General features: G+C 41.3%; 2 protein-coding genes across 2 annotated transcripts; one reads left to right on the top strand and one right to left on the bottom strand.

The window, feature by feature from the left end:
• Nucleotides 1-28,704: 28,704 nt before the first annotated feature.
• Nucleotides 28,705-52,858, bottom strand: BBS12 (Bardet-Biedl syndrome 12). The gene is made up of 2 exons (XM_063458410.1): nt 52,583-52,858; nt 28,705-31,271 (listed from the first exon to the last, which is right to left on the bottom strand). The coding sequence occupies exons 1-2, from the start codon at nt 52,640-52,642 to the stop codon at nt 29,283-29,285; spliced, it is 2,049 nt and encodes a 682-aa protein (XP_063314480.1). The 5' UTR covers nt 52,643-52,858; the 3' UTR covers nt 28,705-29,282.
• A 14-nt stretch (nt 52,859-52,872) lies between these two features.
• Nucleotides 52,873-60,513, top strand: LOC134614505 (uncharacterized). The gene is made up of 5 exons (XM_063458411.1): nt 52,873-53,022; nt 55,423-55,578; nt 56,510-56,638; nt 56,724-56,861; nt 59,363-60,513. Exons 1-5 carry the CDS (start codon nt 53,020-53,022, stop codon nt 59,450-59,452), a joined length of 516 nt encoding a protein of 171 aa, XP_063314481.1. The 5' UTR covers nt 52,873-53,019; the 3' UTR covers nt 59,453-60,513.
• The last annotated feature ends 11,576 nt before the right edge of the window (nt 60,514-72,089 follow it).

Genomic DNA, 72,089 nt, shown 5'->3' with positions numbered 1-72,089 from the left:
CCGATACCACAAGGATACATTCCGGTGATCCGGAGGCACTCGAGCATACTGAGACTTATTGCCACTTATGGTTGGAGCAACATAAACTGATATAGGGGCTACAATTCGTTTCTATTAACTCTATCTCTCCTCATTTTATTCACGTGATAACTATATTTTGGGGTTAGATTAACTGTCAATAATAAGACCACAGCTGTTAATTACCAGTATCAGTGAACTAGACAAATTTGTTGATACACTAATACAATTTGTTGCAGTTACCTCTTCCCATTTAGTATTTATATATATTTGTCACTGCTACGTCTATGTCTATTTATCTTCTATATGTTTGGGCTCTCTGCTGAGACTACTATAATGGACCCCTTTTAAGTCAGGTAGTAACAGCTAGGTGCTCGTGTCTGTTTCTGTTTACTTTTGTGTTGTTTGGTAATTTAATAAAGTATCTTCGAGATTTTTAACGAACACTATCAGCTCCTACGTATTTGTATGTTCTAAACTTTTAGGGACAGATCTTTTCTCCGTTATCAATACTCTTAGGAGAAAAAAAAAACTGTTACACATCATGGACTGTGGTATATAGAAAAAAATGTGCAAATATGTGAAAAGGAACGTTTAAAAAAATGGAAAGATAAAAAATACATTTAATAAAAAAAGGCAGCTGCCAGTGAAGGACACTCCTTATCAAAAATCCTGTAAACTACATAGCTCCATGAATCTACAATTATATATAAAATACGGATGGTCACATGGGGACCATTGCAAAGAGTTTGTGGTCTGCATCTATGTATGAGCAGACGATAGTAATCGCTCCTTCGTGGTCATGGCACTCACTAATGAATGATAGGGCAGCCACCAGTATTCCCAGCCTGCACTTGGAGCATGGAAAACTGGCACAAGCAATTACTGTCATCTGTACCAGATGGAGTTGAAAACTACATGCTCCTCTGCTGGACTACCAGGGAATTTAATGGACTACCAGAGAGTTTAACTCCCAGTGGCGCATCAGATAGTTTAACACCACTGGGCCACCAGAGAATCTACCCTACAATGGACATCCAAGGATTTTGGCCCCCTGCTTGTCCACAAGGCATCATAGCTGCCAACCAGTAAAAAGGAAAGTAGTAGGAGGGAAACACAGAGCATCACGACACATATTGCATAAAGCCACCACACACAAGTATTTTACATGTAGCCTGTACCAGTGGCGTACATACAGCGGTCGCAGATGCAACCGGGCCCTTCACTCCAGGGGGCCCGGTCTCCCTGCAGACCCCTGCGACCGGGTGGCAGCCACCATGTGTTGCGGGCCTGGCCCGCGCGGTAAAACCGCCGGGGCCACGCGTAAAGGTGCCCATCGGGTGACTCCAACAGCATGGATTTCAAGGGGGCCCAGTCAGCGCTGCGGCGTTTTAACAGTGCGACCGGGCCCCCTGAGATGACATTAGATGCTGGGAGGAAGTGACTGCCCCGGTCACTCCACCCAGCTATCAGACAGAGCTGCATGGGAGGAAGAGAGGAGGAAGTCAGAGTGGGAACTCTGACTCCCATCAGCCTGAGCCACCACTGGCCCCAGGGAAGTCACCCTCCTGCATCTAAAAAGGTAGGAAACAGAAGGGTGACTAAAATGTTTTGTATATGTCTGTGTTTGTTTGTATTTATGTTTGTGTGTCTGTATGAATGTTTCTCTGTTTGTATGTGTGTGTGTGTCTGTATGTATGTATGTATGTATGTATGTGAATATATGTGTCTCTATGTGTATGTATGTGTGTTTGTTTGTATGTGTGTGTCTGTATATATGTGTCTCTGTGTGTGTTTGTATGTGTGTGTGTGTGTGTGTACAGTGGCATACATACAGGGATTGCAGCTACGACCGGGCCCATCACTCCAGTGGGCCTGGCCACCCTGCGGATCCCTGCGACCGAGTGCCTGCCGCCATGTGTTGCCCACGTGGTGCAACCACCCGGGGGCCGGGGCGGCCCACGGATCAGTTTTCGCACCGGGGCTCCATGGATCGCGTGAACGCCACTGGCCTGTACCAACAATATATACACATTATACTAAGGCTGCACATACCACAAACACACCTTACACACAGACAGCCCACACCACACACAAACTATGGGAGGGAGTGGGTGAAAAAGATAAATACTTGGAAGAAGAAGCAGAAGGTGAGACAATATATCCATGGCTCTAGGCAGGACCCTTTCTAACTGAAAAAATATTGTGTATCAGTTCAATTCGATTGTCATGTCAGACAAGTAGATTGGGATACCTTTTGTTCAAGTAGATTTTTATTTAAATTTCCATACCCTTGAAAGGTAAAAAAAAAAAAAAAAAAAGCAGGGATGGAATGAGAAAATGAAAAAGAGGATATAGATTGAGGGACGAGAGTACTGAGTTAACGAACAGTTGCCAGACCTATTTTCTTCTTATGTACATGCAACTTGACCATCTCTACTAGTTATATGTCTTTTTAATCCTTTCCTCCATCTATGATACCATGCCTCCCAGTACTGGGATGTATGGATCCAGGACATAGGGAGTGGATGATCTAAAGTAGCTTCATTTGCAAGGGATTTGTCTAGCACAGTGCAAAAATAAAATTGCAATAGCGAAGTGTATTGTTAAGTGTATACGTTAACTGCTGAGGGCTACAGATATGAGTTCTGTAGCTGCTGTTACAATAATCTGCTTCTTGCAAAATGCAATGTGGAGTGGTGGGTGGGCAGGGGTGTCTATGGCATACTCTCTACGTGGCTAAATTTCCACTTGCTAGGGCTGAAGTCTTACTAACCAGTGTGACAAACTGCCCTTTGTCACTGACTTTTTATGCGACAAACTGCCCTTTGCCCCTGGCTTTTGGAGGAGCCTTTTTGCCAGCCTCCTGCCTTATGACTATGGCCCTGGGGTGTATGGCCCTTTAAAAACATTATTTGGGCATATTGGATTGTAACACACTTTTTCTGCCCCTTTAATTCCATGAGAAAATGTGCCTCTTCCCCTCCCCCTTTTTCCTGTCTATTGTTTCTCCAGCAAGGCGTTGCCTCAGGGACATTGCCAGACCAATTTAAACTGGCTGCTTTGTCCCTCCTCAATCTCTCATCAGCCCTTGCTAAACTTTAACCCCATGGCGATTTTATTCTGTTCGTGGGATCTGAGTGTGGTTCGGATATAGTGAGCGCTCAGATCCAAGCTATCTGGGGATAGGTTGAATGTGGGGTTTCTGTTTAGTATAATAGGAATTATGTATTTTTACTGTTGTTGTAAATTGAGATATTCCCTGTACCTGGAGATAATTAAGTTACCACACCCACCTAAGACAATTATCTCCAGGATAGAGGAGAAGAAAGACCGGTTGCACAGCCTAAATCTGTGGAACTGTTTTAGGCAGGAAAGCCATGCTTGCAGTCGGTCAAATAGGCCTTCCACCTATCTTTTGAACCACTGGACCAAATTGTATGATTTTTAAATATGTTTGTATAGTGATTATGCTGGTTGTAACTTTTATGGAAATTGCACGTATGGTTTGGAAGTTATGAATATTGTATAAAACTGTATATTTTCCTGCCTGTGATAATTAAGTTAAACCATTGTGTTCAGTAATTATATCACAGGCAGAGGGGAGGGTTTGTGTGCCTTGGCTGGGAGTGTCTGACTGTACTGTTCTGTTTTGATTGGCTATTGTAACTGCATGTACTGTGTACCACCAGGTCCACGTGGGTGGTAACCTGGTAGGAAAACTTGTATAAAAGAAAGTCATTTGATGCTTATTAAACAGACCTGCTTGACCCCTTCTTGAAGCCTTGGCTCATGTTTGGGGGATGGGATAACTTCACTGGGATTGCTATAATCACAATACTCCCCTGAGTATAAGCTCTTGTAAGAGCTTGTTCCTGCTACGCTCTCTGAAGTAGGAGAGGTCTACCCAATGGAAGCTGGGTCCTGGTCTTGGGTCCAGGGTGGGTGGAGGACGGCGAGACACCGGCGCAGCTGCATCACTGAAAGTGGGGTCTGCAGTGCTTATGGTGTCTGGTGGAGTGCTTGGAGTCCTCGACAAGCACTAGGAGCATCGATTGGCGGAGGTACTCGGTCGGAGTGCCAGTGTTCCGTCACAACCAGTAAAGTGGTTTTACTATTATTTTTTTGTAGTCCTATTAACAAAACACATAGATGTCAAACTCGCGGCTCACATGCAGCCCAAAACTAATATGTTTGCGCTGAGTGTAAGCTCTCCCTGCTCAGCTTCCCGCAATGATGCCGGGAGCCGGAATATGACGTCACTCCGGCAGGGAAATGTGTGTTTGTGTGTGTGTGTATGGCTGTCTGTGTGGGTGTGTGTATATGGCTGTCTGTGTCTCTGTGTATGGCTGTCTGTGTGTATGGCTGTGTGTATGTGTGTGTGTATATATATGGCTATATGTGTGTGTGTATGGCTGTCCGTGTGTGTGTCTCTGTCAGTGTGTGTGTGTCTGTCAGTGAGTCTGTGTGTGTGACTGTGAGGGAGCCTGTGTGTCTGAGTGATTGTGTGTGTCTGTGAGTGAGTGTGTGTGTCTGTGAGGGAGCCTGTTTGTCAGTTAGTGTGTGTGTCTGTCTGTCAGTGAATCTGTGTGTCTGTGAGTGTGGGATTTAATAGAGGGGGTCGCTGTTTTTTTTTTTTTTTAATACAGTACTTTTCAAAATAAAAAATGTACATTTTTGTTTTTTTACAGCCCACATAAACTTAAACCGTGTTTATTTGGCCCTTGCTAGCCTTTGAGTTAGACATGCTTGCACTAACACATTGCACTTTTTCAGTGAATATTGTAATTTGATGTTGTATCGTAATACAATTATGGATCATGTGCGTAGGCTTCTATGAATAAAATAAATAGAAACAGATTAGTATTTTTGCAATCATCTCTTGCTACAAGAAACACTAATCATGTAATTATATATACCTTTTTAACTTTAGAGCTTTTGATACAGCATCTGAACCCTCTATTCCTCATACTCATGCTTGTAGTGCTTGAGAAACATCAAGATTACATGCTGCCAGAGTTCCCTAATTCTGGCTATGGCAGATGCTCAGATACTTGCATGTCATTTGTGGTTAAAATGATGCTAGCGAGGTTGTTGTTGCTTGTATACTAATTGTATATAGATAGTAGTAGCGTTGCCTGTTGGCCAGACATGTACTCCGCAATGATGGGATACTTCTGTTTTCACGAAGAGTACTTGCCGCAATTTAATTTTAATGGATGTGGCTTCTAAATTTGATTGGATTTTTATCTGGATATCCCTGTTGCCAGCTGGGATCTAGCACTAAAATGGTAAGTTATCAAGGGGTTGCTGTCATTAAAGTGTTAATTTACCTGGCAGCCTTTTACTGTGCAATGTCTAATTGTTGTCCTGGAGTAATGGTCCAGTTGCTTGGATAAAAAATCATTAGACTAAATAGTGGAAAATTTGATGTAAAGTGAGGTAATGGTTATGGGGATTTTCATATGAGGATGGCCACTTAGTAAATCAGCCAGGAACAGGGTCATCCAGGTTTCATTGCAAAACAAGAGAAACTGAAATTTAATTCCTGTACATAAACACCCGATCACTCCTAAAATCTGATAAAATCTTCAGTTTTGCTTAATGTTAATTATTTAGGTTTCCTATATGGAAAAGATAATGAATTATTTTTGGCAATCCAACTTTTTCAGATGGTAGTGTACTAAAGCAAACCAAAAGAGCTTTTCAGCAAGTACACTAGTAAGGCTTAAATAAAATAAAGCTAGGATCGATATCTAAAGATTTAACACAGATGTAGCTGTTGGGAAGTAAAGGAACACTCATTTTTGGAAGAGTAACATTATTAGGTGCTATTTGTGCTCTGTTTTTACAGAAATTAGAGGTAGAGAACTTAAAAGAACACTATAGTCACCAAAACAACTTTAGCTTAATGAAGCAGTTTTTGTATATAGATCATGCCTCTGAAGTCTAACGGCTTAATTCGCTGCCATTTAGAAGTTAAATCACTTTTGTTTTTGTTTATGCAGCATTAGCCACATGTCCCCTGGCTATGACTGACACAGACTGCATGAAAAACAAAATAGCTTCATTTTCAATCAGATGTTACTTAAAGGGAAACTCCAGTGCCAGGAAAACGATCAGTTTCCCTGGCACTGGAGGGTCCCTCTCCCTCCCACCCCCCCAATCCCCGGTTACTGAAGGGGTGAAAACCCCTTCAGTCACTTACCTGAGGCAGCGGCGATGTCCCTCGCCGCTGTCTCCTCCTCCGCGACGCTCCTCCTGTCCATTGTGTCGGCCGGTGGGCGAGATTGATCCCGCCCACCGGCCGAGGAGACCTAATGCGCATGCGCGGCAATGCCGCGCATGCGCATTACGTCTCCCCATAGGAAAGCATTGAAAAATCATTTCAATGCTTTCCTATGGGGTTTTGAGCGACGCTGGAGGTCCTCACACAGCGTGAGGACGTCCAGCGACGCTCTAGCACAGGTTTCCTGTGCTATGGACCAGGAAGTGACCTCTAGTGGCTGTCTGTTAGACAGCCACTAGAGGTGGAGTTAACCCTGCAAGGTAATTATTGCAGTTTATGAAAAACTGCAATAATTACACTTGCAGGGTTAAGAGTAGTGGGAGTTGGCACCCAGACCACTCCAATGAGCAGAAGTGGTCTGGGTGCCTGGAGTGTCCCTTTAAATGAAAGTCTGTATCTCCTGCTATGTAAATTTTACTTTTATTCTATGCAGGAGACTCCTCCAGCTCTAGCAAGCTATTAACAGAGAAGGAAATAAGACATTCTAAATTAAACAGAATTTGCAATAAATTAAGTGTAAACATTAGATGACTCTATGCAGGGAGTGTTTAGGAAGGCTGTGTAAGTCACATGCAGGGAGGTGGAGGCATGATCTATACACCAAAACTGTTTCATGAAGCTAAAGTTGTTTTGGTGCCAATAGTGTTCTTTTAAAGGTACACTCAGAGCAACATAACCACTTCAACTCAGTATAGTGGTTATGGTGCTGAGAGTTCCACATCCTGTTTGTTTTGTTTTTTTAATCAGTGTTTCATAGAGGTTTGACCAAAAAAATGAGCTCTTCCCAGCATCCACTGTCTGCATACCTCTCAACAATTGGGAATGGGAAAATGGGATGGGGGGTAGTTGGACAAATGACGGGACATCACCACTAGCGACACCCAAAATAGACGGACCTGACCATCTCATGATCTTAGACACCAGGGAATTAAAGTGGGGCAGTGGAACAAGATCAGAAAAGACTGTTGGGAGGTCTGCGTCTGCTACCTTTTCAGCTGACTTGGTAATGTGCAATTTACACCTCTCCATGCTCAATTGTTGGAGGAAAATTAATGTGACCAAGTGATAGGCACAACATGAGGAGATGTGGTAATGTGCAATTAAATTATGCAAAAACATGGTGATATCACATCCCAGCACTTGGTTTATAAAATAGTAGGGGAGATAATGAGTGCGTAAAGCAATGGTAGGAAGAGTAAGGATGTGAGCTAAATATACTATTAGGATAAAAAGAGAAAAGTAAAGGAGCAAGAAACGAGAGAAGGAAGAAAGTGTAGCCAAGTCCACGTGGGAGGAAGCACTTACAACTTCAAAACTGAAAAGAGATACTAGGCATTTTGAGCAGGCCAGAGGGCCATCTGCCAGGCAAAGGACCCAAACTTTATTAAATAATTTGAGGTTAACTTGTTTTTAAGCAGTCAGCCAATTCACGTGCAGGACTTCATTAGTTCTGTGAATAAATGTGTCAAAACAAAATGTTTTATATAGTGTCAATTTAGAAACAAGTTTTCTACTGTTTAAGAACATATTAATGTGCATCCATACACACACTATAATGCATATAATCGTAACTTTAATAGATGTAGAGCTGTGAACCTTTGGAACTTTAGATGTTGTGGACTACATCTCCCATAATGCTCTTACAGCCATAATGCTGGCAAAGCATTATAGGCGATATAGTCCCCAATAACTGGAGTGCTGAAAGTTGCCTATCCTTGCTCTACACATTACTTAGTTGTATTACTAAAAAGCTGTCTTGTATACTTATGAACACCACATATTTCATTGAAAATGTCTTGCTCTGGAACCTCTCTCTGATACCTTTATACACACAAAATGTTCTGAACTCAATGACATGAGTGTCACCTGGGCAATAAGGATAAATGGATTTGGGTCATAAAAATGACTTGGACTATGCAGGAAATAACAGTTTTTAATGCATCGTATAGAGAAGGTATCAAAACACAAGGCCGTTGTTAGTTAGGCCCATGTGCCCAACTGTATGCAATTAGCCGTGGCTTGTCTCTTTCTAGTGGAGGAGAGAGAGGTCTACCCTTGTTGAATGTGCAATCATGCCACAGATCTACAATTTGGATGTATCTTACACAACAAAAATGTAAAATATTCCTTCTTTGACATCTGATTTTGCAGATTGATGTAGTTGTAAGTACTCTCAGCAGAGAGAATGACCAGGACATTTTCTGCACTACAACCTTTGCAATTACACAAGTTGTTGCGGAACTTAGATTCACCCTGCTTTCCTGTTGCAAGTAGACAAACCGTTTTAGAATGAATTGACTTCTTACCTACGGTCCACGGAAGCCACACCCTGCCTCCACTTTGAGTGCTCCTTTAAGTGCTGTCCACACTGTCCAGTGACTGGAAGATATACATAATATTAATGAGGGCTCTACTAATTGCTCACAATACACTATTTACAGCACTGTCTTCCAAGTGCAATGAGGACCCCTCTAGGTTACTAATTGTGTTTTGCAGAAAGCATTTTGTAATTTTTCATGCTGCAGTTGAAATATGGGTCACTAAGCTAATTTTATAATTGAACAATGGGTCTCCAAACTAATGCCATGTGTCCCTGTCAAAAAAGTTTAAGAAACACTGGTGTAAAAAATACATATTTCTGGGTTTTAGTCTCTCTACAAACACTCTATAAATGAAATGCTAGGAAACTTTTTGACCATTGGCAAAACATGTTTGGTTTTCACTAAAGAGTGCTCGCCAAGAAAACTGGGAAAACAAAAACCTCTCTCTGTCCATAGAAGGGACAGACACACGCAACATTTTACATGTATCAACAGAAAACCTTGATTTGCTCAGACAATTTCCTGTAGAGTAATGTTGGAAAAGTCATTTTCTAACAAGAAAAGCAATTTAATTTATACATTCAGATAACTAAAAAAACTAAAATCTGTGCTACATAAATATTTAAGAAAAAAAATAAATAACAGAATTAGGTGGAACTCAATCTGCAAAACACTTTGAATGTTATTGTATCTACATCATTAATGATATATCCTGTTAAACTGAACATTAGCTTTCTCAGGGATTACAGAACGCATATGATAAAAATGTTCCTAACCTACTAGACTGCTGGAACATTTAGAACTCACGCTTTAATTTTAACTTTGTTCTCAACTTTTCCTCAGGTAGTCTCTTGTACCACAGTTGGGAAGGGGGGGTGGGGGAAACCCTCAAAACATTATTCTCGAATGTTGCAACCGAACAGGAAGACAACAGGTTGTTTTATGCATATGGCCTAGAAAGCAGTATACACAAACATTTTCTCCTTTTTTGACCTTCCATTAATATGCAAAATATACTGATAATAGAGAAGGATAGTTTTGTGTTAACAAAACAATTTTTCACATGGACTTAGTAGGACTATTCGTACAGAGAGCAATTCATTTAAATTATTAAGTACATTTGGTAATGTACACAGAGTAAACAAAAGTTACCTAAACTAAAGTATAGGAGAACAAGACTACTTGATATAGGAATGAAATATGTCAAAGGCCAATATCAATCAAGTTTAAAGTATACAAGGAGCAGTTTCATAAATGTTAAAGCAGCATGGTCATATTTTCTTTCTTTCAGTTTTCCGTGTGCCGCTTGCGTCTTAATGCTTACACTTCCCATCGTTTACCATTTGCCTTTATTTATATTTTCTTCCTTGAGCTAAAAAATCAATAAATATCTGGCTGCTGCTATTTTGTTCTCCTCTGTTCATGGTGTCTGCAGTCTGCCTTTCTGTGAGTTTTTACATATAACTAATACACGAACAGTAATTAAAAAATTAAAATAAAAGGGGAAAAATAAGAATTAAAATAAATCCATCAAAGTAACAATTTTGCTTTTAAGGGGTTACAATGAACAGGGCCGGCGCATCCTATAGGCGACTTAGGCAGTCACCAAGGGCACCCCTTAGGAAGGGGTGCCGACAGGAGAGCCGGCCCCTCAAATGCTGCAGCCGCCTGAGCGCTCTATAGAGGGCCTCTGGCGCAAGATATGAGGGATCGGCAGGAGGGAAGCGCACAGTGCTCCCTCTTGCCAGTCCCTCAGTGTAGGGTGGCCGAGCTCCATTCCGGTCCGCGGTACAGGAGCATCCGTTTCCCGTGCCTGGTCGGACTGATAGGAAGTGCTCACTCAGTGAGCACTTCCTGTCAGTCCGGCCGGGTACAGGAAACAGAAGCTCCTGCACCGCGGACCGGACCGTAGTTCGGCCACGCTACAATAGAGGTAAGGGAGGGAGAGAGTCCACTAAGGGACGGAGGGGGGTGGAGGAGAGACCACTTTAGGAGGGAGAGGGGGTGGAGGAGAGATCAATATGGGAGGGTGGGAACGAGAGACCACTAAGAGAGGGAGTGAGGAGAGACCACTAAGGGTGAGGAGAGACCACTAAGGTTGGAGTGACCACTAAGGGAGGGAGGGGGTGGGTGTGGGGGGAGAGAAGAGACCACTAAGGGAGGGAGGGGGTGGCGGAGGAGAGACCACTAGGGGTGGGGGATAGGAGAGGGCACTAAGGGTGGGGGGAGAGGTCACTATGGGAGGGGGAAGAGGAGAGACCACTAAGGGGGAGAGGCCACTATGGGAGGGGCAGAGGAGAGACCACTAAGAGTGGGAGGGGGGTGAAGGAGAGACCACTAGGGGAGGGGGAGTGAGAAGAGACCACTAAGGGAGGGTGGGGGAAGAGCAGAGACCACTAAGGGAGGAGGGGTGGAGGAGAGACCACTAATGGAGGAGGGATGAGAAGAGACCACTAAGAGTGGGGGAGAGGAGAGGGCACTAAGAGTGGGGGAGAGGAGAGGGCACTAAGGGTGGGGGGGCAGAGTAGAGACCTCTAAGAGTAGGAGGGAGGAGAGACAACAAGGAGGGGGAGGAGAGACAACAAGGAGGGAGAGGAGAGACCACTGGTGGGTGGAGAGGAGAGACCACTAATGGAAAGGGGAGGAGGGAAGAGACCACTAATGGAAAGGGGGGGGAGAGGAGAGACCACTAGGGGGGGCAGAGGAGAGGAGAGACCACTAAGGGAGAGGGGGCAAAGGAGAGACCACTAATGGAAAGGGAGGGGAGAAGAGGATAGACCACTAAGGGAGGCGGGGGAGGAGAGTAGAGACCACTAATGGGGGGAGAGAGGAGAGACCACTAATGGGGTGGGGGAGAGGAGAGACCACTAAGGGACAGAGAAGAAGTGGAGAGATCACTTAGGGGCAGGGGAGAGCTCTAAGGGGAGAGGGTAGGAAAGAGCACTAAGGGATGGGGTGGGGGGGCACCAAGAAGAGAACAACAGGAGAGAGCACTAGGAGACAGGAGGGGAGCACACTATGGGAAGGGGGTAGGGAGATCACTAAGAGACAGTGGAGCTCACTAAGGGACAGTGGGGCAGGGGAGAGCACTAAGGTACAGGAGGGGAGAGCTCTAAGGAACGGTAGGGGAGAGCACTAAGGGACAGGAGGGGGGAGCGCTAAAGGACAGGAGAGCAGTAAGGGACAAGAGGGGAGAGAGGCTGAGGAAGGGGGGAAAGAGAAGTACAAAGTAGCTGGTAGGACTCAGCCCCTATCCTACCCCACAAACTCTCTCTCTCACACTACACACACACACACACACAATGCTTCCCTATACATACACAGAAACAAACAATGCATCCCTCCACACACAGAAACACACCATGCTTCCCTTACACACAGAAAAACACACACTGCATCCATTACACACACACACACACACACACACACACACACACATACAATGCAACCCTTACACACAAAGACAATGCATCCCTTGCACACATAGACAGAAACACACAAAGCATCCCTTACACACACACACACACACTGCTTCTCTTACACACACACACACACACACACACACACACACACACACAAACACAATGCATCTCTTACACATACTCAATGCATCCCTTACATACACAGAAACACACCTTGCATCTCTTACACATACAAACACAGATTCACACAATGCATCCCTTACACACAACCAGAAAAACACAATACATCCCTTACACACACACACACTGCTTTCTATCCCTTACACAAAAACACACTGCATCCACTACACACACACACACTGCATCACCTACACAAACTGGTATCCCTATACAATACATTCCATAAGCACACACTTTAGATCCTCTACAATAACACATAACACATATCCCCTACACACTCCACTCCCTGTGAGCGAACTCATGGGTGGAACATGTAGGTAGACGTATGGGTGGGCCTTATGGGCATACTCACCGTCAGGCCCTGGGGCCCAGACCTTGAGTTGTGTAAGGGGCCCCCAAAAATGGAGCTGCTTCCTGTTCCGCCAGGACATTTATTTTTGTGACCACAGTTACAAACAGCTGCCAGAGAGCCTGTTCTACACCAGACCAGTGGAGCCAGACTGCCACCAGAGTCCATCATCACCCTTATCTGGTTGTAAGTAGGTAATCTTGTATATTATTCGTGGCACTAATCTCTAATTTACCTCAAATTAAAGGGACACTATAGTCCCCAGAACCACTGCAGCTTAATGTAGTAGTTCTTGTGTCTATAGCAGGGATAGGCAACCTTCGGCTCTCCAGATGTTCTGGACTACATCCCCCATAATGCTCTTACACACATAATGCTGGCAAAGCATCATGGGAGGTGTAGTCCAAAACATCTGCAGAGCCGAAGGTTGCCTATCCCTGGTCTATAGAATGTCCCTGCAGGCTTTTAAATGTAAACAGACAGGGGGCGTGGCCTGGAGCTCAAGGGAAGCAGCCGCATGTTCATGTAGCTCCGTGCTGCATAGGCCTACCTATTAAGCGATACGACCACCCCGATACAGCAAATACTTCCCCGACAAAATGTCACAAACGAAGAACAGGAGGCAGACAGATAAATCCGAAAAAAATAATTTTTTCGGCGTCCGCAACACCCAGAATAAGGCCGCGGCCTTGCAGGACGAAAAGCAGCAAGATGGCGCCGAAAGCGCGCGTAGCGAAGAGCCGGAGCCCCTCCAACCAGAGGCACCGGTCACCCAAGGTATGCTGCAGCGCATGTTTGACACCATGCACGACAGGCTACAACACACCATGCAGACTACCCTGAAGGAACTCACGAAGGACCTTCGGGTACTAGAGACACGCACATCCGAGCTGGAGGAAAAAATGGTGGAGCAGACGGAGACACAGGGTGACCTGAAGGCTACCATGGAGGAAATGCGAGACACCATGGAAGCACTCGAGAATAAAATGGCTGACCTGGAGGACCGCTCCCGGCGCAATAACCTCCGGATTCGGGGGATAGCAGAAACAGTCGGACCGGCTGACCTCCACACCCACCTTCAAAGTCTCTTAAAATTGCTGGCGCCCGACTTCCACCAAGATATGTTATTGCTGGACCGCTACCACCGAGTCCCAAAACCGAGGTTCCTGACAAACGAGGCGCCGAGAGATGTGTTGGTGCGAATGCACTACTTTCACGTGAAGGAGGAGATCATGAGGGCCAGCAGACAGCGTCCTGACCTCCCAGCACCCCACAGAGACACGGCGATCTATGCAGACATATCGGCCGCTACACTGCGGAAAAGAAAAACCTTCTCGACCATCACTGAACAGCTCAGACTGCACAAGCGACCATACCGCTGGGGCTTCCCGGTTAAGCTCCTAGTATCACACGAGGGCAAGCTCACGGTCATCTCCACACCGGAGGCAGGTCTGAAGGCCCTCCGAGAATGGGGCATACCACCCCCACACAACAAGACACACCAGGCAGAGCAGAGCAAACCCACCCCGCAGTGGCAACGGGTGTCCCGCAACAAGTAGAACAACGGACGAAGGCAAGTACACCACACGAACTTTGGGGCCCAGAAGGTGACAAGGAAGGAGGGTGAGATAATTCTAATTTCTCTCCAAGCATTGACGCAGGGTTGTCACAAGGCCCGAGAGATCCCAGGGACATGGGGATGGGCACCCTACCCTACCCCCAAAACGGGACAATGTTGTGACTTGCAAGACACTATGGGGTTATATATAATTCAGCCCCACAGCAGGTAGGCCGCATAAGCGCCCTACACAGGTATGGAAGCAAGAAGCTTCCTCCCCCACGGCACCTTCCACAGGCGCCATGCCGACCACCAGGCTTTATGTTTAGTTAAGGTTTATGTATTGCTGTTTGTAATGTTTATATTAATTTGTTACCCCCCATGCAGCCATATCCAAAAATCTAGGCACACTAACCACCGAGTACCCCTTCGATACAGTTCAGCACAGAGGGACAGGCCACCCAGTTCGATGATGCTGGGTAGGGTGGCTTTCCCGCATATAGACAGTGAGACACGCCAACCGAGCAACGCCCAATACCACAAACCTCCATGAAAATATATTCCCATAACACCAAAGGGCTCAACACGCCCTCGAAACGTAGTCTACTCCGCAGAGACCTTGACAAAGTCCGGCCGGAAGTAGTGTGTCTCCAAGAAACCCACTTTAAAACCGGCAGACACTCACCCCTGTTTGGGACAGATTACCCCCACCAGTACCATGCTACCTACTCCACTAAATCGAAAGGCGCTTCGATCCTTATTAGCAAGAACGTCGCCTTCACTCTCAAACACCTAGAGGTTGACAGGGAGGGGAGATTTATCGTGGTGGTAGGCATATTTAACGACGTAACCTACACGATTGCTAACCTATACGCCCCTAATTCAGGACAGAGAAACTTCCTGCATAAAATTATTGAAAAGATCACCCCACTACAGGAAGGGACTACGGTAATATGTGGGGACTTCAACCTAGTTATGGATCCACTGATGGACTCCACGACCTCGCCCAATGCACCCAGAATGCGGATTCTCAAAAGACAGAGCAGAGCACTACGCAAACTAATACATAAACACCACTACTATGACGTATGGAGGGCTACACACATAGGGGAAAAGGGGTACACGTTTTTCTCTACAGCACATAACACATACTCTCGAATAGACGGGATATTGATGACAGGGCAACAACTGACTCAGGTTAGGAGTTGCAGCATAGAACAGATCACCTGGTCCGACCACGCTCCAGTGGTGGTGACCCTAACCGACCTCTATGAATCTACCCACAGGAGCCCCTGGAAGCTCAACGTCTCACTGCTCACAGACCCCCAGTTCTGCAGCACACTAGAACTAGAGCTCCAAAACTACTTCATGACTAACTCTGTAGACAGCATATCCCACAACACAGTCTGGCAAGCCCATAAGGCAGTGGCCAGAGGGTTGCTGATTCAGAGAGCAGCATACTTAAAACGGAGATCGGAAACCCAACTACGAAACTGGCAAAAGGAACTGCTGGACCTCACAACTCTAAACCAAACAGCCCCCTCCCAAGAGATCAAACACCGCCTCATGCGAATCACGCAAGACATACACAAACAAGCAGTGGAAAAAAACGGCCAATACCTTCATAGGCTCAAAGCACTTCAGTACACTCAGGGAAACAAGGCGGGGAAATTGGTAGCCCAACGCCTTAAGACACTACAAACTAAGCAAAAAATAGCATTCCTCCACAATGAAGCTGGCCATAAAGTTACGGCCCCTAAAGACATAAGCAATGTCTTTGCTAAGTACTATACTTCACTATACAACCTAGCGGGAGATGCCTGAACACACCAACCTGAGACATTAGCTATACAAAGATACCTACACGGGATACATCTACCTGCATTCACACCCAGTCAACAACAACGCTCTCCTCAGACATAACAGACGAGGAGGTGGCGGAGGCGATCCAACAGCTACCGTCAGGCAAGGCCCCTGGCCCAGACGGTTTCGCCAATAGCTACTACAGGGCCTTCAAGTCCACTCTAACACCGCACCTCACGAAGGCGTTCAATGAAGCCACAAAAAAACAACAACTGCCCACAGAAACGCTGTTAGCACACATTATCACACTCCCCAAGCCAGGGAAACCCCCTACCTGCCCCCAGAACTTTCGGCCCATCTCCTTGTTGAACACAGATGCCAAACTTTATGCCAAAATCTATGCCCGACGATTAGGACGATTGCTACCACAAGTGATTCACACAGATCAGGTGGGATTTATACAAGGTCGTCAAGGGGGGGACAACACCAGGAAAGTGCTAGACATTATCTACAGCGCCCAGCGCTCAGGAAAGGGAATCATAGCGTTAGCGTTGGATGCCGAGAAGGCCTTTGATCGGCTGGGGTGGGAGTTCCTGGAGGCGGTACTGGCGAAATTCGGGACTCCGGAGGGCTTCATCTCGGCGGTCAGGGCCCTATACAATAACCCCTCAGCCCAGGTACTTAATGCAGGGTTTGTGTCAGACACCTTCCGTATCTCTAATGGCTCTCGCCAGGGCTGCCCATTATCTCCACTACTATATGTCATGGCCCTAGAGCCATTGGCGGCGGCCATACGACAACACCCCTCGATCCATGGAGTGCAGGTGGGAGGCAGGGAGTATAAGGCGAACCTGTTCGCTGATGACATAATGTTGACCCTAACCCAACCTCACGTTTCACTTCCTAATTTAGTGGAAGCCATAAAGGAATATGGGAACCACTCATATTACAAGCTTAACATAGCCAAAACCCAAGCCATGGGAATTGGGATCCCCAAGGATAACCTGGCAAGACTCACCTTAGCATTTCCCTTCGACTGGAGGTCCGACCACATCACATTTCTGGGAATCAAAATCCCAACCCAACTAGCCAAACTGTTCGCGGTCAACTACACCACACTCCAAAGACAATTCACGTCCACAATGGAGGGATGGGAGGGTAAATATCTATCCTGGATAGGCAGAATAGCAGCCTTTAAAATGATGCTACTCCCTAAATTCCTATATCTCCTGCGAACCCTACCGATACCCCTGCCGACATCCTTCCTCAAGACCATGCAAAGCTTACTGGCAAGATTCATATGGGGAAAAAAGAGACCCAGGGTAGCAATGACACTCATTCAAAAGCCAGTTAGAACTGGGGGCCTGGGGGTACCTGACCTACATGCATACTACAGAGCAGAACAACTAATGGCAGTTAAAGTCGCCACGGCGGACGGGGAAACTCCGCAGTGGGTTCATCTGGAAGCCCACTGGGTGGGGAAACAAAACCTACGCAACCTATTCTGGCTCCCCAAACGCCTGCGCATGCCGCACACTGACCCTCTCCCAACCACAGCCCTAACACTGAAAATATGGGAGGAGATCGAAGATAGCGGGGGGACCCCTGGGAATGCCCCGATATCTCTCCTAGCAGCCGGTATACCGACTTTTGACCCCGCACCCTGGAGGGAGGGAGGTTGCACCACAATTGACCACCTATACCAGGCAGGAGAATTGATGCCCTTCCCGGACCTCCAAGCTAGATACCACTTACCAACTAGAGCCATTTTCCAATACCTACAACTGAAATCCTTCCTCACGGAGGCGCGCACGAAACCCGCAGCATCCCCCCAAGACCGTGCGATAGAACACATGTGTCTAACCCCCAAACCACCAACGAAAATACTTTCACGCATATACAACGCGTTTTACAAAAACGAACTGATAGATACTGTGACACACCAAGAGGCATGGCACAAGGAATTAGGGCACACTTTCACATCGGACCAATGGACCAGGGCCTACAATGTACACAAGGGCAACACACTGTGCACCACACACTTAGAAACCATCAGAAAGCTCCAATACAGATGGTACATGGTCCCGGAAAGGTTAGCACGAGTATTTACAGGCTCACCTAATGTATTTTGGAGATGTGGTGAACACGGGGGGTCAATGTCCCACATATGGTGGTCATGCAGCGCCCTTCGACCATTCTGGGAAGGGGCCCAAGCATTGATTCAAAGGTTGTTAGGGAGGGCATTGACCTTGCAGGTGGAGCAGTGTGTCCTCTTTATGTTGCCCACAACCTTAGATAAAATAGAGGAGCGACTGTTGTTCCACCTGTTAATCTCAGCAGCAACGCTAATAGCCAGAGCCTGGAAGTCCCAGGTGATACCCACACTTGAGTATCTGAGCACACAGGTTTCCCTGAATTGGAAATACGAACTTATGGCCAACAAGCATCTCACTCCACGAAAGCACACTAGCCAAGCTGGAGAAAGGTGGGAGAAATTTAGAGTGCAAGAGGCGACAGCGACAAAGGGGGGTGGGGGCATAAGGTCATAACCCGGGACGGAACATGGAAGGGGAAAAACTATACCAGAAAGGGACACGTAGCAATAAGAGCCGGATTACACTCTGGTGTCAGACACACCACAGCCCATAATAGTAATGGAGGGGCGTGAGAGTTAGCACAGCCAACACTGGATATCGCCTGAGTCCCGTAACAGACAACATGGGAATTGTTTAAAATGTCTCTGGTGAACTGTATGATTGGTTTTCAAGTTGTTAAGAGTGTGCAGCACCCTATTATGTAACCAATGTACCTGCATTTTCCCCCTTTTTCTTTCTGTACCCTGGCGAGCAGGCGCCGACAAATTGATATGGCAAGAAACAAAATAAAAATGCTTTCAAATTGAAAAAAAAAAAAATGTAAACAGACAGTGTGTGCAGCACTGGCATTGGTTCATATGGCAGATAATATGGGTGGGGCATTGTGATGTCACATGGGGGGCGGCAAATTTTTCTTTTGCCTAGGGCGGCAAAAATCCTTGCACTGGCCCTGATCAACTTTTTTCCTATTTATTATGCCCTATTGGGCACTACTAACCCAGTTTTTTCCAATGGCAAAAACCAAACAAAAGAAACCTATAAAAAATGTTTAAAAGGTACTTAGTGCTACCCTACTGGAACAGCAGCGAAAAATAATCTATAGATGGTATATGGTGCTGACACGCATTCACAAGATATATCCTGATAGCTCACCAAAGTGCTGGAGATGTAATGTACAAGATGGGACAGTGCTACATTTGGTGGCAATGTTCGGTTATCCAACCATTTTGGCGAGGGGTCCAAACCCTACTGTCATTCCTGACAACAAGCACATTGCCCCTTCACCAAGCTACATACCTAACCATGCTTCTCCAGGATAGCTTGAGCAGAAGCTTATATACCATATCCTATTATCAGCCCAAAGATTGATAGCTAGAGCATGTAAGTTCTCACAGTGCCCCTCCATGTCCACCCTAATAACGGACATTGATAAACAGCGCACATATGAGCATTGCTTCCACAGGCTGTGGCCTCCGTCTAGAATAGCTCAGATGGCATTGGAGGCATCGGGACACATGGAGATTGACATACTCTAAAAGTCAGAGTGACCCTACTGTAACTGTACCCACGGGAAGGTAGAAAGGGCGGGGTTGAAACAGACCAAGATGAAGGCCTTGCATTATTCTCTGTTTACACTGGATGGACATTTACATGCTCTAAGAGATGTTGAATATGTATCTGCTGAAACCGACCTCCTCCACCCCCCCCAACTTTCCTTCTGTAGCCCCATCCCTCCCCCACATTGTTATTTCTTTGATTGACGAAAATAAAAATTGTCAAATTAAAAAAAAAAAACGTGCTTAGAATTCAATCCTTGTTTTCACTCCCTGTCTGACACCAAGCCACGTCATTTATTGTCCAAGCAAATGCTTCTCTATGAGCAGTTTTCCCCAGCTCAGAATGCTTGCAGCCAGGGAGGATGGGAGAGAGTGGAGGTTTCTTAATATACTTAAAAAAGGCAATGCTGAAAATGGAGATCATGTCGCCAGGAACCTATGTCATGTGTGTCGGAGTCAAGTAGAAACGGAGTCAAGTAGAAAGTGGTCCTGATGGTTGGAGTAACTCTTTAGGTATACTGACAAACAACTAGGATGTAAATGATATAATAGAACAAACAAAGAATGCAGAATAAGGTCATCAAAAATGGCAGAAGCTGGACCGGTGAGAGACTTCTTAATTGCAGTCAATGAAAACCACATTGAGAACACAAATAAAATGTAATAGTCAGAACTGTCTGACACATTTTATCTTACAACATTCATTCCCAACGTTAATGGTTTGTAGGGATGAGTAACTTTAAGTGTTTAGACAGACATTGACTGTACTGGTGATGGTGACACATTCTAGTCTCTGATATTATTATTATAATTTTTTTTTTTTAAAGACGATTTGACCTATAAAAGCTGCTTTGTGATATATTTAGCCATGTAATACTGGGTGAAACAGTAAATAGTTGAACAGTCACACAGTAGTAAGAAAATACTGGTAATATACGAACATAATAATTGTGGTTTAATATGTAACCCTTTAAGTAACAGTGAAGAATGCATTATCATTTTTCTTAAAGCATTAACATACTTTTTTTTATAATTCTTAATTTAGGAATTTTACAAATACAAGCAGTTTTGATACATCTGAGAATGAATTACAAACATAGCATAAAAGTAAAGAACTATAAAGTCCACAGAACTAGAGTACTGGAGAGTCAGGGCGTAACCTTAAATTTTTTTTGTGGTTATAGTTGTGTAAAAAAGCAAAAAAAAGATTGAATGAGTTCCCACATGCCAAAGGAACGCATGATAAGTTTGATAACAAGGTGAGCATGTGGGCCCCTAAAGTACAAGAGATCTTACTATATAGTGCAGTGAGGAACAATCTGCAAGATAAGTAAGGTTATTTTCTGTCAGATAGTCCATCTGAAATCCCTCTAACCATGTTATTTCTCTTCTTGTGGTCCTCCAGTAGATCTTCAGCATAACATCAAATATGTTTGATAGGTATGATGGAAATTCTGTAAGGATCTTTTGATGAGTTTCAGTTGTGCATCATAGAGGCCCACAGACTCTTCAACAGCTGACACAAATCATGGCCCCTTCTATTTCCTCTTCAAATCAGGAAATATCTACTGCAGTGTTGGTAGGCAGGTAGGCTACAAGGCTTTTGAGCCTACCTGCAATGACAGGAGCCAAGTCCCGAAACCTAGAAATGAAAAGTAAATCAGGAGCGTTCTAGATCTTATCCAAGGAGGTTGAGAATTTTTCAGTGTGTGGTGCCATATTGGGCCTTCAATCCCTCTTCAAGCATTTCCGCAAATCACATATGTTCATGCTGGACAAACCATCATCTACCCAATTCTTGATTTTTTCCGTTTACGCCGAATTGCTCAGGTGGTCTGGGAGGTGCATGCCAAATGCAAATGTAATGGGAAATTGGCAGGTTTTGTTTAGTTGAGCAAAGAGCTCCTGGAATGTGCATTAATCGTAGTCGGCTGCTACCTCTGCCCCCTGTCCGTCTTTTTTATTTTCAAAACTTTGCCTAAATCAACAATTCTTTAATGATGTCATTGTTTGCCCCACTTACATTCATGCATAACAAATTGTCATGTAAAACCTGATAGCACATCAATATAAAATGATTTTTTATTTTTTTTTGCTTTTTATAAAAAAAAAAATATATATAGGGGGTGGGGCTTGACCGTCATACTGGACGGATATATCTTCCTTTAGCTCTGTGCCAAAGTTCCTAATAATTGTATTTTTCTAGCTAATGATAGCTAAATACGTTCTAACCCCAGAAGGGCTATCCTTGGGAGACCCTCATGAACTTACCTGGCTTTATCAGCGTGATTCTCAACCCTAGTTCAAAGCATACTTAGTCTGACAGACCCTAACCCTCACTAGTGAGGGTTATCCCAGTACCCCCAATTACTGAAATTAAGCAAGCGGATGCCAGTACACCCACAACATAAGATCTGTGCACCACATCAATGGCAGATACAAGTGGCGCAGCTGTGGCCACGTGACGGGCAGTACACCTGGAACGTGTGTACAGTTTTTATAGAAGCCTTCAACTTCTTATGTGCCAGCTTTTGGCTCTGGCTAGAGTCCCGAAAGGAGTCTGTGAAACATAATCCTAGTTTCCTCTGCAACAGCATCACCGCGACACGGGTTCTTTCCTTGCAAAAACAGAGTGTAACCTACCAGCGATCCTATCCTGGGGCCTTTGCCGCTAATCTTCACAGGGAGAGCACCTAAGTAGGTAATCCACCTGCACCATTCCCACTTTAAACAGGCGTGTCTAACTGATATATGGATCGGAGGCTGTGCCCACACTCACTTACAGTCTTGTGGTCTTAATAGGAATCAGCAGGGACTCCCTTTACAAATGGGAATTGGCTTACATGATGCATGGGCCTCTGGCAGTTCCATCTATCTAGCTCTGGCACACACTGGATTGACTGACGGCTGATAGTTTCATTGTGCGATATGTACGCTGCAGATCGTGTTTTTATTTTATGTTGCATGATTTTTACATTAGGTTCTCACATAATCCATAGGACAAAATATACACTGTGCCGACACCAGTTATATACACTACTGATTTTGTTTCACCAATTATCTCTGCCTTCTATATGAGTGATCTCAGTTATGTTTAAATTTTTTAATTTATTTATTTAAGTGCAGTTAAGTTTCTCTTTCAGTTTATTACCTTAAGTTAGCATAAATTGTTATAGTGTTCCACTCTTTCAGCATGTTTTATTGAAGTCTTTCTCCTGGTAGGTCACTTCTGTCTAATGTATATTTATGATATGCCTATACTGCTGCTGGGGCTATTGTATGTACCTGCACAAAATAAATAAAGAAAATATATATATATGAAAACCTTCAATCGTTCTGTTTTAAGCTGACTGACCCATGCGACTTTCTCATGCCAGGCCAATAGAAGACTTCACAAACATGAGAATTAAACTTCTTAGTCTTTTAGAGGGCTGAAGTATGGAAATCTTACTGGATCATGTTGGGTAATCTAAGGTTTTATATGTATGGAATATAGATAAAATATTATTTGATGATATTCACGCACATAGAGCCTTCAGGCCTACAGGGACCCTGCAGTTCTTTGTTTCAAGCGGTGATATAAACACTTATGAACGACAGATGACAAATAAATAGGCTTTGCTTAAAATCTATAGAAGTTTAATAATACACATTATAAAATGCAAAGCAAGAAAAAATACAATTATAATCAATCTGCTAGGAGTTCAAATCAACAAATCAATTAATTTACTTGACAAGCCTAAGAGTCAACATTATACCTCTTTTCATTTACAAGCTTATCAGCAAAGGACAATAAAACAAATACAAACTTCACAGCAGAACCCAGCATAGGGAATTAACAATATGGCACCCCTTGCATTAAGGAAACCATTGTTGGTTTATTAATTAGTTGAAATATCAACCAACCCTGCCAAGTACATACCATCAGTTTAACTACAATAATCCGAAAGATCTAAAGTTTCTGATAGCCTTAGTATATATGTATTAAACTGATATACATCTAAAGAACTAATAAAAATGTTTCCAATTTAATAAGGGTCCAGGCAAAAATAAATAAATAAATAAAAATAAATAAATAATTTATACAATGTATTAAGATATTGTTTCGTTGCTTAGAGTGTCCATTTATATTCTCTTAACATGTGAAACACAGGTTTAACCCCTTAAGACCGCAGGACGTACTATGCCGTCCTTATTTTGGTGGCTCTAAAAGCCGCAGGACGGCATAGTACGTCCTGCGATCTTATTTACTTACCCGGTCGCCGGCGATCCCACGCCGGCGATCGCGGTATGGGGGACTTACCTGGGAGCCCAGGGAGTCCCCCTGCGTCCTCTTCAGCCGCCCAGGGCCATGTGATCGCGAGGTCCTTGCGAGGACCCCGCGATCACATGGACGGCATAGCCGTCCAAGGCATTGCCAGCAGGGGGAGTGCCTGTAATGACAGGTACTCCCCCTGCTGTCTGAAAAAAAAAAAAAAATGTTAAAACAGTGTAAAAATAAATTATATATACTTAGATCATATATATATTTATTATATATATGATCTAAGTATATATATATATATATATATATATATACACACATATACACACATACAAATAAATATGCATACACTGTCTACGTGTATTTTAATATTAATATATACATAATTATATATATATATTAATATCAAAATACACGTACAATGATATTGATTAAATATATATATAATTTTCATTATATATATATATTTATATATAATAAAAAATATATAAATACGTTAAAAAAATAAATAAAAAAATAGATAAAAAATATATAAACATGCGTAATTTCGTTCTAACTGTATTTTAAAATTAATATATATATATATTGATATCAAAATACATGTAGAACGAAATAATATATATATCTATATACATAAGTATATACGTATATATCACTATGTATATACCTATATATAAATAAAAATAATTAAAAAAAATTATATACATATATATACACACATATATATATACACACATATATATATAATAATTCTACGCATATATTTATGTAATAATTTTACATAATTAGGTCATTTTATTAATTACAATTTGCAGGACCTGCCTGCCAACCCAGGCCAAAAGTTCAGGGAATTACATTGTCTAGCACTATATTTAACTCTGTAACTTTCCAAGACACCATGAAACCTGTACATGGGGGGTACTGTTTTACTCGGAAGACTTCGCTGAACACAAATATTAGTGTTTCAAAACAGTAAAATATATTACAACGACGATATCGTCAGTGACAGTGAAATTTTTTGCATTTTTCACACACAAATGGCACTTACACTGACGATATAATTGTTGTGATACGTTTTACTGTTTTGAAACACTAATATTTGTGTTCAGCGAAGTCTCCTGAGTATAACAGTACCCCTCATGTACAGGTTTTATGGTGTTTTCAAAAGTTACAGAGTCAAATATAAGGTTTGCGTTTCAGTTTTTTCACATTAAAATTCGCCAGGTTGCCTTTGAGACCGTATGGTAGTCCAGGAATGAAAATTATCCCCATGATGGCATACCATTTGCAATAGCAGACAACCCAGGGTATTGCAAATAGGGTATGTTCAGTTTTTTTAGTAGCCACTTAGTCACAAACACTGGCCAAAATTTGCGTTCAAATTAGTTTTTTGCATTTTCAAATATTAACACTAACTTTGGCCAGTGTTTGTTACCAAGTGGCTACTAAAAAAGACTGGACATACTCAATTTGCAATACCTTAGGTTGTCTACTTTTGCAAATGGTATGCCATCATGGGGGTTATTCTTATTTCTGGGCTACCATATGGTCTCAAAGGCAACGTAACCAATCTGGCGAATTTCAATGTAAAAAAACTGAAATATGTAACACGCTATATTTGACCCTGTAACTTCCCAAAACACCATAAAACCTGTACATAGGGGGTACTGTTTTACACGCGAGACATCGCTGAATACAAATATGTGTATTGTATTGCAGTAAAAGCAAACAGTATTATGACATTCACAGTTAGAATGTCACGTAGAACTAAAAAAATTTAAAAAATTCTTATTTTCTCCCATTTTTAAAATATTTTTTTCATATTAAATTATGTTCCATACCTAAATATTTGATGTTAAACGAAAGCCCCGTTTCCCCTGAATAAAATGATATATAATAATGGGGGGTGCATTTAATATGAAAGAGGTGAATTATGGTTGGACAGACATATAGCGCAAATGCCAGGTTTTGTTTACGTTTTTTTGGATCACAACTTGTACATTTGGCTGCGGTCTTAAGGGGTTAAAAAAAAAAAAAAAAAACAACCAACAACTCACCCCTCCCCCCACCAAGAAAAAAAAAAAAAAAAACACACATTACAAATATATATTTCAATACTGAAGAGTGAGGAAGAAATGTTTTCTGAAAAAGTCTGCCATCAAGTGGTCAAAGACTTTAATGTAACTATGACAGACGAAAAACCTCCTCGAAAACTAAAGTATAACAGTTAACTCAAAATTATCTAAAATGTTAGACCAAACTGGAAACACAGCTGGGTTTGTATGGTTTTATTTTTTAGTTATCTGTACTTATTATTGAAGTTTTCATTTAGGCCTCAATTTATTAATTTTTGGTTAAGCTTTTTAAATGATTCTATATTATTGAATAAACTTTTAAAAATATTTTTAAAATATTACAAAATTATATGTATATCAACATATCTATCTTTATTTATTTTTTTAATTCTTTATTTTTTCTGTCCATGAACAAGCATATTTGATGTGTCACAACAGTAGGTTTATATTATCCATCGAGATTCACAGTTTGGCTCCAACAGAACTGCACATTTTTGTTTTTTTTTGTTATCGTTTGGTACAAGCTTTACATATTTTATAAGCATATATTGATTGGTATTAATGGTATACATATATGACTTAGATGCATTATGAATAAAGAACAAGCAAGCTTGGGCATGCGGGTGATTAGTTAGATTGGCTTGGTTGGATTGAGCAGTACATTTACCCAAAGAACACCAGGTGGTAACTTATTATGCGGTTAACCGAACAGGATTAGGGTCATTAGCTATGTCATGGGTGCTGCTCTCATGAGCGTTAAGTGCAGATGAGCTGTGTGGCATATTTGTTATGGTGCCAGGTATTGTAATCTATATTTACTGTAACATCTGTGGGATTGACTGCACCTGCCAGATGGTTGGGTCGTTTAGGTACTAGCTAGCATAGCAGAAATCTGCAGGCAATTACACATTACATATTAATAAACTAAAGGTGTTGCAAATTATAACAGGAGATCAGCTGATTATAGCTGTAGGGGCTCAGTGTGTTGCAGCCGACATTCAGCAAGTCCTCTGATAAAGTATTACCGGACATCAGGTAAGCCACCACGAGACCCAGCTGGACTCAGAGTGTCAGGAAGACAGGAGGCAACATAATGTTGTGAGACAACGGTTCCACATCCAGCAGAGTAAGATGGAACCCCCTGCAGTACCCATGTCACAGTCCACAGTCACCCGATGCCTTGTATCGGTAGGGCATAGTCTTTGCCCGCACTGGGGCATGTCAGGTTTTGAGCATCTGATGATAAGCGGTATGGCCTGGTGATCAGGGATCGGTCTCTCCGTAGCTTGTCGGGCTTGGGCTTGCTCCCTGTCGTTTCTTGCCTCTGTGCCGCTGCTGGTGGGTCTTTGCCGGGTTGGCGTTTGGCAGAGCCTCACTGAGGTGGGCAGGCGGGTCTGCGTTGGTGCAGGGCTATTGATTGGGTGTGTGCCCGGTCCAGTTGAGTTCTCTGTCCATAGGGGGATCTGCCGCTCCGGTCAGTAGTGCTTGCCCGCAGTTTAGCTTGTGAGGTTGGGCGGTGTTGCAGGCCCTTCGGGCGCAGAGGTTTGGTCGCAGTGGCCATTTTATGCGCTCCACATGGATGTGTAGGTGAGTGGGTGCCATGTTTAAGTGTGGCGCGCTGATGCAAGCGCCTCTCGAGTTTGTTCCAAAACGCCCTGAAGATCGCGTCCAGCCTTGCGGCGTAGTCAGTGTGTTCCGAGTGGTTGTCACTTGGGTTCCCCGTGCTCACCCTGAGGTGCGCGGAAGCTACTGCGGCAGCGGCTTCAGGGGCATCCTGGGTTCGTTGGGTTACAGGCTGAGTTGTGGGGGTTGTCGTCCCCAGCGAGGACCGGGATAACCCCCAGGGGGACAGGGCTGAGATGGGTTCAAGAATGTGAGCGTGTGCCTTGCCGGGGGATCGGCCGCCTCCCCCAGGCTCCAGGCCCCACTCTGGAGTAGGCTGCATGGCCGGTTGTAGTGATCGCTTGGCGTACCGGGTCAGGAAAGGTATCCCTCTGTTCCCTGTTTGATTCCGCATCCGTTTCTGAGCTCCAGGAGCTGCTGAGGCTATTGTCTCGGTCCGAAATAATATATTTGCACCCGCTGGTGCAGGAGCTCTTAGAAAGCTCTACCGGCCATCTTGGTTGTCAGGCCCCGCCCCCATCTATCTATATTTTAAACATTTATCAATTTGAATAGTGTATCCGAAAATATTAAAACAAGGCCTGACTCCACAACAAGATAAATAATGTTTTTAATTGATAGGTTTTATTGGTGTTTAAATTCCATGCCCCTCTCCTCTAAGTCAACACTGAAATGGTTAAAACATTAAAACCTTTGAGTTCCAGGGCAGTTTTGATATTGTTCCTCATATGAGACCAGGCAAATTGTGAAGTGCAATGAATCCCACTAATTCTAGGACAGCCTGAAATTAAAGATATGCTCACACTGTGCTGCCCTCAAATGCAGGACACCAGGGAAATAAAGTGGGACGGCGGAACAAGACCCCGATATCAGGATTGTCCTGCCGAAAGCAGCATATGTGATGTCTGCCTCTCACCACAATAGTTGGCCACTGAGAGCTGTACATGGTCTTAAGCTGGTCTGCCTCTCAATTTGTGGGTAAAGTAAGATTAGCAGATAGAAGAAAGGTCCAGGCACTCCAAGGTACAAAAAGGCAAATTTATTGAACCCACTCGACTCACAACGTTTCAACCTATGCAGTCTTTGTCAAGCTTGACAAAGACCGCATAGGTCGAAACTTTGTGTGTGTGAGAGGGTACAATAAATTTGCCCTTTTGTACCGTGGAGTGCCTGGACCTTTCTTCTATCTGCTATTAGTACTTGGTCCCTGGTACTGGGACTGGCCTGGTTGCACCCAGCTACATAACACTTGGGACAGAGTGCAGTTCCACATTTCTACTATAACTACTTCAGTAAAGTAAGATTGTCATAATTTATGCCAGAAATTTAATAAATAGAAATTATCACATCTACATGGCGTCTAAATGGCCAACTTAAAAAAAAAAAAAAAAAATGGTAGTGCTGGAACATCGTTCATGCTAATAGCACTTGCATAACATGGCTTAACTGTCTAAAAGACATTACTAAGGCCCCAGCATCAACAAATACATGTAATTAAGGAAACAAGGAAATACATTTTTACTGCTATTATTAAACTAGTCCAAAGTATTTCACCAGCCATGACACCAATATTAGAGTTGTGAAACTACACCCAACAAAAAAGATGCATTTATGTTTCCTACTGTGGTTCACAAGGGGGAATTTCTCTTCAATGTAAAAATATGTTGATATGTTGTAAGTAACAATTGAAGATTTATCAGGAAGAAAAAAAGTCAGTTATGCCAAAAGCTATAAAAAGAGCCATTCATCTTTTAAAATGCCTGCCTTTAATATCTGACATTGAGCAGCAGAGCCGGTAATTATCTCAGCGTCTGTCTGAAGCACTAATAAAACCAAATGCAATGCAGAGCGCCAAGCTTCCAGTTTTGGAATAACATTATCATACACTGGTATAGACTGGTGTGATTCGGAAGGGTCTAAGCAATCAATCATTAAAACCTTTTTACTGTACTCATTGCGGAGGTATTCCAAAGGAGAATCACAGCAGCTAAGGGTTTGGATTTCATTTTGTATGAAGGTCATTGCATCCAGCTCTGACAAATATTCCCCTGTATTACAAAGTAGAGCAGATAGATACTTGTTCCAGCCTTTAGCCAGACATTTATAGATCGACGCCTTGTAACATGTGGTTGTGGGTGTCCATAAACATGTTGACTGGAAAGATCCTCCACCAGATACTTCAAGTCTCTGAAGATGACTGAGGCACAACAGTTCAACTGCACCTCCTCCATAAAACACCTTTTGGTCCTGCAGAGCATTGTGTATTCTATATAAACAAGTCCAAAATTGATCTTCTATGATTTGCAACATAGATACTAGTCTATTGCTAAGTATAAATGTGACCAGGTTTACTCTATTTGCATTAATAGTCACAGCGATTTTCTGTCTTGTTTCTACTACCGAGTTCCCATTGGTCCACATGCTTACAAAAGCTCCACCTCCTACACAGCATTGGTTGATTTGTGATAAATATGCTATAGGTTCTGCTCCTGTGGCCTCACTAAAAGCTTGGAGAACATTTTGCTTCACATGAGTAACCACAAGGATTTTCTTGTGAATACAAAGTGTCGAAAGTGCTGGGCAGACATCCCCTCTAACTAAAACCAAGTCTACATTGGCTTCCATGATATTCCTACAAGCACTCTGTGCCCAGAATTCTCTTGACATAGTTTCACCAACATTGACAATATCAGACGTCACCTTTACATTGGTTGCCCGATTAAAGCCCAAATGCCGATATTGTTCAGTCAAATCTCCATCTAACAGAAGCACACGCAAGGATTTGCCATCTAGAACTTTAATGATAGCAGCACAGTCTAGGGGAATTAAAGTTATATATCCAGAAGAAGCTTTCAGATGTACTTCTGATAGACCTGGCAAGCAACATACATGAAACTGTGATGCATGGAAGGTCTTTCGTTCAATGTGCATTTTTTGAGTCTCTTTGCAAAGATGGTCAATAGCTTTTTCAACCTGATTCATAACCTCTTGATTGCCATGACTCAAAGCTTTCGTCAGAATTCCCAGGGTGTGACTGTAGCAGGGACTTTCACATGTCTGATTCTGAATACCTTTCTGAGCACCTAAAAAGTACCTACTATGAGAAAGCTTGTTACTTCGACAAGCCTGTCTGTTAGAATGCACTCTGTTCATTTGGTTCACAGATGTGTCTTTCTTATATTTAAGGTAGGACTGAGGGCAGTAAGCCAAGTCAGCCATGCTATTAGAACTCTTTGAATCGGAGTGGCTTTTGATCATGTCCTCTGTCATTTTCTTTTTAAAATCTTTAGCAGTAAGTACATTGCTCACAACCTCCTGCAAACACTGAACTTCCTCAATACATGAGCTGAGCCCCTCTAACATGACTGAGACAATTAATGGAATAGGTACTCCTTGGCGTAGACATTCCAGTATAGAGGTACTCCAGGCTCCAACAAGAAAAAATAGAGTTGTTGTTCCAGTTTTATAAGTCTTATGATGAACCTGAACAGTTTCATTGAGAAGTTGTCCAACAGCACTGCTCAAATCCAGGCCTTCCAGAAGTCTATAGGCAGAGCAAGTCAATGTACACTCATTGCTACTGTGGTCAAAGATGAACTTGTATGCTTTGTTGGGTCCCAGAAAGGATTTTACAGAATTTGCCAAGGTGCATAACTCATGCAGTCCGACGTGGCTTTTTGTTTTCGCATCAGCGATGCCATGATCGATCATCATTACCTAGGTATAAAGTGAAATAATTTAATTCCCATGGGTTGGATATAAATCAATGTTCTCTAAAGAAAATCTAAGTATTAATAATCAAGCACTTAACATATATAGTTGATTAAAGAGGTTCTATCATTGGACATTTGTTTTACAAGCATATTAACCATGGTACATGAGATTTATCTGTTACAATTACCTGGCTATTACCTGCAATTGGATCACAGTCTTTAATCCCTTCACTCCCAGAAGCATGTATATACATTTTTGCTTTAATTTACTTTGCAAAATGGATTTAATTCTATAAAGTTTCACCTTCATTTATACTCCCGAAATTATTACGAGCCTGTAGGGGAATGGATTTCTCTCTCCTCAAGTGGTTGTTTGACTTGTCTCATGATACTGATTGCCATATGTGCTAAAAGGAAGCACAGGCTAACTCGGACATTTTTAATTTAATATTTTTGTAGATTCTAAATATGATAAACAGCAAATACAGTTCTTTTTTAAAAGGTTAAAAGATTGTGCAAAGCAAATGGTGCAGAGGTCCCCAAGTTCTGTGCTGTCCCATGGTAGTAGTCAAAATGGTTGTTTAATGGTTCAACACTTAACTGAGCAACTCCATTCTGCCCTTCACTTCTGAAATCACTGCCATCTTCCTAGTTCCACATTAGGGAAACTCCTGTGTAAGGAAGTATTTAATTGGCTGATAGTATCAACTGACAATCTCAAACAATTACAGTCCAAATGTGGATGAAATTGATAGGACTTTCTAGGAAAGAACTTCCGTTGTAGAGACCTCAGAAATGGAAACTGGAATTGAGACACCAAAAGGCACCCAGGTAAGTGTCAAACTATTTGTAATTTGTTTAAAAACTGACCCTGGGACACAGGCCCGGACTGGCCATCGGGCATACCGGGCAAATGCCCGGTGGGCCGCGATGGCCGTGGGGCCGAGGCCGGCAGGGGAGATCACAGGATCTCCCCGGCCGGCCCCTGCAGGGCCAGCGCTATCAGTGTGCCGGCCCTGCATAGTGCCTCCATCACTCCATGGGGGGCCGGTGGGGAGATCAAAGATCTCCCTCACCGGCCCAGAGACACTAAGATGCGGCCGCCGGCTGTGGAGTGTGGGAGGGAGGAGAGGACCGGCGGAGCTCTAGCCAGCAGCTCCGCCGGGTCCTCTCGTGAGGTCTGAGCGTTGCAGCGGTTACCGCGGCAACGCTCAGATCTCGCGAGAGTGAACTCTAGCCTGCAGGCTAGAGTTCACTCTCACCACTGGACCACCAGGGAAGGAAGCATGGCAGCACGGCACCCCCCCCCCCCCCATAGCAGCACGGCACCCCCCCCTCCCAGGCTAAAGGTAAGAAGGGAGGGGGGGAATATAACTTTTTTTTTTATAACAAAAAAAATATATTTTAATTTAAATAAATACACACACACAGCACCCTCAGACACACAGCACCCCCAGACACACAGCACCCTCACACACAGCACCCTCACACACAGCACCCTCACACACACACAGCACCCTCAGTATACACACAGCACCCCCAGACACACACAGCACCCCCAGCACCCTCAGACACACGCAGCACCCCCAGACACACGCAGCACCCCCAGACACACGCAGCACCCCCAGACACACGCAGCACCCCCAGACACACGCAGCACCCCCAGACACACGCAGCACCCCCAGACACACGCAGCACCCCCAGACACACGCAGCACCCCCAGACACACACAGCACCCCAGACACACACAGCACCCTCACTCACACACAGCACCCTCAGACAGACAGCACCCTCGCTCACACACACACACACACATATATATTAAAAGACAAAGAAAATTAGAAACCTAGAATGTGATGGCAGATAAAAACACCCTCACACACAGCACCCCTCTTACATACACACACACTGCTTCCATATAAATTTTATATATATATATATATATATATATATATATATATATATATATATATATATATATACACACACACACACACACATACTACAGCACCCCTCACACAGCACAACTACATACATTACACTCCAGATACACGCTAGATCCCTTACCCTATATGCACTCTTAATCCTCTACACACACACACACACACACACACACACACACACACACAATCTCCTATACACACTCTGGATCTTTTACACACTAGATCTCCTACACACACACACTGCACCACCTAAACACACACTACATTCCTTGTCAGCAAACACATACTACATTCTCTAAACACACCCTCTCTACAACCCTCTCTACACACTACGTCACCTATACACACACACACACACTACAGCCCGTATGCACACACTCGCTACATCCCCTATAACACTATGCCCAATATACACACACTCTGTACAGCCCCTAGCCACACATATTACACCACAAACACAAATGAAATTTACCTATTTATACAATACCACACCACACTCTACACACACCCAATCCCACAAGCAGGCTCCAAACACATGCACCATACACTTTCCTGGCCCTTTTGTCCTCTGGTATCCCACTTGTGGAGACACCAGAGACAATTTAAAAGCCAACTCCGTGCAAGCATGTTATTAAATTTGCTTGCGCTGCGCAGAACAAATTCAGGGCCTTTTTCTAATGCTAGAGCTCTTTAGCGGGGCTCTGCGCATTGAACCAACATGCTCACTTTGAGGGGGGCGTGCTTGTCATTAGTGATGACAAAACACACCCTCTCTGGCCCCGCCCCCTTCTTAGGGGGCCGCTCTGATTGAAAAATGCCCGGGCCGAATTTTTTTCCCAGTCCGGCCCTGCTGGGACAGCATCAGGGAATTCCTGCACATAACCATTCAAGCAGGCATGTAGGACTCAGGGGTGGGGGCACCTAGGCAAAACACTGCTGAAATAAATCTGATAGAGTCCCCAGCCAGCTCCTCCAAGAGCAGCATATTGGAGTGCATGCTGCAGCAGCCAAAGCCAGGATTCAAGTTCTGCCCCAAGCTTCAACCAGGCAGCCATGGTGGCAGGAAAAGCCAGAGGGAACAAGGGCTAAGTGACAGTAATCTTGTGTGTAAGCCGTCTGTAAAGAGCTGTGTGATCTTGTGTGTGTAGTAGTGAGCTATGTGTAGAGGGATTGTGTGTTATTGAGCTGTCTGAAATTAACTGTTTGATCTTATGTGTGTGTGTGTGTGTGTCAGTGAGTTTGCTGTAATGAGCTGTGGGTAGTGAGCTTGTGAATGTGTCAGGGAGCTTTCGGTGGTTATGGTAGGGCGTGGAACTGCACTCTGTCCTTTTAAGTAGTATGTAGCTGGGTGCAACTCGGACAGTCTCAGTACCAGAGACCAAATGCTGAGTAACAAAACAGAAGAAAGGTCCAGGCACTCCAGGGTACAAACCAGCCAAATTTTATTGAACACGCTCAATCACAACGTTTAATAGGTCGAAACGTTGTGATGTAGTGGGTTCAATAAAATTGCCTGGTTTGTACCTTGGAGTGCCTGGACCTTTCTTCTATTTAGTGAGCTTTCTGTAGTGAGCTTGTGTGTGTGCGCAAGTGAGCTTTATTTAGTGAGCTATGTGATCTGTGTGTTTGTATATCAGTAAGCTTGTGTGTGTGTGTGTATATGTCAGTGAGCTTGCGTATGTAATAGGCTTACCATAGTGAGATGTGTGGTGATCTTTCTTTAGTGGGCTGTTCTATTTCTAATTTATGACTATGTTATGTCACTAATTTATGACTATGTTATGTCAACATATATTATTTATATAGTGCGAGGAAATTCTGTAGCGCTGTGCAACGGCTTATGAAGAAGACATTCTCTTCACACATAAAGCATTTGAGTAAGGGTCCAGAGTGTCTCTTTTTAATGCATACATTTTATTTGGTTTTATATTCAAATAATGAGGTACAGTCATTCTCACTATTGAACAGTGTCTCTTTAAAAACAGAGATAATTGTACAAATTCTGAACCAAAACAAAACCTAGAATTTGCGCTATGGGGGGAGGTGGGGATTGCATTTTTTGGCCTTTTATAATTTTTACACTTCCTGTGCAAAATAACTCAGATATGCATCTTGATGGTTAAATGCCTTATATGTCTAGAATCTATATTTTTGGAAGTTAACATTAACCCTAAACCAACCCTAATCCTGTGCTTATACTAATTTTAACTGTATACCTACACTATCCCTAACCCTAAAAAAGTATTAACCCTTACAATAACCCTATCCTATATCAATACTCTCTGCTAATATCTGAGGATGGATTTCCATGTCAAAACAAAAGAGCAGTATGTGACCACCATCTACTGGCTGTTTTTAGCATCACATGAATACTGTGCTGTCTTTGCCGATTACAGATTGATCAGTGCTGGGCAGCCTGTAAAACCCAGCACTGATCAAAATCTCGAGGAAGACAATGTTCAGACCCTGGGAGTCTCCTAAGAGCAGCTGCAAGCTCAGAATCACTCCTAACAGTGATATTCTCAATGCAAATGCATCTACTGGATTACCCTGTTCACACCACATTGCAGAAAATGGGGATTTAAATCCCCGTTTAAAGAACTGTATACAGTGCTCACTTGGAATGATGTATACAGCTCTACTATCAGTCCAGGGCCACTAAAAATGGCCCATTTAACAGTAGATGGGGCAGTTACAAAAGGTTATTCGAACAATAGATTGAAAAGGACCCTGCTCGAAAGAGCTTACAAATACTGTCAAACTGACGGCCAGAGACACACATGCAGTCAGACACTCACCGCAACAAATATCATAAATATCCCCTGCCCCTGGCCTTAACTCCCCCCATGGCAGTCCTACATTAGAGGCCATGTATTGTAGTTTGCAATCAACTGTTGCAACACAGTGTTAAAGACAGAAGGCGGCGATATAACAGGTTTTATCCCTGCCTGCTCTACACCATGCCTTGTCAGAGCCTCAGTACAGTAGCTCTATAGTAACGATATCCATATATAAATGGCATAAAACCAAGATAAAGTGAGCACTGCTCCAATAAAACCTATGCAAATAATGACAGTGAAAGCAATTGTGTTTAAATGAACCCACCACACATCTGTAAGGATTCTCACTTGAAGCAAAGAGCAATGGGTGATCAAATTTAAAAAATTTATTTTTTTTCTTTTCTTTTAAATGTTTACAATACTTCAATGACCTCATTTGGCTGATGGCAGAGGTATTACACTTTCCAACCAACCAGAACAGATTGGAATTAAAGAATACACTAAAACAACTTTACCTTAATCGGACAGTTTTGGTGGACAGATCATGCACCTGCATTCCCTGCATCCACTGCTCAATTCTCTGTCATTTAGGAGTTACATTGTTTTTGTTTCTATTTCTGCAGCCCTAGCGACACCTCCCCCTGGCTGTGACTCACATATCCTGCATGAAAAAAAGGTTTCAATTTTAATCAGATGTTAATTATCTTTAGAAGTTTTTATCCCCTGCTCTGTAAATTGAACTTTAATCACACACAGGAGGCTTCTACGGGGTCTAGTAAGCTATTAATCTATTCAATACAATAATCTGGTATAAAAGTTTTTTTGTCATATGTTTTTCAGTTTAAAATTTAGTCCACAACACCTCTCTTACCCTCATACTCTAGCTATGATTACCAGCTTGAAGAGGAAAGAATTTCTCTGCCAGTAGCTACTAGTCACTAATATCATGAATGATAAGTAGCTGAAAATGTAAGCTCACTCCCTGCTTTTAAATAGCACAGGAAGTGTCACTGGGTGATACCATTCTTACAGTCAGGATTGGGAGTAGGAGTGAATTGACTACCATTTCACTATCTGCATTACATTAACAGCTCAGAGATGGATAAAGATTGTGTAACGGATCGACGGGCACCCCGACTGGGTACCTCCGTTGAAGGATGCTCCTAGGATGCTTCCTGAGGGCTCCAAGCACTCCAGCCGTCACCATAACCACCGTAGACTCCTTCAGAGAGCAAGGCAGGAACAAGCTCTTACAAGAGCTTAGTAGTGATTTAGCAATGGAGTATGACAAGCAAAGCAATCCCTTGTAGCAGATTCCCCCAATAAGAGACGGCACTCCAATTTGAGGGTGAAGTAGAACTGAAGCTTTTAATCAAACACTCTGCTTTTATGCCCATTTTACAAACATAGTACCGTTAACAGGGTTTTGAAGAACAAACCAATCAATACATTACAACACAGCTAAACACTCCCATTCATACCAGCAGAAATCCTCCCCTCTGCCTGTGATACAATTACTAAACACAATGGGCTAACGTAATTATTACAGGCAGGAAAATACACAGTTTTACACAATATTCATAACTTTAAAAGTATACATCACATTCACATAAAACTTACATTTTCAGAATCAACATACTCCAAATATAAACATGTGTCAACAGCATACAAATTGTTCCAGTGGTTCAAAAGATAGATGGAAGACCTATTTGACAGACTGCAAGCATGGCTTGGGTGTGGTAAGCCAACTATCTCCAGCATACAGAAAATATCTCCATTTACAACAGCAAAAACACACAAAAATAAGTAATTCCTATCATACTGAACAGAACCCCCACAATTCCCCACCTATCCCCAGATAGCTTGGATTTGAGCGCTCACTATATCCGAACAGCGCTCAGATCCCACAAACACAGTCAAATCGTCATGGGAGTTAAAGTTTAGCAACAAGTTCCAACTGGTCTGGCAGTATCCCTGGGACAAAGCCCTGCTGGAGAACAATAGACAGGAAACGGGGGAGGGGCACACCTTCTCATGTATTCAAAGGGTCGGAAAAAGTGTTTCAATATCCAATAAGCCCAAATAATGCTTACACAGGGCAAAGTCTCCCAGGGGCCATAGTCAGAAGGCAGAAGGCGGGCAAACAGGCTTCTCCAATGCCCAGTGGCGAGGTTGGTTCCGCCACAGATTGCTATGGCAGCTTTACATACCTTTATTTTAGAAATATTCTATTTAACTGTATTTACTGTATGTGGACATTATACTCAAATGCATATATTTTTACATTCTATTGACATTTGCACAGCTAGTAATGCCTTCATGGTCCTTACAAATACATATAAGGGTATTTGACCATTTTTATTTATATATTTTTGTCACACCTACTGTTTGTGCACTGAAACCTGGGGCAGTTTTTATTAGCCAACCTAGAATGAGCTAGCAAATGTTAATACGGTCCATAAGGCAGGCACATATGTTAATTTATTGGATAAGAGCACTCAGAGCCAAAGAATGAACATCAGGATTTGCTCTGCCTTCTGCAGATCTGCCGCCATCATTTGAGGCTCAGCACCCAGTGGGCCCTAAGTGACAAACTACTATAGAACAAATTTCCCTTTTAGGGCAATGGCGCTTGGGTACGCTTGGCTTCGTAACCACTAAAGCAGGTTTGGTATTTACTTTATTCAATTTCAGTTACTAGTAGCTGTAGTGGTTACGATGCTTGGCATGACCCTTTAATTTATTTAGCATTGTTGTTTGTGCTATGATGCTTTTGGTTATATTGGAAAAATATGCAATACTTATGATATATATATATATGTATTTTATTTTATTTTTTTTGAGTCTATAGAATTTCCTTACTTTTTTAATTTACATGACTTGCAAAGCTTAGCTGCTTAGGAACTTACAACTCTCCGACATTAGTAGTGAAGTTGGGGAAGTGACACCATTCAAAACCTGTTTGACTGTTTACAATGGCTGAGGCACCTGCTTGAACTGCTTGAACCATAACCACTACAGTAAGATGTAGTGGTTATGATACTTGGAGTGTTCATTTAAGATATTTGGTCATATCCAGCTTCTCTTGACTGTTTCCTTCGCCCCTCTTTGTCCGTTAAAACCATCACTCTACACCACTATCCATTTGCTCCTTACTGATTCTATTATTATTTATAAAGTGGCAACAAATTCTACAGCGCTGTACAATGGGTGCACTAACAAATACATAATTGTAACCAGACGAGTCGGATTCACAGGAACAGAGGATGTTGAGGGCTCTGCTCACTGAACTTATATTTAAGAGGGTGTGAGGTATAGTTACACAAAAGGTAAGGGTAGGGTAAAAAAGTAGGTTGCTAGAATAGTATTCACTATATGACAGATACCAGTTTAATTAATATGCTTTCGTGAAGAAGGAATGGAGACTGTGAACATCTAATGGATAAAGGAAGGGAGTTCCACAGGAACCGTGCAACCCTTGAGAAGTCATGAAGGTGAGCATCAGAGGTGGGAATACTATTGATTTCACTCGTAATGCTTTGCTATTGGAACAAACTCCCTCCCCAAAGCAACATCGCTCTCAGATGTTTCAAAACGCCTGAAAACACAAATATGCAGAATATCCTTCTTAAACCCATTTGACCTAGCACACAATTTTATTGTGAGGGTTTTATGGATAAGTACACAATATTCAGTTATTTTAACAGGTCAATCTAGACACCATCACCACTTTCTCTTATTGTAGTAGATATGATGTCTGAAATCCGTTGGTGCAATCCCACTGTTCAGTTTTAAACTGTTTTCAACTGGTTTAACACTGAATGTGTGTTCGCAGTTGCCCGTGGCTCCATCCTCCTCTGGAGAAAACCGCTAATGCAGAGTTTAAAGGGACACTATAGTCACCTGAACAACTTTAGCTTAATGAAGACGTTTTGGTGTATAGAACATGCCCCTGCAGCCTCACTGCTCAATCCTCTGCCATTTAGGAGTTAAATCCCTTTGTTTATGAACCCTAGTCACACCTCCCTGCATGTGACTTGCACAGCCTTCCATAAACACTTCCTGTAAAGAAAGCCCTATTTAGGCTTTCTTTATTGCAAGTTCTGTTTAATTAAGATTTTCTTATCTCCTGCTATGTTAATAGCTTGCTAGACCCTGCAAGAGCCTCCTGTATGTGATTAAAGTTCAATTTAGAGATTGAGATACAATTATTTATTACAGATAGGCTGCTTACAAATAAATTAAAAATAAAAAACAAATGGAGGATTCATAAAATCGAGACTGAAAAGGAAAATTGGGTCAGCTTTTAAATGACCATTACAGTCGATTATATAATTTAGAATCTGTAGGACAACATCTCCCCTCATCAGAATACTTTAAAAATAAAAAAAAATGCCAAAAATAACTAGATAACAACTGAACGAGATAAATAAACCAATAACTCCAGATGATATTACAGTAGCAATAAATAAGTTACAGATAAATAAAGCTCCTGGCCCAGACGGCTACTCAAATAAATTTTATAAAATATTTAGAGATACTCTTTCGGTACGTCTCGCTAGGATATTTAATGAGATAGTGGAAAATTGTGCATTTCCCAGGGAGATGCTTCAAGCGAACATTGTTCCAATTTTGAAGCCGGATAAAGATCCAGCTAAATTGGCGAATTACCATCCAATATCTCTTCTTAATGGAGATGTAAAGATCTATGCCTCGATTATAGCAGACCGTTTAAAAATCTGTATTCCTGCCCTGATACATCAGGATCAGGCCGGATTTATTTATGGCAGAGTAGCCTCAGGTGGCCTTAGAAGAATATTGTTCACAATGTTGCGATCAGGAAAAACGTTTCCCTTCTGACCCTGTCATTGGATGCTGAGAAAGCGTTTGACAGGATCAGATGGGATTTTTTGGGAAACGCACTGAAGTCGTATGGTATAGTGGGAGCAGTCTATTACGCCATTATGGCGTTATACACTGCTCCCTCGGCTAGGACAATAGGCCCAGGAATAGAGGCAGATTGGTTTAATATTAAGAATGGCACCAGGCAGGGTTGCCCCCTTTCCCCATTACTTTATGTTTTAACCATCGAGCCTCTCGCAGAAGACATAAGGCAAAATGGGAAGATTAAGGGTTTTTGGTTTAATAATTTAGAACACAAGATCAATCTATATGCTGATGACTTTATGCTTATGTTGCAGAATCCCAGGTCATCGCTGCCGGAATTGATAAGACTATTAGGCCAATATAGTGAATTTTCAAACTATAAAATAAACACTAATAAGACTACAATAATGACAACTAATTTATCTAGTGAAGATAAGGACTTTATTAAAATATCTTACGACTTTGTCTGGGCTAAGGGACATATTTCGTTTCTTGGCATCAAAATACCAAAAACATAAATAAAGTCATTGAGGTTAATTTTCTCCCTCTTATAAAAAATACAAATAAGGTCTTAAAAGAATGGGTTAGTAGAGAGATTTCTTGGATAGGGCGTATAAATACCATTCGCTCATATATTTTGCCTAAATGGAATTATCTTTTTAGAATGTTACCTATACAAGTTCCAAATCCCTGGTTAAAATGATATAGGCAGCTTTTTCTAAATTTATTTGGAAGGGAAAAAAAATGAGAATAAGCTTACAGCTATTATCTAAGAAAAGAAAAGATGGGGGTCTTGCTGCCCCAAATATAATAGAATATCATAATGCATGTATGCTGGCACATACTGTTAACACTTTAAGTATAGATCAAAAAGATCAAGCCTGGTATCAAATAGAGCAATCACTAGTAGAGACAAACAGCCTATCTGCTCTGTTCTGGACAACAAAGAGGAAGGAAAATAAAAATAATCCAGTTCGCCCAGAAAATTTGATAATTATTGATAGTATTTGGAGATACTGGAATATAATTAAGAAACATTTTAAAATAGAACACAGATTATTTCCATTTCTACCTATAGAGGTGATTAAAAGCAATATTGACGATATTAATATCAGTGGATGGACACAAAAGTGAATTATGTATATTCAACAGATTATTATATATAAATCTTTATTTTCATTTTTTTTTTTTTTAAAACAAATTCATTCAAGTGAAGACACAGCTAACAACTGTATAGTTTTTAAACACGGTACAAGAAATAATTTTCCAATGCCAAAACAGTAAGTATTAATTATAAGTACCGGTCAGACTTTGTATTAGTAAACATCTTCGTTGAACAGTATTCTGCTGTAACTTGCATCCTTGCATTCATACAGACATACATATATCTCCATATCCTTGACCATACCTCCTGCCCATTCTCTCATCTACGGATAGCTAACTCTGTGGGGGGGGGGGGGTTATATTGCGGTTGATAAATCTAACCCAAGGGGCCCAGACTTCATTATATTTTTCTCTAGATGTCTTGGCTATCCCAGCTTCCATGTTACGTTGGTATTCCATTTGTATGCATATCTCCTGCCATTTTAACCCGCCCATTTGTCTCCAGTTTCTGGCCATAACTATTTTTATTGCCATACAAATGTGAATCCAAAGGATTTTTACTTTTGTATTGCTTTTTGGAAGGTCTAAGTGGAACAGGAACATTTGAGGGGTAATCTCAGTCCGAACGTCAAACATAGAGTCTGCCAGTTCCACTACGATTGATTTCACTGGTTTCAGCTCCTCACAGTCCCACCAGATGTGGGAGAATGTACCCAGCTCCCTACCGCATCTCCAGCAGTCTGGTAGGAATGTGGGTTGAAATCTGTGAAGACGAGTAGGGACCAGGTACCAACGGTATACTAGTTTAAAGTACACTTCCTGTATATTCACCCCATGTATGTATCTTTTTACTGCTTGTAAGCCCAACAGCCAATCCTCCACTGAGGATGAAAAATCAAGTTCTTGCTCCCATTTATACATTGCTGGCGCTTTGTCTATTTGTCTTTGGCTTCTTGCAAATTGATTGTATCTGGAAGCGATTTTTTTTTTATAATGAGATGCTACAAATTGGTCCATTGGGGAGCTTTCCGAGAAATCCTTCCCCATAATGAAGGATTTTATTCTTAAATAGTTAAAAATTTCCTTCGCTGGGAGATTATATTTAGATTGTAGTGTTGGGAATGGCAGCATTTTATTGTTATTTAAAAGTTCCGCTATTCTTTCTACGCCACCGTTTTCCCATTCTTGTATATTTATGTCTTTTATATAGAATTTTAGGATTGTTAATGGGGCGTTTAATGATATATGTTTTGTTCCATATTTCTTTTTCAAGTGCTTTACAGTGTAAATCATTGTATTATTCATTGGGTTGCTAGAACTTATATTTTTTAGAAGTTCACTGTCGCACCACCAGAGTGATAAAGGTTCCAAACCGCCAAGATCTGATTTCTCAATGTCTAACCAGTTTGGTCTAGCCGATGTGTAGTTGTCACACTTAATTAGGTGTGCCACCATATTATTCATATATGATTTCTGTATATCTGGGAAACGGATCCCCCCTTCTTTCCAGTCTCTCTGTAGTATTTCCAGTGAGACTCTAGGTCTCCTATCTTGCCAGATATAATTTGATAGTTGCCTTTGGAGACCGCGTATCGTCTGGTATGTCACCCTCAGCGGGAGATTGCTAAATAGGTATGTCAACTTAGGAAGGAGATAAAAGTTTACTGCTTCGATCCTACCCAACCAAGAGAGTTCCAATCCCTGCCAATTTTTTAAGGTGTTCCTGAAATAGGTGGAAATATCAGTATAGTTGAGTTCTCCAGTTTCTCTATAATCTAGAGAAAATTTTACCCCTAAGTATTTTATATTATTTATTTCCCAGTCGCATTTAAAATCTTTTTTGAGTTTATTTAGACCTGGTCCGCTCAGGCCTTTTAACAGAATCTGTGTTTTCTTTATATTTATTTTATAACCCGAGTGTGTACCAAATTCATTGATAAGCCGAAATACGGCTGGGATAGATCTAGTAGGATCTGCCAAGGTCAGTAGGACATCATCTGCATATAGTGCAATTTTATTCTCGATCTTATTCACCTTTAACCCGCTGATGTCTTCATTCTGTCTGATCGCGGCTGCCAACGGTTCTATGGACAGAATATATAGCAGGGGTGCCAAAGGGCATCCCTGTCGCGTCCCATTTCTAATAGGGAACCAATTTGATTGAAACATATGTCCTGATACTTTTGCCTGCGGATCCTTATTGTCAGGGTACCTGAGGCCTCTACCTCTAAGGGAGGTAGAGACTTGGTGGTGTATCCGTCCAGGCGAGCTGTTTCCTCCGTTCCTCGCGGTTCATCCAGTCACTTAAACACCGGCCGCGAGGAATCCACGTCCTTTTCTAGCAGGACGCTCAATACGTGACGTCATGACGCTAGCACGAGCAATCTGTCACTCAAGTGTCCGATATCCAATCGGTACTTGTCAGAGGCGTGATTTCCATCCAGAGCCAGGGTATTTAAGCTTACTCCTTACTTCAGCTCATTGCCCTGTCGTGGTTCTAGCTTGTCTAGTCACTCAGTGCTCTGGTATTCTAGTTTGCTCTATTGGTTTTGACTCGGCTCGTTGTACTACCCTGCTTCTCTGTTATCCCTTGACCCGGCTTGTCTCTCGCTTATCTGTCTTCTCGTTCCCTCGACCTCGGCTTGTCTCTGACTATTCTTTACTCTCGGTACGTTAGTCCGGCCATTCTAAGGCCCGGTATACGTACCTTTCCACTCTTTGTACTCTGCGTGTTGGATCCCTGTCCCGATCCTGACATTACGACAGGGCCAATGGATCCTGCAGGTACAAACAGTCAGCTTGGTTCTTCGGATCCCAGGTTTGACGCCATGGAACATAGGATGGATCAGATGGCTTTGGCACTACAGGCACTTTTGTCTCGTGCTAGTAATCCACCTGAGGAGACACGTACTCCTTCTATCTCTCCTGCAGTCTCAGGTCTAGAGGTAGCCACTGTAGGTGCTTCTTCCCGTATTACCCCACCAGTACGTTATGGCGGGTCACCGGAGAAGTGTCGTGGCTTTCTAAACCAGATTAGCATCCATTTCGAATTACAACCCCGCTCTTATCCTACAGATAGAGCAAAGGTTGGATTTATTATTACTCTGCTCATTGAAAAAGCTTTGAGATGGGCCAATCCTTTATGGGAGAATGATAATCCACTAGTCTATAATTATAATGCCTTTGTAGCTGCGTTTAGAAGAACTTTTGACCCTCCTGGCAGAAAGGTCAATGCAGCTAGATTAATGTTGCGCCTTAAACAGGACAATCGAACACTTGTGGATTATGCACTAGAGTTCAGATCCTTGGCGGCAGAAGTTAAGTGGAACGAACAGGCTTATATAGATGTGTTTCTGAATGGGTTATCAGATGTAATTCTTGACGAGGTCGCTACTAGAGAACTCCCTGAAAATTTGGAGGATTTAATTTCTTTTATATCTCGTATTGATGAACGCTTAAGAGAGAGGCAGAACACTCGAGATAGGACCCGTAGACCCTCCTTTAAACTAGCGCCTACCTTTCAAATCTCTGAGTTCGAAGACTTACGTATTCCTGAACCTATGCAGATAGGCAGTACTCATCTCACTGAAAGGGAGAGACAGTACAGGAGAAGGGAGGGTTTATGTATGTATTGTGGAGTCAGGGGTCATTTACGCCTAAATTGTCCCAATCGTTCGGGAAACGCTCGCACCTAAGTTCCTCTAGAGGACAGGCCTTGGGTGTTTCTACTTTGTCCTCTATTCACAACTACAAGGAGCTCAGGCTTGTGTTACCCGTTTCTTTAAAGTGGGAGAAGGGAGTAGTTAAGACTATGGCACTAATCGATTCTGGAGCTGCTGAGAGCTTTATAGATCAGGGTTTTGCTGCCAAGCATGCTATTCCATCCCAGTTAAAAGAGACACCTCTGGCTGTCGAGGCCATCGATGGTAGACCGTTACTTGAGCCTGTTATTTTCCATGAGACCATACCGATTAACTTGACTGTTGGCATCCTGCATAAAGAGGATATATCCTTAATGCTCATTTCTTCTCCGTCTATTCCCATAGTCCTGGGGTACTCCTGGCTGAGGAGACACAACCCTATTATTAATTGGGAATCAGGGGAGATAGTTTCGTGGGGAGAGAATTGTCAAGAAAAATGCTTGCGGAAGGTCTTACCTCTTGGATTAACTAATACATCGAATACCTCTGACAATCCTACAGAGACACAAATTCCGCCTCAGTATCTAGATTTAAAGGCAGTATTTGACAAAAAGAAAGCCGATACCTTACCCCCACACAGGTCCTTTGATTGCAAAATTAACCTACTCCCTGGTACCATGCCTCCCAGAGGTCATGTATACCCATTATCTATAAAGGAGAACTCAGTCCTAGAGGAATATATTCACGAGAATTTAGACAAGGGATTCATCAGGAGGTCCTCCTCCCCTGCCGGGGCTGGATTTTTTTTTGTTAAAAAGAAAGATGGTTCTTTGAGACCTTGTATTGATTATCGAGGCTTGAATAAGATAACCATTAAAAATGCCTACCCGATTCCCTTGATCACCGAACTCTTCGATCGTTTGAAGGGCTCTACAATTTTCACCAAGTTAGACCTCAGAGGGGCATATAACTTGGTGAGAATCCAGCAGGGACATGAGTGGATGACGGCATTCAATACTCGATATGGTCACTATGAATATACTGTTATGCCTTTTGGGTTATGCAATGCGCCAGCGGTATTCCAAGATCTGATAAATGAGGTTCTTAGGGAATTTCAGCAAGAGTGCGTCATTGTATACCTAGATGATATACTCATTCATTCTAGTGACATTGAGATTCATCACAAGCAAGTCAGGAGGGTTTTGCACAAGCTTCTCCAGCATGGCTTGTACTGCAAGTTGGAGAAATGTAGCTTTGATCAAACCCAGGTAACCTTTCTCGGCTATGTGATCTCTGGGGAGGGATTTAAGATGGATCCGGATAAGCTCCAATCCATTCTAGAGTGGCCTTTACCCACAGGTCTTAAAGCCATACAGAGATTTATTGGTTTTTCCAATTATTATAGGCGCTTTATTAAGGGCTATTCTTCCATTATTGCACCTATCACTAACATGACCAAACAGGGGGCTGACACTAAGAATTGGACTACTGAAGCTCTCCTTGCGTTCAAGACTCTCAAGGAGCTTTTCGCTTCCGCTCCAATTTTAGTTCACCCTGACACTTCTCTGCCTTTTTTGCTCGAGGTAGACGCATCAGAGACTGGTTTAGGTGCTGTTCTATCTCAAAGGTTGGGTGTTGATAAACCATTACATCCATGTGGATTTTTCTCTAAAAAATTGACCGGTACTGAAAGCAGGTATGACATTGGTGACAGAGAATTACTAGCGGTTATCAAGGCTTTGAAAGAATGGAGACATTTATTGGAAGGTACATTACATCCTGTTACCATCCTGACAGACCACAAAAACTTGTCCTATATCGGAGAGGCCAAGCGTCTGTCCTCCAGGCAGGCTCGTTGGTCGTTGTTTCTTACCCATTTCAATTACGTTCTGACTTACAGACCTGGGTCAAAGAATTCTAAAGCCGATGCGCTATCTCGCCAATATGAACCCTCTGCTTCAGTTGAACCACTTTTGTCTTCCATTGTACCCAAATGCAATATTATTGCTAATACCAGTCTCAAAATTCATTCTCCGCTACTTGACCAGATCTTGAAGTCACAACATCTAGCTCCCGGAAACACTCCTGAGGGAAGAAACTTTGTTCCTCCTGAACTTCAACTGGAGCTCTTACAATGTTTTCATGAAAGTAAAATAGCTGGTCATCCTGGTATTCGCAAGACATACTCTCTGATATCCAAGGATTTCTGGTGGCCTTCACTTCGAAAAGATATTGAGGAGTTCGTCGCAGCTTGTGAGACTTGTGCCAAGACTAAACTACCTCATGCATCCCCATGTGGCCTGTTACACCCCTTGGACATTCCTGAGAAACCTTGGTCCTGTTTGTCCATAGACTTTATCGTTGATTTGCCTGCTTCCAAAAGACAGACTGTTATTCTCACGGTGGTGGATAGATTTACTAAGATGGCCCATTTCGTGCCATTACCTAAACTTCCGACTTCTCCTGAATTGGCGGAGATTTTTGCGAGAGAAGTTTTTCGCCTACATGGGATTCCTTCAGAGATTGTTTCTGATAGAGGTTCTCAATTTGTCTCACGTTTCTGGAGATCCTTTTGTTCTCAAATGGGCATCAAATTGAACTTTTCCTCTGCCTATCACCCTCAGTCTAACGGAGCTGCTGAACGTACTAATCAAAAGATCGAACAGTATCTGCGTTGCTTTGTTTCCGAACACCAGGACGATTGGGTCGGTCTGATTCCTTGGGCGGAGTTCGCACACAATAACCTTGTTTGCGATTCAACTCGCTCTAGCCCTTTCTTCATGAACTATGGCTTTCATCCTTCGATTTTTCCTTCGGTTTCCTCTTCTCAGGGGATACCGTCGGTTGATGATCATGTCGCCAACCTGAAGAAATTATGGGATCAGACTCGACAAATTCTGTTACATAGTTCCTCGCTGTTCAAGAAACACGCTGACAAACATAGAAGAGCGGCTCCTGTTTTTGTTCCTGGGGATAGGGTATGGTTGAGTACTAAGAATATTCGCCTAAAAGTTCCGTCCATGAAATTTGCTCCTCGCTACATAGGCCCTTACAGGGTTCTCACTCGTATCAATCCGGTTGCGTATCGCCTTGCTCTGCCACCTGCCTTACGCATTCCTAACTCTTTTCATGTCTCCTTGTTGAAACCCCTCATTTGCAACAAATTCTCCTCTAAGGTCCCCTCGCCTCGTCCTGTTCAGGTGGAGGGTCGGGAGGAGTACGAGGTCAGCTCCATCATTGACTCCAGAATTTCAAGGGGAAAATTGCAATATCTGGTCAACTGGAGGGGATATGGTCCTGAGGAGAGGAGTTGGGTACCTCAGGAGGACGTCCACGCTTCTCGCCTTCGCAGAGCATTTCACCTCCGCTTCCCATCTCGCCCCGGTTCATTCCGCCCGGTGGGCGTATCTGAGAGGGGGGGTACTGTCAGGGTACCTGAGGCCTCTACCTCTAAGGGAGGTAGAGACTTGGTGGTGTATCCGTCCAGGCGAGCTGTTTCCTCCGTTCCTCGCGGTTCATCCAGTCACTTAAACACCGGCCGCGAGGAATCCACGTCCTTTTCTAGCAGGACGCTCAATACGTGACGTCATGACGCTAGCACGAGCAATCTGTCACTCAAGTGTCCGATATCCAATCGGTACTTGTCAGAGGCGTGATTTCCATCCAGAGCCAGGGTATTTAAGCTTACTCCTTACTTCAGCTCATTGCCCTGTCGTGGTTCTAGCTTGTCTAGTCACTCAGTGCTCTGGTATTCTAGTTTGCTCTATTGGTTTTGACTCGGCTCGTTGTACTACCCTGCTTCTCTGTTATCCCTTGACCCGGCTTGTCTCTCGCTTATCTGTCTTCTCGTTCCCTCGACCTCGGCTTGTCTCTGACTATTCTTTACTCTCGGTACGTTAGTCCGGCCATTCTAAGGCCCGGTATACGTACCTTTCCACTCTTTGTACTCTGCGTGTTGGATCCCTGTCCCGATCCTGACACTTATATAGCGCCAATGTACTCTCCTTAAAGAAACCCTCGATGCCGAAGGCCCCCAGTACTTCTTCCATGTACTTCCAGTTGACCCGATCAAAGGCCTTCTCGGCATCGAGGGTAACCACCGCAAAGGGAGACAAGCTTTGATCTGCATGGTATAGGACATTCAGTAGTTTCCTAATATTATCAGATGTGCCCCTGCCCTCTACAAATCCACTCTGATCTATATGTACAATATTAGGTATAATTTGTTTTAATCTGTCAGCCAGAATTCTTGAGTATATCTTAATATCTAGATTTATAAGAGAGATTGGTCTGTAGTTTAAGGTAGACGTAGGGTCCTTATCTGATTTAGGGATTGGTATTATAGTGGCCTGGAATAATTCCGTTGGGATGGCTTTATGGTTAGCGAGATCTTCAAATGTTCTTAGTAAATATGGAGAGATTATGCCGCTTAGTTTTTTATAGAAAATTAAAGAAAAGCCATCTGGTCCTGGTGCTTTACCTGCTGTTAAAGCTTTAATAGTATTGCTAATCTCCTGAATGGAAAAAGGAGCATTTAGTTGGCTTAATTTCTCCCTTGATATGGTTGGTAAACTCAATTTCTCCAAAAACTGTTTTGTTTCACCCTCGGATGGCTCGTCAAATTTTATATTATTAAAAAAAAAAAACAGATTATTGATATAAAGGAAATTAAGCCATTTAACCAGTTACAATCAGAGTTTGGGATTGATAGTAAGGAGATATTTACATATTTAAGAATTAAGTTTTAACTGGCGAAATTCCTGGATATCCAGCTTAATAAAAATATTAGTAATCTTAAAAAGATCATGGGAACATATAGAATTAAAGGTCATATTTCCAGATGTTATGGATTTTTAAAGGATTCTCAGAAGCTTTCTGTCTGGAAATCTAAGATTAAGTGGGAAAGATTTACATATCGCGATCTCTGAGCAAGATATGATAAATGCGATAGTTAAAGTCAATAAATTGGTACATTGCTTGAATATAGTAGAGAATTTCTATAAACTCCTAAACAGATGGTATATGGTCCCAGAAAAATTGGCCAAAATGTATAAAGATCAGAATCCTGTTTGCTGGCGATGTGAGGAAGGGAAAGGAGATTATCTCCATATCTGGTGGCATTGTAAATTTTTAAGTAATATATGGAAGAAGGTATACCAGCAGATTCATAATACGTGTCAGATATATATACCCTTTACACCACAAAGTTTCCTGTTACATCTGGGATGGCCTTCTATGCCTACTGAGAAATGTATGCTGATAATACATATTTTAATGGCAGTTAAGATACCGGTAGTTTTAGCCAGATATTGGAAAAGTAATAAAGCACTAGAGTGGAGTGAAATTAAAAAACAAGCAATATACCAATGTAAAATGGAAATGGGAATAATCCAAGGTAACTCTGTTGGTCTGAAGAAATTTAGCAAATGGGAAATAATAGTTGACAACTTTATTGCTAATAACGTAATTTTATAATATAGAGTGTCTGGGCTGCCCCGCAGTGTGTTTGACTCTGGAAGAACACCAGCAATACTGTACCTATTAATGAAGGATAGGAATAACTGGATAGTACAGGCTTGGTTCCTCTGGACGGTGTGTGTGTGTATGGTATGAATCAGGTTTTCAATTATACCTCTATCCTGTTACTTATGTTATTTATGGATATGGCTATCCAAATCTGGTTTATATTAGTAATGTTGCTTTTCTGAATGGAAACATATCTATTGATGTATAGATCGGTTTTAGAGGAATTGTATGTATTTTGATAATTGTAATATGAAAAAAACTTTTGAAGAAAGAAAAATATATTAACTTTTTTTTTTTTTTTTCATGCAGGCTCTGTCAATCATAGCCAGGGGAGGTGTGGCTAGGGCAACATAAACAGACACAAAGTGATTTAACTCCTAAATGACAGTAAATTGAGCAGTGAAATTGCAGGGGAATGATCTATACACTAAAACTGCTTTATTTAGCTAAAGTAATTTAGGTGACTATAGTGTTCCTTTAAATTCTAATTAGCCACCCCAACTCATACTAGCCAGCAATAGGTGTTTTCTTGTTTGAGCAATCTATTGTTCCTGTAACTTTTTCTATTTGTCTCTTTATTGTTAGATTTCCCCTTTGATAATATTGTAAAGCGCTGCAGAACAAGTTGGCGCTATATAAACACCAATAATAACGATAAGTAGTTCCCCAAAAAATAGTGGATGATCCTTTTATTCAAGTAAAAGTTCCTTAAAGGGACTCTCCAGTGCCAGGAAAACAATCTGTTTTCCTGGCACTGCAGGTCCCCTCTCCTTCCCACCCCAAGTTGCTGAAGGGGTTAAAACCCCTTCAGTGAGTTACCTGCATTCAGCGCCGATGTCCCTCAGCGCTGGTTCAGGGTCCGCCCCTCCCCCGCCATCCGACGGGGGAGACCTATTGAGCATGCGCGGCCGCTGGCGGGGGAGACCTAATGCGCATGCGCTCGCGCATTAGACCTCCCCATAGGAAAGCATTGAAAAATGCTTTCAATGCTTTCCGATGGGGATTTCAGCGACGCTGGAGGTCCTCACATAGCGTGAGGACGTCCAGCAACGCTAAAGCACACTTTTCGTGTGCTATAAACAGGGAAGTGCCCTCTAGTAGACAGCCACTAGAGGAGGAGTTAACCCTGCAAGGTAATTATTGCAGTTTATGAAAACTGCAATAATCACACTTGCAGGGTTAAGTGTAGTGGGAGCTGGCACCCAGACCACTCCAATGGGTAGAAGTGGTCTGGGTTCCTGGAGTGTCCCTTTAAATTGCTACCATTACTACTTCACAAAAAAATATTGTATTCTAACTAAAAAAAAAAAAAAAAGTCAAATAAAAAAACACAGATAGTATTCCCTTACTATTAGTAAACAATAATGTTATGTGGTTCTCCATCCTTCTGTTCCCAAATAACTGTGTCCCCCTTCAACAGTTCTACTTACTAACCTGTCTGCCTGGGGCTGTCACTTCCCTCCCCCGTGCCTGCCAGATCCTGTGCATCGCCATAGTTGCTCAGTTAGCCCCTCCCTCTTGCTTGCCTAGGACCTCCAGAAATTTCTGTCATGGGGGGGTTTGGGCGGTGCTTGTTGCTATGGAAACCATCTCCCAAGCGTCTGTTTTGTCAACGTTCGTTTAGAATGGCGGGTAAAGGTGGCGCTCGTTCTAAGGTATTCAGAAAGATTCCGCGGCTGGTGGGCCGGCCCTGGACACGCAGGCAGGAGATTGGGCGGGAGGAGGCTGTGCAATCCTTGGGGAAGACAGTGAGCTGTTAGTGTGTATCCTTGTTACCGGGTAACAGGCAGCTCTGCATTCATTGAAGGGAATAGTGAGCAGAGAGGTGGCTGCGTCGTCTGCTCTGCTACAGATTCACATATTTCAAGGAAATGGTGAGTTAATGTGTAAATGGTAGGTAGTAACGTACATGGCAGGATACATTTATGTTTGATGTGAATGTTTTGTGTTTATTATGTGAAGCCTGGGTATCTTAGTGCTCCTCTTGTTTTTGCAATATACAAACTAAAGCCAGCGTAAGTCAGAAATTATTGTACCGTAAGTCAGATTTGGGCAAAGTGTTGATCCTTTTAGAATGACAAAGCATTGTGGGGGTTGTAGATGCAACAATTGGAGATCCACCTTTTGGAAACCCCCATCTACATGATATTGCTATCCTTGTCTGCATCACCTGCTGCATGCACACTTCGCATCTGGTCATCGGCAGTTTGAGATTTGCTGTTCTTATGGCCATTGTGTGAATACAACACAGGTCCTTATCTCATCTGTGTTTGCTAACCTATTAAAATGTTCAGTTTACAGGATCAGAATGTATCTAAGTGTGACTGAGATCAGATAAGGTGTAATCTGCAGTTACTTTCTTTTGTTATGAATTAGTAGATTATATGTATATATTGTATATTAATTTTGTATTTTATTGTACACTAACTGTAACAATGCAATGATTTGTGGACCCAGGACATACTTGAAAACGTGAGAAATCTCAATGTATCTTTCCTGGTAAAATATTTTATAAATAAATAATATGTCCAATCTTTTGTATATCTAGATATGCTGTCCTGTGACAAAATGGTAAACAAATCCAAGTATTTCTTACTTTAGAGAGATGCATAACAATGGTAAGGGTTACCCATTGTACAGCGCTACGGAATTTTGCTGGCGCTATATAAATAATACAAAAATAATAATAATAAGGGTACCAACACACATTTTGTTTCTGTTATCTGCAAAACAAAAGGGAACCAAAATATAGAAAATTAACTAAAGAGGGTTTTATTTTTTCATTTATTGTGTACGTACTTTTGTTTCACCCTACTATGATGACAGAACACCATACAACATATCACTACCGGAGTAAACAATTGTTGATTTGAAAATTGAGAAATGAGATACTTACAGAGTTATTCATTAAAGTGAGAATTCAAACTGAATTTAAAGGAATATGTATTACTGACATTATAGTGCTAGAATACATATTTAGCTTCCGGACCCCAGCGCTGCGGAATTTGTTGGCGCTATAAAAGTAATAAAAGGTAATAATAAAAGGTTTTTAACTTACTTTTTCTCCATCGCTGTGGCTGGCCCCAAATTCCTGGCTCAGATTATCAGTCTTAATGATCTAAAACAATCCAAAGCATTCCCAATAGGTAAAGACACCAGAACCACTACATTAAGCTGTAGGGTTCTGGTGACTATAGTGTCCCTTTAGAATCTTTAAATTCATGTTGACTTTTCATTTAAGTGAATAACCCTGTTGGGATTTATTAGTGTAAGAACCCATATTTTAATGCATTTTAAAGTTAATACAATAAAAATGCAAGCAAATTAATAAAATTATAAAAAGAAAAATTTTACAGCTCCCATGTTAAGCACTGTTTAGTGGGTCTATTTGAAGCTGCCTCCCAAATCAGGAAGAGCCTGAGAGGAGTAGATTTTGCCATAAAAGCAGTGATTTGCATCACTTGAGATGTGGCCGGCTGCCTGGCTCTCACTCGCTCTCTCTCTCAAGATAAGTTGTACTAAATTATTACAGGCAGACCAACGTTCCTACTGTCTGATTGACAGCTAGTTTTAACTTAAATTTGAAATTCCAACCCAGTTAAGACATACTGAGACAAGGTAAGGACTGCTTTGTCTTAGTATTTTTCCTCCGCTTGTCACTTTTTTACACTGGGCACAGTTGACACTGTCAAAAAGTGTCAATCCCCCAGCCATCACTAGTGACGACTGCAGGGAATTGGCTCTATCTATGGAGGGTCTTGCGGGATCTTCCATAGACTTCAATGCTGTACTCTAAGCCGCACCAATTAGATGGTCATTGTGAGTCCATCTAATAGAAATAGCTGAGTTTTACTCAGCCATTTCTGCGGAAGTTCCTCTAGTAGCTGTCAGAGTGACAGCTACTAGAAGCATTCAAACCTTGCAATGAAAACATTTCCGTTCCTGCAGAACAGCAATGTTTTCACTTGCAGGGGTAAAACTGCACGGCACTTAAGACCATTTCATTGAGATGAAGTGGTCTGGGCACTATAGAGTCCCTATATGTTGTTCTCCATCAATATCTAGTGTGTTTCTAAGACTTATTTCTACATTGCGTTCTGACAATAATATGGTAAGAGGTTACAGTTCAACCTGTAGCTTTTGTCTGTGAGTATATTTGTATAACAATAAACTCTGCCTGAATAAAAGTAGCATACCTTAGCAAAACAATTCCGTTCTTCAAAATACAATTTCTATCAAAAGTACATTATTTTCTCATTTCTGTATTTTTGAAGGCATCTGTCCTAAGGAAACCAGGATTGGGTGTTGCTCAGCGAAAGAAAACTGGAGCAAAACCCGAGCTAACAGAGGAGCAAAAACAGGAGATCCGAGAAGCGTTTGATTTGTTTGATACAGATGGATCTGGCACTATAGACGTGAAGGAACTAAAGGTAAGTTTATTAGAGTTAATTAGAACTTGGTTTTGGAAACCTTAATGTTTCCTTGGGGATTCCCAAAAATACTGAAGAAGTAGCTGCTTGACAGAGAACACTTTATAAAGTATACTTTTTTTGAGATGAAATTGTCTGGGTGCCTTTTGTCCCTTTTATTAACTGTACAAAAGTATATTGAATTGATGGGTGTTTTTTTCAATTTTCATTGTTTGTTACATCTGTTATTTAAAAACACACACATTTGACAAGTGTAAAAAGCTGATATATCCACTTGTCATACACACCAACACAGTACTACAGTGAATGGTATAGCAGCATAGTGAAACATGTAGCTATTGCCCAACACCTCACTATATTTCTTCCCTTGGAAAGTACGTAACTATTTTTTTATTAATTTGTTTATAAAGTGTCAACCCATTCTGCAGCCCTTTAAGATCTACAAATAATTGCAACAAGGCAACAAGTTTGACATACAATAAGTGGTGAGGGCCCTGATCGTTAGATTAATTATATATGATTGAAATATGTCATTGTTTAGTTTGTTACTGTTGATTAAAACGTGATCTCCCTGCTTTTTGCAAATTTACTTACATATTTTATTTGTTTATTAAGTCATTAAGTGACACTGTCTCCCATGTTTGTTTATTTAGTAACTGTTTCACATCTTATTATTAGTAAGGTTACTTGTATTCAAACCTAATATGGGACTGGAGAACATTAATTCTAGGGAGTTTAGAATGTTCTTCTTCATCTTTTTGAAGTTTTTCTGAATTGAGTAAAATCTCTCATTATTTACCAAATAGGCTCAGTAAATGTATATAGAGATTGGAGATCTTTTTTAGTTTAGTGAAAACTTTGTATTTTTAGTTTCTTTAACATCATAGAAAAAATGGATGACTTGCTTAACAGTATCTATTATCTTTGGAAGGTTGCCATGCGAGCTTTAGGCTTTGAGCCAAAAAAAGAGGAAATGAAAAAAATGATAGCAGACATTGACAAAGATGGTTCTGGTACAATTGACTTTGAAGACTTCTTAGCTCTCATGACGCAGAAAATGGTAAGCACGCAGTACTGTATATGGTAACTACTCTGTCATCCTTTTATTTTATACATCGCTAATACTCCTTGAACTTTATTACTAGAGCGAGAAAGACTCCAAGGAGGAAATCATGAAAGCCTTCCGGTTGTTTGATGATGATGGAACAGGAAAGATTTCCTTCAAAAATTTGAAAAGGGTCGCCAAGGAACTGGGTGAAAACCTGACTGACGAGGAGCTTCAGGTATGTAAACACAAGGAGATAATGCTGAATTATGTGCTGCCTACCAAATCAATATTACTATTATGAAAAAGAACAAGTGATAATGGCACTAAATGTATCAGATAATTTTCACATTTTTTTCCTATTATTGGGGAATATTACAATATAGCATCAATACCATTTCAATAAAAAAAAATTCTGACTTTTGGCCAGAAAACCAGAACAGTTGTTGAAATTATTGCAATCCAAAATTCACAGATTATTTTACTGCTGGTACAGGCAGCCATGTGTGTTGATGATGCTGTCAGGTGACTGGTATTTTCTGTAAAGTACTGCTAAATGGACATTTCAGGTGTTGTGCACATGTGTACGTGTTGTGTTATAAATGGTACTATGGTGTATATAGTAGTCAGAAGTGCTTTTTTTGTCATTTCATTTATTGGTTACCAAGGAATCATTAGTTAAGATTAGTTGACATTGTTTAGTGAAGTCAGCAAGTCTGGGGAGGTTTTTATGGTGTTGGTTGTGGTCATGCTAAAACACTTGTACATTTTTCAGAAACTGATAAATTGTTCTAAAAGTTATTTTTTTATTTTTTTTAATCCACTCTTCAAGTTCTTTTAAGTGTTACATTCGCTAAGAGTACAATAGTTTGTGTGGAGTATCAAACTCTTCTTTTGAAAGAATTGTGGTCCCTGAACCAATAATGGTAAAATTGTTTTAGAAAAGTACCAGAATGGTGAGATTATGATTGCTTCAACATTATTAACAGTTCAGATGTTGATGTGTCAATTTATTATAAAATGAGATTTTAAATAATATTTCAATGCCGCTTTAGCATTTTATTGAACAGTTTCATACATGTCTTCATGGGTTGATTTATCATAGAAGCCACCTCTGTGAAAATGTGGGTCCTCTTTTTATCCATCGAGAAGGAGGGGAACAGCTCTATTGAAATGTAAAGTAATTAAGCTGAATCCCTGTCAAGAATATTAGCAAATGTAGCCTCAATCAAAGTAGTAATTTTGTTGGGATGCTTTGATGTGCCATGTAAAAGCTGGGAGCAGTAGGGAGGAGAGCACAGAAGAAAAATAGAAACTTTTTGTGCTAGATGCAGTTTTTTTTCATAGAATTTCAGGATTATTGATCAAAGCGAGAATTGTCTGGAATTTAAAGTGAATTTAAAATTTTAGGTCAACGTAGTTTAACGTGGTATATGGTTGACTGGGAAAATTGCTCAGTTTTTCAGCTGACCTAAATTTTGAAATTAACTCGGAATTCCTGGAAATTCAGTGACCTATCATAACTAGGCATCAGTAGTATATATATATATATATATATATATATATATATATATATGAATGAATGAAAAGAGATGCACTCACAGGTCTTTGATAGATAAAAAAGTCGGTATTTTTATTCTCCAAACAGGATACACATTGTCCGATCGACGTTTCGACCCCTTAGGGTCTTCCTCAGGATCCTGAGGAAGACCGTAAGGGGTCGAAACGTCGATCGGACAATGTGTATCCTGTTTGGAGAATAAAAATACCGACTTTTTTATCTATCAAAGACCTGTGAGTGCATCTCTTTTCATTCATTCATATAACATAACGTGGGATAGCACCTAGGCATTTATATCTACCTATTGTTTATTTTGGAAAGGGTGAGTGCCAAGACACAGACTTTCTATATATATATATATATATATATATATATATATATATATATATATATATATATATATATATATATATATATATATATATATATATATATATATAAAAACTTATGTGGTACCCACTTGTCACACGTGAATGCACTTTCTATGTGTAGATACTATAATCACCATCTTAGAGGATCTTACGTATGTACTAACATGGCTGCAGGCAGAGGCGTAACTAGAAACCACGGGGCCCCAGTGCGAAAATTGTCCTGGCCCCCTCCCCCCAATACATCTACCCCTCACCCCATACGTCCCTCCCCCCACACACACATGCAGACAAACAGATACACATAGACACATACATACAGACACATACACAAACATGCAAAATGTTTGTCACTCTCCTGTTTCCTACCTTTTAGGTGCAGGAGGGTGACTTTCCCTGGGGTCCAGTGGCTCAGGCTGATGGGAGTTCGAGATCCCACTTTGACTCCCGCGTAGCTCCCGGTGATTGCTGGGAGGAGTGACCGGGGCAGTCACTTCCTCCAAGCGTGGTAGCGCCTGACCTCATCAGAGGGGGCCCGGTCGCGCTGCTAAAGCACAGCACTGACCGGGCCCCCTGGAAATTCATTTCCATCGGGTGGCCCTAACAGCATTGTCCACCCAATGGCACCCGGGGCCGCAACACATGACGGCGGACACCTGGTCGCCCCCTGGAGTGACGGGCCTGGTTGCACCTGCGACCATGGTAGTTCCGCTACTGGCTGCATGGAGCACAACATAAAGATAAAGCATGTTGTTTAATTCTTTATTTTACAAATAGTATATATATTTTTATTTTATTTTTTTATTACAGGAAATGATTGATGAAGCCGATCGTGATGGGGATGGTGAAATTAATGAGCAAGAGTTTCTGAGGATCATGAGAAAGACCAGTCTTTATTAATTAAATACTAGCTCTCATGAACCAATTTTGGTAACTTTTGTTCCTGTATTATTATAACCATGTCGGTTGAATTACAGGTTGATCTGCAAATAAAAAAAATAAAAATAAATAACAACAAAACATGACTTTTTACCATGTCATATCATGATATGCCTATTGAAAATTATTAGCAAAGCACTGTATATAAATACCTCTTAACACTATTCAATTCAACTTTCTATGTGGATAAAACAATTATAATTTATATTTAAAGAGTTATTCACTAAACTTAAAATTTTAGCGAATCCAAAGGGAACGTATAATCACCAGAACTGCTACAGCTTAGTGTAGTAGTTCTGGTATCTATAGCATGTGTCTGCAGTCCTGGCACTGCAAATGTTGCATTTTCAGAGAAAAGGCAGTGTTTACATTGCTGCCTAGGAACACCTCTATGTGCAGTCACTCAGACCGCCACTGGACATGTTTCAGAGTTCTGCATGGAGATGCATTGATTCAGTGCATCTCTATAAGGAGATGCTGATTGGTACAGCGCAGTGTTTTGTGCCAGGGACCTAAATATGTATTCCAGCACTATAATGTTCCTTTAAATCTGAATTTAAAATTTGAGGCTAAAGTAGACAAGATGTGACTGTAGTACAGCTGGATCATTTTTCTACATCACCTACTTTAGCCTCAATTTTGTGATCTGGATTTAATTCACTAAGGTTTGGAGTTTAGTGAATAAACCTGATAATGAGTTTGTAATGCATTCTGATCTCAGCGTTCTAATAACTGTTGTATTCAGTAAAAGCACATGTGCAAATATCTACTGTGGTTTCTACTAATGTGTGTGTCTGTGTGTGTGTGCATATGTTTAATTTTTATATATAATATATATATAATTTTATTACGGTAGCAAAATACCTGAGAATGTTGCTGGATGCTGAGATATAATTTGGTGTGATATATATTTTTTTTCTCTGTATGTATAACTATCCCCTACATCCTGTTTAATAATGTGTAAAATACATTAGTACAGTCATTGTTCTAAATGATTTTCAATAAATATATTTTTTTGTATATTTTGTTTGTGTGTGCAGATAAAAATTTCTAGTATGTCTTTTAAATATTCATTGTATTACTTTTTAAGTACTAAAAAAAGGATATAAAAATGTATACAAAAAGCGAGCTCTGTGCAGGGTAATAGCTGGGCATAACCCCGTTTAAATATTAGGAATGGAAATAGGAGCAGGATTCAAAGAAGAAAGGCCGGTACCAAGAACATAACCCAAAAGACATCACCCTAGAGTTACAATATATATTTATTAGAAGGAAAAACATACTACTTTATTAGCTCCAAAATAGGGGGCAACACACTCCCATTTGTGAAAAAACTAAAAGTGCATAAACCTGAGAAAGTAGTGTAGAAAAATAATTATAATTGAGTAGCTACTAGGAATGTTAAATAGGTAGGAATACTCCCAACATAGGCATGTAATTGTAACTTTATGAGTGACAATGTTGCAAACCTAATAGCTCAAATAGCTTATAAGGAAAATTGAATAAATGCCATGATAATGTTGCAATTTAAATTAATGGAGATGCTAATTCGATAGTGTTGCAATTCGAGTTGGTTATATATACACAAAAATATTCAATATTAGAAAATAGATGATCATTTATTACTGCTAGTTTCCCAGTTGCATCCTTGCTCAACCTGGGATTGACTGCAGTTTCTTTCCCCCGGTATTACCTATTTTTTTTATATCATTCTACCTATTATTGATATAGAGGTTATTTGCTATACTCTGATTGTGCTTCAGAAGAGTATCTTTACCACCCGGTTTTGATTTAGCTTCTCTATCAAATATATCATCGAAGACATTCAAATTATCTACTATTCTCTAATATTGAATATTTTTTGTGTATATATAACTGTCTCGAAATGCAACACTATCGCATTAGCATCTTCATTAAAAATTGCAACATTATCATGACATTTATTCAATTTTCCTTATAAGCAGTTTGAGCTATTAGGTTTGCAACATTGTTACAATTACAAGCCTATATTGTGAGTATTCCTACCTACCCAACATTCCTAGTAGCTACCCAATTTTAATTATTTTTCTATACTTGTTTTTCACGTTTATGCAAGTTTTTCATTTTTTCACAAATGTAAGTGTGTCGTCCCACACTAATCAAGTAGTATATTTTTCCTTCTAATAAATATATCTTTTAACTTTACACTAATGTTGAATATCTTGTGTCTTTTGGGTACCGGGCTTTCTTCTTTGAAGTCTGTTCCGATTTCCATTTCGGATATCAAAATTTACCACTGGTTTACTTCTAATTAGGTATTTGATAATTAAGTGGCCGATTACAAAAAAATACAATTATAAGGATTTTTTAAATTTGTTTATGTATATTACATTATAATGCAAGCTAAAAGTAAGCCATTCTATATGACTCTTGAAGCCTTACAAGTGACTACTTGTGTGACTTTCTGATTCAAACTAAGCATCACCATTTATACTGGTTATATTTTATTACCAATATTTTTCCATATATTTCTATCCTTACTCTAACATGTTCAGAGTGTTTTAAGATAATATTTCCGTACTTAAAAGATGTCTACAATATGCATAAGCATATATATTTATAGTCCGTAATTCATAGAAATGCTAACTACACCTCAAAACCTGTGTAGGTGCTTATATGAATTAATGGAAATTCTTTGAAATTAAAAATGACGACTTCTATTTAGCAAATGTATCGTTAGGAGACCTGCAACACCCAACAAAGTCGCTAGAGGGAGCTTGTATACTATGGTGTACATTGTGTATGTCTAAGATGTATACATAACATTATTAGGCATATGTCATGTTGTTTATTTTTCTAGTAAATCTTATAATATGAAATGTAGCGTCAGATTCTGTTATGTATGACAAGTTTAACTCTTGTAGCTGAATATAACTTTACCTTCCGAATTCAGTGGGAGAATTGCGATTAAGTTAAATTAATGTTAAGTTTATCTCTGCTAAACGCATGCTGCCCATAATGTTATCATTTTACACTTGATGCTATCTGGAAAATGTTTAAAACATTTTTTTTAAGTATTCTGTCATGTGTTTCAGGCCATTAGAGAATTATTTCTATTAATTTATTTACACTGCATGCGCCACTAGAAAGGACATCTCTCTCCACCCCTGATGGCAGCGAAATGGTAGTATGGTAGTGAATATGGATGCTTGGCAGCTTTGGAGATTGCTGAACGTTTTCCAGTTCACAAAACCATACTGTTTATAGGTTGGTAGCAGCTATGTTATGGCTGCCATCAGCCAGCTCAGCTTGTCCCATGTAAGGTATGGAACTGTGGATACGGAATAAACTACATATCCCATAAACCACTGCTGGCTCCAACCCGGTAAATGACTCCATTTACTTTTATACAACCTTTTGCCATATTATTACATACTGCGTTATGAGTGCATATGTTTCATTTTTTGTGCAATATTTAACACAAATCATCTGCAGATAAAAAATATTATAATTGGGTCTGAGGTACCATTAACACATTTTAGAGGATATGTAAATTTAAAATGTAAATATAAGAAGATTTTATTTTAACACCTTGAACAACGATGTGTTTTGTTGCATAAAGAAGTTTATTATTTTTTTTCGTGCCTTTGGGTTATATTTTAATGTGTAGTTCTATACTACTATTTTGCTTTTTTGCATATTTTTAGTGTGCCATCTATATATAATGTGTTTAAAATTATTCTGCCTATTGTTTTCCTTTTAAATCTCACCTGTTTTTTTTTTTCTCTCAAGTGCACTTTGTCCTAGTCCTTCCAAACATTTCACAGAATGTCACATATTAAAAATGTGACACGACATGGTGACTTATATCAATGATCATCAAACTGTCTGACACTGGCTCTCACAAGGTTCAAGCAAACCACGGATGGCCTCAAAATGAGAGAACATTTTGCCTCATGCATTTTCATAAATGGCGATTAACTGCCCCTGAAATACACTCTCAGCTAACGTTTTATAGAGTAGTTGTTTTACCATTAACTGTTTTAAGCAGGCAATGGTCAATGTGTCAGAATTTCTGCTTTGTAACTATTGTTAAAGGGATTCTCCAGTGCCAGCAAAAACATATTACCCGGTAGTTTTACTGGCACTGAAGGACACAGTAGTGCCCCTCCTCCTCCCAACCCCCATCCCAAGTTGCTGAAGGTGTTAAAACCCATTCAGTGACTTACCTGAGTCCAGCGCTGATGTCCCTCGGCGCTGGTCAGGCTCTGCCTACTCTCTTCCCCCGCCAACATCAGCCGGCGGAGAGACCTAATGAGCATGTGCGGCAATGGCCGCACACGCGCATTAGACCTCCCCGTAGGAAAGCATTATTAAATGCTTTCCTATGGGGATTTCGGCGACGCTCGAGGTCCTCACATAGCGTGAGGACGTCCAGCGTTGCTTAAAACACTTTTCGTGTTCTGAGAACACAGAAGTCCCTCTACTGGCTGTCTGATAGACAGCCACTAGAAAAGGATTTAACCCTGCAAGGTAAATATTGCAGTTTATAAAAACTGCAATAATTACACTTGCAGGGTTAAGGGTAGTGGGAGTTGGCACCAGTGGGGGCAGCAGTGGTCTGGGTGCCTGGAGTATCCCTTTAAGACTACAGAGTAATCATTACACTTGTTAGGGTTAAAGATGGTTGGAACTGGACTTTTGATGGATCTAAGATAGTCTTGTGGTCGGGAGTCAATTTGCCTGTATTTAGCATTGCTGCTACCTAAACTTTCCAGAGGAACACTCCAAACCCCTAAAACAATTGCTTAGGTGATTTAGGACTTAACATAGTGTCCCTTCACCTTTTTTATTTTTTTCTATAAAAGTATTTACTATAAGCTCTTTTGTCCTCAATACCTTCTGGTTGTACATACTGTATTAGGACGCATTGACAGTGTGAATTTGCCGAGAGCAATATAATAAACACTGTCTTTGCGGTCTCGGCATTAAGCCCCGCCCATTCTCTACTGATAGGCCGTCTGGCGGATGATGGACAGTAGGCACTTTCCAATCAAATCGGATGGGGGCGTGCAATGTAAACGCCCCCTACCCACGATCGGATTGGCTCTAGATAACAGTTTATGGGGTATAAAGACGCGTGCAGGTGAGTTTCCTCGTTGATAGCCTTTGAGAAAGGCGCTAGTTTGAGCGCCGAAACGCGTTAGGCATAAGATGATTTTTTTAAACCACTTCACTGTTTATTTCTTAGCACTTTATTTGGGGTGTTCGAGTTTTGATGGGGAAATTTGTATAATTTTTTCTATGTTAGCTAGGAAGGGCTTGGGACCTGTTCCAATATTTCCTAGTAAGATCTAGGACCAGCATTAGATAGCTTTGGCTAATTGAGACATTAGAGCTATAGGGCATACTGACTCTCAAAACTATTGAGCCAGAGAGACTTGTTCCCTTTACAACTGCATACTGGCATGTACACTTTGCTTTGAACTATGTTCCTCTGTGGGATCTTAGGCTTCTACTACTATTTTTTTTATATAAGGCAGACATCCCTTCAGGTCTTTATCTATTTCTATAAGACAGCAAGATAAGATAGTAATGGCTCTGATTCAGAGGTCAGAAAGATGACCAATGAATAAGTGCCAAGAGCCCTAGAGATTACTCTCCCAGAATAGGGAATAACCCTCAAATATTATAGAAAAGGAAAAGAAAGGAAGGGCTAGAGGAAGCCCATATAGAGAGGAATGTTGTAAAGGGAAGTCCCTACCTTTAATAATCCTAAGGGAAAACAATAGGTAATATAATAGGTAGACAAGAGGGTAGTGATAAGCCAGTCAGAGGGAATATCTACAAAAACAGATGCTCACTATAAGTGAAGCCAGCTGGGTAGTATCCTAATTTAAAGGTAAAAAGAATCCCCCCAGATACAAATGACACAATGGGTGGTTCAAAGTAGTTATGAGAGAACTTGATAAAGCCAGACTAGAGGAAGTCTCTAAAAAGAGACACTAATAGATCCCAAATTCTGAGCCTAGACAGAGGCCCCTGTAGAGGGTGAACTGTCCCCTAAGTACCTCGGCACAGTGGATAAACCACTGGTGCCTACTAGAACCCAAGTCCCTACCTGTCTAAAGAACTTAAATCAATCAATTAAATTAAATTAATCCATAAGTGCTACCAAAAAAGTGCAGAGATAAATAAATCAATAAACAAGAACTAGCTCGACGCGCGTTTCGCCGTTTCAGCATGCCGTCGTCAGGAGCAATGAACTGTTAGTGTTCCCAGTGGCTGTTTAAATACCTTTTATGTGTAATGATAACTGTTGCCAGCTGTGTGTAGTCACATGGGCTGCCGCACGAGTCCGTCTCGCTGGCCGCGTCATCTGACGTGGTTCCTGTGCAGACCGGGAGGTGATGCTGGGAGTAGGGGGTGTGTGTGATCCGTCCTGACGTCTCTAACCGTGCCCCTTGTCAGCCGCGTCATATTACGCGGTATCTGACGTGGGCGGTGAGGCGTGCTGTAGGAGGTACTCACACACGAACACGGAATAGTGTCCGACCCCAGAAATGGACTTTGATCGTCAAGATGGCTAAAAAGAACTATACTTGATGTATAGTGCTCAAATACCATTAAGGGACATGATAGTCAGTAGTGATGAGTGTACTTTCAACAGTTTGTGCATCTGAAGGATTTAATGTCATACAGCCCATGGTGGAACCATAAGTAGTGTAATGTCAGTCATATCTTACCTGATTTAAAGGTATAGTCTTACATAAAAGGCATGACAAAACATGAAAAAATATATATGTATATAAATATGAATAAATGTGCAAATAGTGGTGTATTTATTTACAGTGTAATGTATCCAAATCATAGGAATGGTAAAGGCGTCCCTATAATTCATTAACATCCTAAATGAGAGAATACAGAAAAACTAGACACTTTTAAAGAAAAGTTGAAAAGGAGAAGCCCTCATTTAAGCCTGTGGGAGCTAAGGTTTTGAGTCTGTAAATCCAGTAGGATTCACGCTGTTTCAATTTTTTGTCCCAATCTCCCCTCCGTGCGGTTTGTGGAATATATTCTATCCCTATGAATTTCAGTTTGTCAGCGGAATTCTGATGGTAAATTTTGAGATGGCGTGAAATTGGAGTCTCCAGAGGTCTTCTGACCGAATTGACGTGTTCTCTTATCCTTAGTTTAAAAGGTCTAAAAGTTTTTCCAATGTATTTTTGGCCACATGAGCAGGTAAGTAGATAGATGACACCCTCTGTCCTGCAGTTAAAGAAAGAATGTATCGGAAAAGACTCCCTATTCTCACTGTCAGCGAATTCCTTTAGTTTCTGGTCTATGAATTCACATGCACTGCAGTGTCCACACTTGTATGTTCCCTTTGGTAAGTAATTTTTGCCTCCTCTTTTTAAGGAAGCTAGGTGGCTGTGTACCAGAGTGTCGCGTAGGTTCTTTCCTCTCCGTGCTGTCACGGAGGGGAATGTGGTAACTACCTGTTTGACATCTGGATCAGATGTCAGAATTGGCCAGTATCGTTTTAAGGTCCCCATCATGAAATCCCAACCCGCATCAAATGTGGCAATGCGACAAATTAATTTTTCGTCTTGTTTCTGTGTCGTATCATAAGTGAGGAGAGATTCACTTTTGGTACTGATTGCTCTGGTATAAGCTCTCCGTAAGACCCTGTTGGGATAGCCCTTATCCTTAAAGGCACGTCTCAGTTCCCAGGCTTTAATTTTGAAGTCGTCCAGGGAAGAGCAGTCGCGTCTTAATCTTAAGTACTGTCCTATTGGTATGCCAGCTTTTAAAGGATGAGGGTGATGGCTATGCCAATTCAAAAGGCTATTCGTAGCCGTTTGTTTCTTGAAGAGGGTTGTTGAAACACCTCCTCCCGGCTGGATAGTTATTGTTATATCCAAGAAATTAAGTTGTTTACCACCCATCTCACTGGTAAATCTTAGATTAAGATCATTTATATTGAGAAGGTTTACGAAAGATTCAAAATCTTTTTCATTGCTGGTCCAGATGATCAGTACATCATCAATGTACCGTTTCCAATAAAAGATCATCGCCATAAAATAGCTCAAGTGGGGGGCTGATCTAATATGGTTTTCCCAGGTGCCCAGATAGAGGTTTGCGTAGGATGGGGCACAAGATGTCCCCATCGCACTCCCCCTGATTTGCTGGTAGATTGTGCCATTAAAGAGAGAAATATTTTTGGTAAGAACTATTCTGAGGACAAAATCTTATCCAAAAATATACTCAAATTCTGGGTAAGGTTCCCACATCCTGATACAATCGGTCTACCTGACGGTTGGTCAAGGGACTTGTGGACTTTAGGTAAGCTATAAAAGGTTGAGAGTATAGGTTGTCTTACCAGCATGAAATCAAATTCATTTTTAGTGATCAGGTTGTCAGATAAGGCCTGATTCAACATAGCTTTTATTTCAGTAAAGAATTGCATGGTAGGGTCATGTTTGAGTGCTTGATAAGTCTCCTTATCACTTAGTAATTTTTGTACCACCAGTTGGGATGATCCATAAGGACCACATTACCGCCTTTATCAGATGGTTTGATCACTAGCTGATCATTCGCTTTTAATTCTTCTAATGCTAATTTTTCTGTTCTGGTAAGGTTGCCATTGGATTCTATGTTCATAGTCCTTAGTTCTACTTTTTCGATTTCCTTACAGACCATATTCAGGAAGACTGCAATGTTCTTGTATTCTTTCAGGTGTGGTGTGAAGCGACTCTTTGGTGCAAGTTGAGTAGTTGGGATATTAGTGACACAAGGGTTATTACAGTCAAGGAGTTCCACAAGGGTCTCCAAGCAGTCCATATCTCTAATTGTTAGTCCCAAACTAGATGCTTTTAGTGCTTTCTTGTGCATATGGTATTTGTGTAGGGCTAATTTACGGGCGAACAAGTGTAAATCCTTAGTCCAAAGGAATTTATTAAAAGGAGGTGTGGGTACAAAGGATAAGCCTTTTGAGAGTGTTTTAAGTTGTATCGGAGACAATGTAAATGAGGATAAATTAATTATCCTTAAGTCTTGACTGGTTAACGTCGTTGTCTTCTCTGACCTCTGCCTCTCAGTGATTGTCTTGTTCTGGGACGTTGAAGTTCGTCTGTCTGGCGTAGCCCTAAAAAAATCTACGCCCTTCCTTAATATACTTTTAGGTTCAGTTTGTATTGGGTTGGTGGTTAAAGGTTCACGCTCATTATCGGTGGATTCATATTCAGAAGTGCTAAAGTGATCAAAGTCAATTCTTACTCTCCTTTTTGTCTGGCGATACACTCTCCCTGTCTCAAAATCTGTAGTGTCTCTTATGAATTTGTGATGTTTTTTGATTTTGATTTGATAGGAGAATCTATCCAGATTAGTCTTTAATTTTACTTCTAGACTTTGGAATTGGGGATCATCCCTAAACTTTTGGATGTTTTCAATCTCTGTATCTAGGTTTTTTTGAATGTTTGTAAGATGTATAGTCTCATATTTACATACTATAGACATAAAAGTGGAGGAGCAGTTTGCTGCTGCATTCTCCCATTCTTGTGTGAATCCTTCTATTTCGATATTTCTAGAGGGTGGAACCAGAACCCTAAGCCCCCTTGGGATAATCTTTTTAGATATATATGTCTCAAGGGTGGAAATTTCCCAGCTAGTTTTAATTTGCTGTTTGAAGATTTTAGTTAATTTGTTGAAACCACTTTGTATATCAACAGGAGGGAGAGTTTGTAACGAAGAACTAGTAGAAAATATAGTATCAGCATCTAGGCACCATTGTGGTCTATTTTGTTTGTGAGGAAACCAGCCATTGATTCGACCGGACTATTTCTGATCCTTAGAATAATGTTCTCTCTTTTAGTAGGATGTGTGTAGGGCTAAATATGGTGCATAACACCTAAATATGACAGCAAGATAAGATAAACTATAACACCTAAATATGACAGCAAGATAAGAAACTATAACACCTAAATATGACAGCAAGATAAGATAAACTATAACACCTAAATATGACAGCAAGATAAGATAAACTATAACGCCTAAATATGACCGCAAGATAAGATAAACTATCTTATCTTGCTGTCATATTTAGGTGTTATGCACCATATGATGATCCCCACCAGGATGATCCCCAATTCCAAAGTCTAGAAGTAAAATTCTAATCTGGATAGATTCTCCTACCAAATCAAAATCAAAAAACATCACAAATTCATAAGAGACCCTACAGATTTTGAGACAGGGAGAGTGTATCGCCAGACAAAAAGGAGAGTAAGAATTGACTCTGATCACTTTAGCACTTCTGAATATGAATCCACCAATAATGAGGGTGAACCTTTAACCACCAACCCAATACAAACTGAACCTAAAAGTATATTAAGGAAGGGCGTAGATTTTTTTAGGGCTACGCCAGGCAGTCGAACTTCAACGTCCCAGAACAAGACAATCACTGAGAGGCAGAGGTCAGAGAAGACAACGACGTTAACCAGTCAAGACTTAAGGATAATTAATTTATCCTCATTTACATTGTCTCTGATGCAACTTAAAACACTCTCAAAAGGCTTATCCTTTGTACCCACACCTCCTTTTAAGAAATTCCTTTGGACTAAGGATTTACACTTGTTCGCCCGTAAATTAGCCCTACACAAATACCATATGCACAAGAAAGCACTAAAAGCATCTAGTTTGGGACTAACAATTAGAGATATGGACTGCTTGGAGACCCTTGTGGAACTCCTTGACTGTAATAACCCTACATGACACTACCATGCAATTCTTTACTGAAATAAAAGCTATGTTGAATCAGGCCTGACAACCTGACAACCTGATCCTTAAAAATGACAACCTGATCACTAAAAATGAATTTGATTTGATGCTGGTAAGACAAACCTATACTCTCAACCTTGTATAGCTTACCTAAAGTCCACAAGTCCCTTGACCAACCGTGAGGTAGACCGATTGTATCAGGATGTGGGAACCTTACCCAGAATTTGAGTATATTTTTGGATAAGATTTTGTACTCAGAATAGTTCTTACCAAAAATATTTATCTCTTTAATGGCACAATCTACCAGCAAATCAGGGGGAGTGCGATGGGGACATCTTGTGCCCCATCCTACGCAAACCTCTATCTGGGCACCTGGGAAAACCATATTAGATCAGCCCCCCACTTGAGCTATTTTATGGCGATGATCTTTTATTGGAAACGGTACATTGATGATGTACTGATCATCTGGACCAGCAATGAAAAAGATTTTGAATCTTTCGTAAACCTTCTCAATATAAATGATCTTAATCTAAGATTTACCAGTGAGATGGGTGGTAAACAACTTAATTTCTTGGATATAACAATAACTATCCAGCCGGGAGGAGGTGTTTCAACAACCCTCTTCAAGAAACAAACGGCTACGAATAGCCTTTTGAATTGGCATAGCCATCACCCTCATCCTTTAAAAGCTGGCATACCAATAGGACAGTACTTAAGATTAAGACGCGACTGCTCTTCCCTGGACGACTTCAAAATTAAAGCCTGGGAACTGAGACGTGCCTTTAAGGATAAGGGCTATCCCAACAGGGTCTTACGGAGAGCTTATACCAGAGCAATCAGTACCAAACGTGAATCTCTCCTCACTTATGATACGACACAGAAACAAGACGAAAAATTAATTTGTCGCATTGCCACATTTGATGCGGGTTGGGATTTCATGATGGGGACCTTAAAACGATACTGGCCAATTCTGACATCTGATCCAGATGTCAAACAGGTAGTTACCACATTCCCCTCCGTGATAGCACAGAGAGGAAAGAACCTACGCGACACTCTGGTACACAGCCACCTAGCCCCCTTAAAAAGAGGAGGCAAAAATTACTTACCAAAGGGAACATAAGAGTGTGGACACTGCAGTGCATGTGAATTTCACGCCATCTCAAAATTCACCATCAGAATTCCGCTGACAAACTGAAATTCATAGGGATAGAATATATTCCACAAACCGCACGGAGGGGAGATTGGGACAAAAAATTGAGACAGCGTGAATCCTACTGGATTTACAGACTCAAAACCTTAGCTCCCACAGGCTTAAATGAGGGCTTCTCCTTTTCAACTTTTCTTTAAAAGTGTCTAGTTTTTCTGTATTCTCTCATTTAGGATGTTAATGAATTATAGGGACGCCTTTACCATACCTATGATTTGGATACATTACACTGTAAATAAATACACCACTATTTGCACATTTATTCATATTTATATACATATATATTTTTTTCATGTTTTGTCATGCCTTTTATGTAAGACTATACCTTTTAAATCAGGTAACATATGACTGACATTACACTACCTATGGTTCCACCATAGGCTGTATGACATTAAATCCTTCAGATGCACAAACTGTTGAAAGTACACTCATCACTACTGACTATCATGTCCCTTAATGGTATTTGAGCACTATACATCAAGTATAGTTCTTTTTAGCCATCTTGACGATCAAAGTCCATTTCTGGGGGTGGACACTATTCCGTGTTCGTGTGTGAGTACCTCCTACAGCACGCCTCACCGCCCACGTCAGATACCGCGTAATATGACGCGGCTGACAAGGGGCGCGGTTAGAGAC

Source organism: Pelobates fuscus, chromosome 6, assembly GCF_036172605.1.
Source record: "Pelobates fuscus isolate aPelFus1 chromosome 6, aPelFus1.pri, whole genome shotgun sequence".
Taxonomy (NCBI): Eukaryota; Metazoa; Chordata; class Amphibia; order Anura; family Pelobatidae; genus Pelobates; species Pelobates fuscus.
This window is presented reverse-complemented; position numbering and strand designations above follow the sequence as displayed.

Bases quoted from the DNA above. Each gene is read 5' to 3' on its own strand.
- BBS12 (XM_063458410.1), bottom strand. From the start codon at position 52,642: ATGGCGATGCACAGGATCTGGCAGGCACGGGGGAGGGAAGTGACAGCC. The intron at 31,272-52,582 runs GTTAGTAAGTAG...CTTTATACCTAG, and splicing joins TGACAGCCCCAGGCAGACAG to GTAATGATGATCGATCATGG.
- LOC134614505 (XM_063458411.1), top strand. The intron at 55,579-56,509 runs GTAAGTTTATTA...TATCTTTGGAAG, and splicing joins TAGACGTGAAGGAACTAAAG to GTTGCCATGCGAGCTTTAGG. The intron at 56,862-59,362 runs GTATGTAAACAC...TTTTTATTACAG, and splicing joins TGACTGACGAGGAGCTTCAG to GAAATGATTGATGAAGCCGA.